At 43.2% G+C, this 72,089-nt stretch overlaps 1 pseudogene; it reads right to left on the bottom strand.

Moving 5' to 3' along the window:
• Positions 1-26,769: 26,769 nt before the first annotated feature.
• LOC139663739 (uncharacterized) lies at positions 26,770-41,012 on the bottom strand (annotated as a pseudogene).
• Between the last annotated feature and the right edge of the window lie 31,077 nt (positions 41,013-72,089).

The following is a 72,089-nucleotide window of genomic DNA, read 5'->3' as shown; positions in this document are numbered from 1 at the left end:
GTTTCCCACTGTTATTCACAGTGTGGTCATAACTCTGGTGCTGTGTGGTCAGAGATTCAGGAAGGGGAATCTCTGTGTCAAATACATACCTATCCCCCATTGAGTCAATGTAATCCACTTCTTTCCCAGTTCTGCCATTCATATCTCCCATCAGCAGTACTGATCGACTGAAAGTGGATTATTTCTGTTTGTAATATTTGGAAGATGTCTTTGTTATAGTAGGGAGAATCATATGGAGGGATGTAAACGGCACACAGATAAATGTCTTTTCCTGAGTTGGTAACTTCTGTATCTAATTTGAGCCATATATGTGTTCTCCCTTTCTTCACAGGGGAAATGCTATTCATAAGATGTTCTTTAAACCATATAACAATTCCTCCTGAATCTCTGCCACATTTAACATGGGGGTGTTTTGTTGATGGTCTGCACAGTTCCCTGTAGTTCTGAGGTGAGAGGGTCTGAAGTATTTACAATATTTACAAAATCAGAGTCAGCATTCTTTTCTCCAAAGGTGGAGGAATACGTTCCCTGAATATTATAGCTTGTGATTTTAAGTAGTGGTATTGTGATTAATTAGTTTCATATTTACCAGCAAATACCTCTATCTCTTTCTCTCTGTCTCTCTCTCTGTCTCTCTCTCTCTCTCTCTCTTTCTCTCTGTCTCTCTCTCTCTCTCTCTCTCTCTCTCTCTCTCTCTGGAAAACCTCCTCTCATTTCTTCCTCCTCTCCCTCCTTTTCCCCTCTCAACTTCATATAGAGATTGGTGTAGTCATTTCTCTCAGCATGTTTTCACAGAGAATGAGCCTGACTGGATCTAACTGATCAGCAATCAGTTGTAGAACAAAATGATAAAGAACAAACTGTGAAAAGCACAAGACAGACAAGAGCAGTCTGGTTCTACAGTCTGGTTCTACAGCCTGGTTCTACAGTCTGGTTCTACAGCCTGATTGGACAGTCTGGTTCTACAGCCTGGTTCTACAGCCTGGTTCTACAGCCTGATTGGACAGTCTGGTTCTACAGCCTGGTTCTACAGCCTGGTTCTACAGCCTGATTGGACAGTCTGGTTCTACAGTCTGGTTCTACAGCCTGATTGGACAGTCTGGTTCTACAGTCTGGTTCTACAGTCTGGTTCTACAGCCTGATTGGACAGTCTGGTTCTACAGTCTGGTTCTACAGTCTGATTGGACAGTCTGGTTCTACAGCCTGGTTCTACAGCCTGGTTCTACAGCCTGATTGGACAGTCTGGTTCTACAGTCTGGTTCTACAGTCTGGTTCTACAGCCTGATTGGACAGTCTGGTTCTACAGCCTGGTTCTACAGTCTGGTTCTACAGCCTGATTGGACAGTCTGGTTCTACAGCCTGATTGGACAGTCTGGTTCTACAGTCTGGTTCTACAGCCTGGTTCTACAGTCTGGTTCTACAGTCTGATTGGATAGTCTGGTTCTACAGTCTGATTGGATAGTCTGGTTCTACAGCCTGGTTCTACAGCCTGATTGAACAGTGTGGTTCTACAGCCTGATTGGACAGTATGGTTCTACAGCCTGATTGGACAGTATGGTTCTACAGTCTGGTTCTACAGCCTGATTGGACAGTCTGGTTCTACAGCCTGATTGGACAGTATGGTTCTACAGCACCTTAAAATCAGATCTGGCTTGAACTGGGAGCCAGTGAAGGTCAGGATTGGAGTAATGTGGTCAAATTGTCTAGTTCTGGTTAGTATTCTGGTGGCAGCAGTTTGCACAAGTTGTAGATTTTTAATACTGCAGGTAGGTCAGCCAGAGAGTAAGACTTTACAATTATCGAGTCTTGATGAAACAAAAGCTTTTTTTTTTTAGATGGAAAAATGCTATCGTAGTGATTTCCTTAATGAGTCGAACGTAACGCCAAGGTTTTTAACTGTGGAACTCTGGGTAATTAAGCAATCCCCAAAATGTAAAGTAATGTCCGCAACGAGAGGCAGTTGGGTTTTTGGGCCAACGACTAGCATCTCAGTTTTGTTGGCATTTAGTTTCCTTTAATTCGAGGTTTGTAAGTTGTGAATGGCCGTCAGGTCTGATGGGAATGTAAATTTGAGTGTCGTCTGCATAACAGTGAAATTTAATATCGTAGCTGCGGAAAATTTCACCAAGAGGCAGCATGTAAATGGAGAAAAGCAATGGTCTTAGCACAGAGCCCTGCGGTACACCACAGTTAACTTTAGAGTATTCAGATACAATATTTTTATCTGAAACACAATGCGTTCTGTTGGATAAGTAGGAAATGAGCCAGGAGAGCGCAGAGTCATGGATGCCAACGTAGTTCGCTAGGCGGTTAAGGAGAATATTATGATCAACTGAATCGAATGCTCAAGTAAGATAAGAACAGAAGAAGATTCGGAGTCTGAGGCGAGGAAGAGGTCGTTTTCCACCGAGCCTGAGCGGTCTGGGTTAGACCTGGGCCCAGTATTTCAAAACTTGTAATCTGGATCAGAATAATCCGGATAATGAAATCCTCCTTTTCTCAGTCATGGATCACGGTGATCCTGCTGACTTTATCTGAGTATTTCAAAACACAGGCAGGGTGGATCACTGTGATCCCTACCTGGCCGGATACGGATTTCCCAATCTCAAGTCTCCGCCTCCGGGATCTGAAACATGGCGGACTACTTCATGAAAGGAGTAGCACAGAGCCGACTTTCACGTCAAAAGTGTAAGTTAACCGTCGTCTATTGTGTAGCGGTTTTAATACCATACGAACGGCAACCAACACATCATGCAAGCCAACTATTTGAATTGTCACCTTATTAAAAGCAGGCCGTGGCGATCTCTAATTGAGACGCGGCCGTGCTAACGGGAGCTAACGCGGCTCCATTGACTTGTGTGTTAAGCAGCTAGCGGGCTATCATTAGCGGCAATCAAACAGACTGAACTGGCCAAAGAGCAAATTAAGCTGACGCTGCTTCAGCAAAAAGAGACAGAATTGAAAATCAAGCTGTTAGAGAAACAGCTTGACATTTGAAATAGCATGGTCCTGTTTTAGTTAGTGGTCACATTATTTGACATGTCTTTGTTGGAATAAAACTTTGTTTGGACCCTGCATCCCTTTGTCTTTCTCTGTTTTGGTACATGCAAGTTACAATGTTTGGTGAACTAGAATTTGAGAAATAATTGTAATTTTATTTACAGCAGTTTTACAGTGTGGTCAAAATTTTTACTATGCTTTAAATGTTTTGATATTACTTAAATTACTTGTTAGAAGTACAACACTAACACTTAAGTGTAACGAACATCTTGAGTAACAATATCTAGGAGAAGTATGAGCTGAGAGTTTGTCAGTCCAAGTCAAATCCACCTCTGAGGTGGGATTCAAATGATCCTGAAATTTTGGTATCAAGTTGATCCAGATATCTGACTTAACTTTTGAAATACCCAAATCAGCCTTTTATCTGGATTCAAGGGAGGATTGGATTACCAGAGCTGAAACCCTGATCTTCAGGATCAGGATTCTCCTGATCTGTGTTGAAATACCCAGTTTTCAGATCAGATCTAGATTTAATCCAATCCGACCAGGATAATCCTGTCAGATCACGTTTGAAATACTGGGCCCTGGAGACTGAGACGGGTCAAGACTACTGCGGGAGAGACAGTCAGTTGGATAGAAACTATTCTTTCCAAGAACCTGCAGGAGGTAATGAATTGATAATCTTCTCTCCAATACAGTCAATTTGTGATTAAAGAAAGTTAAAAAATCATTTGCAGTGAATGGAGAGCGGGGGAGCATTTGTCGAAAAGAAACGATAAGAAAACAGAAGTCGAGAGGAGAGAGAGAGAGATGATGAAGGGTAGAAAAAGGAAAGGAAAAATCAAAACGTTAGAAGCAAAAGATAAAGAGATAAAAGAGATAAAGAATAAATCTAATAACATTACTTTTGAAATGAGTAAAGAGTAAATTACCTGTTGAGAACATTGGCTCCCCTGGTGTTTTAATGACTGGCTCCTATAGAGCAGCCTCATTGATCACTCTGCTGAATTAACATATTCAGTTCAGTTGGCATTTAGCTGGAAAGAGACAGATGAAGAGCGAGAGAGAGAGAGAGAGAGAGAGAGAGAGAGAGAGAGAGAGAGTGAGAGAGAGAGAGAGAGAGAGAGAGAGAGAGAGAGAGAGAGAGAGAGAGAGAGAGAGAGAGAGCAACTGTAATGTGTGAACAAAACAGGGTGTCACTCCATGCCTCCATACCTGAGAAACAGACAGAGGACTCCATTATTATTTTAATGAGAAATTCATACACTCTCTACCTTAAAGTACAATAACAATTGTACAATTATTTAGCCAAAAAAAGGTATACATCTAAAATGTATGGGGGGGGGGGGGGGGGGGGAATGGTGTGTTTGTACCCTGTATGATTCTTTGACCAAGAGAGAATCTATGATTCTCGTCTGCCTTAGGCAGTGAGATCTGATGTAAATATCAGATCAAGAAGTAGAATAGGAAGGACAGGGAAAAGAAAATTACAGAAAAACATCTGGGTTCACTCACAATGTGCATCTAAAAGTGGGAGTATTTGTTGTGTTCTTTCATCTTTCTATCTCATTTGATTTGAACTGCACTAGTTTACTTTTTAAGTCTTTTATCTTTTGTATCTCTTGTCTGTACTTTTGCACTTTTTAGTTGTAAATATTTTTACCTTTACTGTATTTTTATCACTCTGTAAATCTGTAAAGCACTTTGAATTGCCCCAGTGTATGAAATGTGCTGTACAAATAAAGCTGCCTTGCCTTGCCTTGTAACTACCATATCTGTGTATGTATTCACTATGGATGTCAAAAATGACCACACTGTTTATTTTCAGTACTATATGTATAATTGAATGGGTTGTCTTATTTATTTCTGTTTTTATTGTCTTGTGTGTGTGCTGCTGCAAAACAAATGTCCTCTCATGGGACAATGGAGTAAGGTCTGCACACTGTTAGGCTCCCAATAAATAGTTTAATTCTCTTTAAAGGCAACGTTTCACCACAAGATGGCGGTGTGGTGTTTGTTTTCCCTGCTGCTTGCTGACCAGCAGGTGATAATGATTTGAGTTGATTACTGCCTCTAAATGCCTGTTTTTTCTTTCACATTTGCCTGAGGAAGATCGTACAGATCGAAACGTTGCCTTAAAAAGAGAATTAAACTATTTATTGGGAGCCTAACAGTGTGCAGACCTTACTCCTTTGTACCCTGCAATGAAATATGTCTTGTCTTGCACCTGAATATTTTTGCCTGGATGTGCGCACACTTGGTCCCTCATGGGACAATACAATAATAAACTTAACTGAATTGAATGAGAGCCATGATATCTTTGTTACTTACTTACTTACTGTGGTCCCACAACAAAAACAAGGGTTTAAAATCAACCATTTGTTTCAATTATTCAAATATTATTTGTTTGAAATTTAATAACTCCATAATGCTTACCTTCCCTCCTCCTCGTTCTCATGTTCTCCCTCACTCCTCTCCTCTTCTAAATCATCTGAAGAGCTGGGTTCCTCTTCCTCTGGTTGTCTGAATGCAGCAACCATGTTGCTCCCATTATCTGTGATGACTGTAAGAATCTTGTTTTCTGGTATTCCCCACATTTCATTGCACTGGTCAACACAAGCTTTGATAGAATTGGCAGTATGTGGATGGGAGATCTGTTTAAGACTGAGTAATATGTGTTCAGGTTGGTTCTGTGGTCCAGTGCAACAGTAACATGCGCTTATAGCAAGGAAGCAAAGTCCCTTGGTTGTCCAAATCTCAAGACCAATCGTTATTTTCCATGCAGTGGCCAGTCTATCTTTAAATTTCTTTCTTTCATCCTTATAAATGCTCTCAATGAGGTTGCTGGTTTTGGTTTTCTTGGGTGTGGCCAGCCTCCTGTCAATCACCTCCATCATTTTAATGAAGTCCTTGTCCTCCACTGTCTGGGCTGGCAGACCAGTACGACCTATTCACAAGGCTAGAGCTCTCTCTTTAGTTTGTTGTTCTTTTGCATCTGGATGGTACTTTGATCCCAAAGAGAGCATATTCAGAATGGTTGTCTGTTGTTGTTTCTCCTCTTCACTGCCTGTTTTCTGCAGTACAGGTATAGTCTCTGGAATCTGAAGGATAAAAAAAAGTGTTTTATATTATTTGTACAGCCTACTGACAGGGTTTCCCATAATTTGCCCTGGCATAGTTTCACGTTGGCATCCCCCCAACCGATACTTGCGACACACACACACACTATTTTCGGCCCATTGCTCTGAAAATACACAATTTTAACCCAAACCATGATCTTTCCCTAACCCTAACCAAGTGTTTTTTTTGCCTAAACCTAACCAGACCTTAACTACCACAGCGTTGTCACACCATAAAACATAATTATTTTTTAACAAGCACATCAAAATACACTAAGATATTAAGGGCAAAAGACGACACATGTTTACCGTAAGCTCGGCTCCGTTAAATTTAACAATATGTTAACAGAGCAAGGCAAGCTAATCGCTAACGCGCCCTGAATCCACAAAGAACTTAGAAGAACTGAGCTATAACGTAACACTAACATTAAATTTAGTCCTAAAAGGGAATTAACATATATGTTATCGAAACAATCAACATACATAATTGATATCTACCTTGGCAGACACTGCGGGATGGCGTGTCTTCAGGTGTCTTTTCAAATCGGTTGTGTTTTTTCCGCCCATCTTGAATCCACAAGGCACTCCATCCTCAATGGGAACGATACACTCAGTATTTCTTTCGGTTTGAATATAAGAGAAATGTGTCCACAGGTCGTCTCTCCTCTTTCTTCCCACCTGACAGGATGGTGAAGATGAGGCAGTCATCGTTTGAGAGGCCAGCTGCCAGCAGCAGCCAATGGTTTCGTTCGGCTTTTTAAGCTAGCTAGCTTAGATTTACTAGTAGGCTCTGGCACTGACAAGGTTAGCTTGTTCACAGTTATACTGGAAGCTGGCATTTGAGCGGGCACCGGACATGCACCAAGCAGGAAAAAAAATCATCCAATGAGATGGGGCAGTGAGAATTTGACTTGCACTTGCAGATAAATGATTGGTTAAAAAGGAAAACAACCGATGCTTTGAGGTTGTCCGCCCGAACAGAGCCGACTATTTCGTCTCGTCTTTACTCGTCAGGGTTTAATGAACAGAGATTCCGTCGTAATTTTTGTTGTCAATATTTTTTTCATTTACGTTGTCGTTACAATTTAGTCATGAAATAAAATGACGTCAACGAATATTTATCGTCAAAATTTTCGTTGACAAAATTAACACTGCTTCATTGCATTTTCTTGTTTGTAGCCAGCACCAAAAATAAAAGCAGTTTCACACCAACTCTCACTACAGTTTAAAAACACAGTTTTCAAAGTTTCAAACAGAACTTCAAGTCTTTTACATTCCAGGAAACAGTGAAAAATAGTTTCCGGTTCCTGACAAAAAGGACATTTAACAGACACCGTGGGATTTATCTTAGGAACGAAGCTATTAACAGCCAGCGCCCCCTGCAGGATTCTCCACTGCAGATCACCTGATCTCTTGTTTAACGGCGGTTTATAAAACAGCCTCCACACAGTCATCCTGCACCTTTAGTCTCTCTCTCCACAGTGTTCCTTCTCCCACTCAGCTTTCTCTTGTTCAAAGCTTGAACACAGTATTTATACAGAGCCTTCCCATTCACCATGTACAGGTCTGCAGATGCAGCAGTTTTATACACCAACAATGGTCCCGTCAGTCCAGTTTGGTCTATTTGAAGACCCAGTTCAGGGAAAGGATCTCCATCAGGAGTCTCTGTTCCAATAAAATAGTCCTGTAGCATTTCCCGTTCCTCACTACTCAGACTTTTAGTCCATATGTTTAAAATGTCTCTTTTGTAACGACTTGACCTCAGACGCAGTAGAGAAGCCACTGCCTCCGTGTTGTGAAGTCCTGGACCCGCTGCATCCACTATGTGTCTCAGCTTCACTGTCCCAGCTGAACACAAATGCTGGGTGAGACCAGGTCTGCTGTCGTCCTGAACATCCAGCCGGGCCCCGTGTATTAAAGGCTCCTCCAGGAGCCAAAACAGAGAAGCTCACACAAAGTCAAGTCACACAAACATATAAAACTACAGTTCATTAGAAACAAAGATGCATCTAAACCCAAACCTGCTACTCCCCTTAAAATGGTGCTCATTACTGGTTTCCAGACCACGTCATCACTTCCTGTGAGATAACGTTGGATAAACTGTAACCTGAAAGCTGCTGCTATGCTCCCCAGGTGCACTAACCCCCCCCCCCCCCTTCCTTCAGCAGGTAAAGTACACTCTGAGGAACCCAGTGCAAGTTATCCCAGAAGAAATTTACCATAATGGACTGCACTTTTTGTAGCAGACCAGCAGGGGGCTCCATACATTTTAACCTGTGCCAGAGAGTTGATGCTACCAAGTTATTAATGATCAGGACTCTTCCTCTGTAGGACATGTGAGGTAACAGCCACCTCCACTTGGCCAACCTCCCCTCCACCTTCTCCACCACTCCCTCCCAGTTCTTCTTTACAGTCTGATCATCTCCTAGATAAACCCCGAGGTACTTTAAGCCTCTCCTCCTCCAGCTTAACCCTCCTGGCAGCTGAGGGAGACCTGCAGACCAACTCCCAACTGCTAAGGCCTCACTCTTTGCCCAGTTCACTTTTGCAATTGAGATTTTACCAAAGGTTTCAACAATGTTTCCTAACCTCGTCAGATCTTCCTCGTTTCTTACAATAACAATAATATCATCTGCATATGCAGATAAAATAAAACGTGTATTAAAATCAAGTACAAACAGACCATCAATAAAAGAACAAACATTTTACAAAATTGGCTCAATAGAAAGTGCATAGAGCATACCGGACATTGAGCAGCCCTGTCTTATACCCCAAGTTACTTTAAAAGGTTTACACAAACCACCATTAATTTTCAGTACACTCTCAATGTCCTCGTACAGAACCTTAATCTTGGTAATAAGTTCAGGGCTGAGGCCGAACCTTTGTAAAACTTTCCAAACCCGGTCAAAAGCCTTTTCCTGGTCTAAAGAAACCAGACCAGCATCAGAACCCAAAGAACCAGAGACTTCCAAAAGATCTCGAATCAGTGACGCATTATCAACAATAGACCGACCAGGTACACAGTAGGTTTGGGTTCAGTGGATGAGCTGGTCCATCACCTTCTTCAGTTTATTAGCCAGAACTTTAGACAGCAGTTTATAGTCTGTACATAGCAGAGAGACCGGCCGCCAGTTCTTTATATCCTGAAGGTCGCCTCCTTTTGGCAACAGAGCCAGAACTTCTCTCCTGCAGCTCCGAGGCAGAGACATTAAAGCTCCCAGTGAAGACGTTTAAAACATCTTCTCTCAATTCAGCTTTATAAAACTCTGGTGGGAGTCCATCGATCCCAGGAGTCTTCCCCCCCCGCATGCTCTGCAGCGCTGTAGACCGCTCCTCTGTGGTCAGAAGACCCTCCAGCTCTTTGTTGGTCTCCTCCAAGACTCTGGGCAGCCCACTGCAGAAGGAGTCAAAAGCCTCCTCATCCTCAGTGTACTCGCTGTGAGAATAAAAGTCCACAGCTCTCTGCCGGATCTCACTGGCTTCAGTCAGCAGCTGTCCTGGATGAACCTGCTCTGCCTGTTCTTCTTCTCCAGGCTGAAAAAGAACTTTGACGGTGAATCCATCAGAGCAGCTCCCTTCAATCTCCAGATCCCTCATAGATTTGGTGATGTCACGAGAGACATTGAGAGCGTACTGTTGACAAAACTGCTTGATCTCCACTTTCCCACAATCCCACCACTGCTTCAACGATATAAAATCTCCTTTTCTAGTTCTAAAAACTTTCCAAAAAAAAAAAATATAAAAGTTTCTCTAAAATGTACATCTAATAACAAAGCAGTGTTAAAGTGCCAATATGCAGACTTGTGTTTAACATTTGCAATAAAAACATTACAGGACACCAAGGAATGATCTGAAAAACCCACAGGCAGTGTTCTGCACCCTTTAAATATACTAAAATGATGCTTAAAACAATAAAATCTGGCCATAGAAAAAAGATTCTCTCTGCTCTGGACCCATGTGTACTGTCTGTGTTTGTCATGTATTTCTCTCCATATATCAGTTAACCTGTGAGCTTCCACCAGCTGCTTCATGGCTCATTTTGAAGCAGCATGAGGATCAATATGATTCCTGTCCAGCTGATCGTTCTCTGTGCAGTTAAAATCTCCTCCTAAAAATAAAAACTCTTCAGGCCCACACTGACTTAAAACCACACTGAGTTCACTTAAAAACTGAACTCTGGTAGGTCGTACGTTGGGAGCGTATACATTTATAAAAACAATAGTAAAAAGCTCATATTTGGCTCTGACCACCATCAGTCTGTCCTTCATTATTTCCTCCACCACATGAGGCAGAAAGTTTTTGGAGAAGAGGAGCGACACTCCTCCACTGGTTCTGCCTAAATGGCTTAAAACAACTTCCCCATCCCATTCCCTCCTCCAGTCAGTCTCATTCAAAGTGTCACTGTGCGTTTCCTGACCCAGCATCACATTAATGGTCTTCAGTTTAACAAGTTCAAACAGACTCGCTCTCTTCCTCACATCTCTGGCTCCATTTATATTAAGTGTGGAAACTCTGAAATCACTCATGATCTCTGATGTGAGAAGTGAAAACCAAGATAAAACACACAGGAAACAGACTGTCTTACATTGATTGAGTCCTCATCATTATATATTTCTTGTTTGAGTTTCTGGACTACTTTCTTCAGTCTGTAGACTTCCTGGTCAGTGTAACCTCCCTTTCCTCTGCTGCTCATCTGTGATCTGACAGAAGTTAAAAATAACTCTTTGTCTGAAAAGTACTCTTCAACTTTGACTTTTTTCATATTTTTCGTAGAACTTTTTAATCTGTTGTACTTCATACTTTTTTTCCTGCTGTGATTCAGCAGACTGCTGTGATTCAGGCTGGCTGTCCTCAGCACAGTCCTCCTCCTCCTCTTCCTCCTCCTCCTCCTGCTCCTCCTGCTGCCTCCCTCTGATCCCGCTTGCTGCTCCTTTCTTGGCCTGAGAGCCACTATTGTTATTTATTTGTTTTCTTTTGAGAACGGGGACTTTAAAAACATTCTCCTCCACCATCAAGTCTTCATCACTGTCTCTCACTGAGTCTTCTGCTGCTGTGTTTGCAGTGTTGAACACAGTCTGCTCTCCTACTGCTTTTTCACTGTTGTTACTTTTCTTGTTCTCTTTCTGACTGACAGCTGCTGCACTCTGTTTATGTTTTCCAGTTTCAGTGTCTTCCTGACTCTGCTGTGTCTCTTTTGTCCCCTCACCATCTTGTTTGGTCAGTCCCTGTGTGTCTGAGACTCTCTCAGGACAGTCTCGGACTAAATGACCCTCGCTCCCGCAGCCAAAACACTTTGAAGTCCCAGAGTTCACAAACACAGCATAATCAAAATCCTCAACTCTCACATTAAACACCAGATTGAGTTCCTCATCTTTTTTATCGAGGACCATGAGAACCTGCCGTCTGGGTGAAACAACAGCAGATTTCCAGCCCGACGGCAGTTTCCTGATCGGGGAAATGATCTTCCCGTACCTCGACAGTTCCCTCAGCGACACATCATCACTGATAAACGGTGGGATGTCGGATATGGCGACTTGTTTAGCCGGTGAGGTGAGAAGAGTCACCGATACAAACGTATCATTAACCACAAGGCCGTCTCGATCACCTTATTCACTTCTTCAATACTATCAGCGCTTTATCAGATTTAATGCTGTGACCCACAACCTCTCCCTCTGCCAGACTGCAGTCCTCCACCCAAAGAGTTTGGTAAACTCCATGCCGACGTGCAGTACGCCCAAAAAACGACCGAAAAACAAACCCCTTAAACCCCCTAAACCCCCTAAATACACACCAACACAGTAACACTAACACACCTAAAACTACACACTATTTACAATATTTACTTTACAGATAAAGAAAAAAGATAGAAGATAGAAAACAATCACAACCGCTCAGCACCCTCACTCCCAGCATGCAACAGAGAGAGAGAGAGAGAGAGAGATACAGAGGAAGCGAGAGAGAGAGACAGAGGAAGCGAGCGAGAGAGAGAGAGACAGAGAGAGAGAGAGCTTGATAGAGAGACAGAGAGAGAGAGACAAAGAGACAGAGAGAACGATACAGAGAGACAGAGAGAGAAACAGACAGACAGAGATAGAGAGAAACAGACAGAGAGAGACAGAGAGAGAGAGAGAGAGAGAGAGAGAGAGACACCGGAGAGAGAGGTCATGCTCACCTGAGCTCCTGAAATTTTTGTTGTAAAACTAGAAAAAAGTACCTTCAAAGTGGAATAAACCTGGATATTTTTACAAGGACCTAAAGAGGATTATATCAACTTTATCATATTCTCACCACACATCCAAAATCAGGAGTTAAAAACTTGTTTTTGGACACAATTACCTGAAAGGATATTCTGAACCAACGATTCACAAAGGGACTAACTCAAGGATTGTTTCTCCACTGGGGAAGCTAAACTGACACCTGGAAATAACACTGAACTTGAGTGAGTACTGCTGGTCTGAGGTACCTCATAATCCAAAAACTGAACAATATCGAAATTGTCCTTAAATATCTACATCTTTAAAAATTGGATACTAAATTAAGACTTGGATACCAAGCCTACTAGGACAGTAGACTTGGCTGCAACCTCAAGTAACCCTGAGGTGTGAAGAGGAGAGGTGTGAAAGCACTTGAACCTTAACAATGGAAGCAGAGCTCCACAACCTCCCCTCCACATATGCAAATGCCTATAATCCTTCCTTGGACTCTACACACCTCCACACAGAAGCCATCAAAGTACAGTTTCCAACAAAAATTACAAATGACTCTGCAAGGAACAGTCCAGAGACACTATTTGCTGACTGTCTGAAAACTGGAAACAAATCAAACCTCATTTTCCACACCAACAACCCCCAGGCATGGCACGCTGCCATAAGAGATCACTCTGTTAAGAAAGAGGGTTTTAGTGGAGGGTGGACACTGAGAATAAACCCAGATGATGAACAAACCACTATAAACCTCTACGATGATCCAGGGCAACCTGAGTCCCTTTGAGGAAGACTTCTCCAGAATCAGAGAGAGAGCACAGGAGAAGAAAATCCGCTCTGGTGACGACACCCCCACTACAGGCCAACTGGACATTCTACCTTCAGCTGACAATGTCACAGAAGAACCCCACTTAGAGAGTCAACCCCCCACCAAAGAGCCCTACTCGCTCGTTGAGTTGAGAGACAGATTCACACAGTTGGAGATAAAGCAAGTGGAGATGGAACACACAATCAACACACTCCAATCTGGGCAGACAACAGTCCAGAACAAGAACAACTCCCCACCCAGACTCAGTGACACAGAGGGGGAGAGAGGCCTGTCTGCTTTCTGGACTGTGGTGAAAAGACTCCAAGACAATGAGGAGGCTTTAAAGCAGGAGACGAGGCAGCTCAGGTGCGAAAGCTCCAAGACGAGGTGAGAACACTGATCAGCGAATGACCTGTGAGAGCGCTGTCTACCCCCCCACAGGAGACAGCAGAACAACAGGATCCTGACGAGAGTCCCAACCAATCAGCAGCACCACCAAGTGAAGAGCCACAAACCCAAGAGACCCCTCCTCCAACAAACCCCTCTACCAGACCTCCAGAAAGCAACCTGACACAAAATCCACAAATTGTACTCCTCATGGACTCAAATGGGAGATATGTGGAAGAGAAAAAACTTTTCCCAAACCACAGAGTTGCAAAACTCAAGTGCCGGAATACCAGTCATGCCATGGAGCTGCTGACAAAGGACCACCTGGGGTCCCCCAGCCACATCATCATCCACACCGGCACAAATGACCTGAGAACGCAGAGAGAAGAGGTGGCCAAGTCTGTCATGGGAGTGATAGAAAAAGCCTCCTCCACATTCCCCAATGCAAAGGTAGTCATCTCTACCCTGCTACCCAGATGGGACTTCCACCCCGCTTTCATCCAAAGGGTAAATGCACAAATCTCCAGAGAGTGTGCAATGAAGCCAAATGTTTACTTGGCGCCCCACCCCACCCTGGACCAGCACAGCCTGTACGACCAAGTGCACATCCTCAAGGCAACAGTCCCAACTTTTGCAAAGAGAGACGAGCACCCCACCCACACCAACATCCAGAGGACCTGCTCCACCCAGAGGACCTGCTCCACCCAGAGGACACCCTGCTGCACCCACAGGACACCTGGCTGCACCCAAAGAACACCCTGCTGCACCCCAGGCCAGGCCCACCTCCCCCCTGCCAACCCCATACCACACATATGCGCAGGCTGTGAGCAGAGCAAGCCCCGACCCTACACCTGGCAGAGCCCCACCCTGTGACCTGAGCATACACCAGATGCTCAGCGAGCTCTACACAATCATGGTCCAGGCCTAAAACCACTGGAATAATAACACCATAAATAATGGAATACAAATGTTTCACTATTTCATCCTGCAATATACAAGGTCTGAGGTCAACTGCCTTTGGTATTAAGAGCAGAAACCCAGACTTCACCAAAGAAATTGCAAACACAGATATCAGTGTCCTACAAGAGACATGGCACAGATGAGATGGTCCCACTGGCTGCCCCGCAAACTACAGAGAGCTTGTAGTACCATCCACCAAGCTAACAGGGATCAAACAGGGAAGAGACTCGGGAGGTATGCTAATATGGTACAAATCAGAACTAACCCACTCCATTAAACTAATCAAAACAGGAGCTTTTTACATCTGGTTAGAAATAAATAAGGAACTTACCTCAACCGAGAAAAATATCCTCCTGTGTGCTACCTACATCCCCCCAATCGAATCCCCATATTTTAAGGACGACATGTTCTCCATCCTAGAGGAGGAAATTAACCATTTCCAGGCTCGTGGTCACATTGTAGTCTGTGGGGACCTCAACGCCAGGACAGGATGAGAACCTGACACTCTCAGCACACAGGGAGACAAACACCTACCAGGAGGTGGAAACATCCGCTCCCCAATATGCCCCCCCCGACACAACTACGACAAAGCAACAAACAAACATGGGTCACAACTCCTACAGCTCTGTCGTTCACTTGGACTGTACATAGTCAACGGTAGGCTTCGAGGGGACTCCTATGGTAGGTACACCTACAGCTCATCTCTGGGTAACAGTGCAGTAGATTACTGCATCACTGACCTCAGCCTGGTGTCTCTCAGAGCGTTCACAATCAGCCCACTAACACCCCTGTCAGACCACAGCACAACCACAGTCTACCTGAACAGATCAACACCCAGTCATGAAGTATTAAAGCCAACCAAACTACACACTATTAAAAAATGCTACAAATGGAAGGAAAGTAGTGTAGAAACATACAAAAAAATGCTATTAGGCAACAACAAGTCCAATCACTTTTAGACCAGTTTCTGCAAAAAACCTTTCAATGCAACAGTGAAGGTGTAAACAGGGCAGTAGAAAGCCTTAATAATATATTTGACTTTTCAGCCTCCTTATCAAACCTAAAGACCTCAAATAGAAAAGCCAAAAAAAATAACAACAATGGTTTGACAATGAATGTAAAAACCTCAGAAAGAAATTAAGGGACCTATCAAACCAAAAACATAGAGACCCAGACAACCAGAACACACATCTTCACTATGGTGAAACATTAAAACAGTATAAAAATACAGTAAGGAAAAAAAGCTACCAACATGTTAGAAACCAGCTACATGCTATTGAGGAATCCATAAAAACAAACAAATTCTGGGAAAATTGGAACACTCTAAACAAACAAAAACATGAGGATCTACCCATCCAAAATGGAGATGTATGGGTAAACCACTTCTCCAATCTCTTTGGTCCAATATAGAAGAATAAACAACAAAAACACATACAAGATAAACTACAAAGTTTAGAGTCAACCATAAAAGACTATCAGAACCCGCTAGATTCCCCAATTACACTAAAATAACTACAGGACAAAATAAAATCACTTGAAACCAAGAAGGCCTGTGGTGTTGACGGCATCCTGAATGAAATGATAAAATTCACAGACCTCAGATTCCAATTGGCTATACTAAAACTCTTTAACATCGTCCTTAGCTCCGGGATCTTCCCCAATATTTGGAACCAAGGACTGATAACCCCACTCCACAAAAGTGGAGACAAATTTGACCCCAATAACTACCGTGGGATCTGTGTCAACAGCAACCTCGGGAAAATCCTCTGTATGATCATCAACCACAGACTCCTACATTTCCTCACTGAAAATAATGTCCTGAGCAAATCCCAAATTGGCTTTTTACCAAATTATCATACAACATACCATATTTTCACCCTCAGCACCCTAACTGACAACCAAATAAACAAAAACAAAAGTAAATTATTGTTTACTGTTTTGTTGATTTCAAAAAAGCCTTCGATTCAATTTGGCATGAGGGTCTACTGTATAAACTGTTGGAAAGTGGTGTTGGAGGGAAAACCTATGACATCATAAACTCAATGTACACCAACAACAAGTGTGCTGTTAAGACACACAGACTTCTTTCCCCAAAGCCGGGGGGGGGGGGGGGTTAGACAGGGATGCAGCTTGAGTCCAACCCTCTTCAACATATACATCAATGAATTGGCAAAGACATTAGAACAGTCTGCTGCACCTGGCGTCACCTAGGAGACACAGAGGTCAGAGGTCAAATGCCTGTTTGCAGATGATCTGGTGCTGCTGTCTCCAACCAAAGAAGGGCTACAGCAGCACCTTGATCTTCTGCACAAATTCTCCCAGACCTGGGCCTTGACAGTGAATCTAACCAAGACAAAAGTTATGATATTCCAAAAAAGACAGCCCCCAGCACCACAAATATAAATTCTTTCTAGATACAATTGCCTTGGAACATACAAAAAACTCTACTTACCTCGGCCTAAACATCAGCACCACAGGTAACTTCAACAAAGCTGTGAACGACCTGAGAGACGAGGCAAGAAGGCTTTTTACACCATCAAGAGGAACATCAAGCTGGACATCCCAATTCAAATCTGGCTCAAAATATTGGCCTCTGTTATATATATATCCCTTTATGGTTGCGAGGTCTGGGGTCCACTTGCCAACCAAGATTTTACAAAATGGGACAAACACCAAATTGAGACTCTGCATGCAGAGTTATGCAAATCCATTATCTGCATCCAACAGAAAACACCAAATGATGCATGCAGAGCAGAATTAGGACGATACCCACTAATTATCAAAATTCAAAAGAGAGCCTTTAAATTTTACAATCACCTAAAACAAAGTGACCCTGACACACTCCATAGCAAAGCCCTCACCTACAGAGAGACTGTAGAGAGACCCCCCCCCCCCCTCAGCCAGCTGGTCCTGGGACTCTGTTCACAAACACAAGCAGAGCCACCAGACAGAAACCCCATTAGACTAAACCAAATTATAAGAAAACAAAAAGAAAACTATCTGACACATTGGAAAGAACCAGCCAAAAACCAGAGCAAACTGGAATGCTATTTGGCCCTAAACAGAGAATACACAGTGGCAGAATACCTGACTGTGACTGATCCAACACTAAGGAAATCCCTGACTATGTACAGACTCAGTGAGCACAGCCTCGCCATCGAGAGAGAGAGAGACAGAGAGAGTGAGAGAGAGAGAGAGAGAGAGAGAGGGGGAGAGAGAGAGAGAGAGAGGGAGAGAGAGAGAGAGGGAGGGAGAGAGAGAGAGAGAGAGAGAGAGAGGGGGAGAGAGAGAGAGAGAGGGAGAGAGAGAGAGAGGGAGAGAGAGAGAGAGAGAGAGGGGGAGAGAGAGAGAGAGAGAGAGACTGCCACAGGCAGACCTGGCTCCAAGAGAAGACAGACTGGGACCCACTGCACAAAATGAGGTGGAAACCGAGCTGCACTTTCTAACGACCTGCCAGCTGTACCTGGACATCAGGGACACAAACTTCCCACAGATTACAAACACCCAAAAAGATTTTGAAAACATGACTAATAACAAAAAACTTCCATATCTGCTGGGTGAAGTTCAGCAATGTGCAAACACAGCAGCAAGATTTGTGAGCTGCTGTGACAGGAAAAGGAAAAGTCCAATGGAATACAACCACCATAAAGACTGTCAGTCACCTGTCAATCATCTGTCAATCATCTGTGTATTCCTGCACTATCTGCACCATGCTGATCTCTGTACATAGACATACTGTACATACAAACAGAACAGATACCTTTAAATACATTTGTAAAAAAAAAAAAAAAAAATGTTGCAGTGTTTACACTTCTCACTTATTTGTATTTATATTTTTTAACTGCAATATCCACATTTTTCTATTTTTATTTTAAATTATCTTTACTGTGTTAGTGTCTCTCTGTTAGTGTCTCTCTCTGTTAGTGTCTCTCTGTTAGTGTCTCTCTCTGTTAGTCTCTCTCTGTTAGTGTCTCTCTCTGTTAGTGTTAGAGATGCACCGATGGCAATTTTCTTGTCCGATTCCGATTTCCGATTTTTTAAAAGTCTGACCTGCCAATTACGATTTTGGCCGATTACGATTTTCTTTCTAAGAACTATAATTGACAGCATACACAAACATTTTTTTAACTTTTCTTTAATGGAAAATTAAAATTAAATTGTATGTTCATAATAAAACATTGACTATTAATAACTTACATTTCTCCAAAACTGCACCAGGTTACAGGACCTTCTCTCACTCAAACAAATCTCAAAATATAAAAGTGCTCCAGGTTACTGGACAGAGCTTTTCTGTACAAATAAAATCCAACTGAAAATGAATTGCAGTATATCCTACTTTATCTAACATGTTTTACTTTCCCAAAAGAAAACAGGTGCAACAGATCTATATAACAACACACCTAATAGTCATTTATTTACATCAAAAGGTTATCCATGGAGCCCAGCCCAATGTAATGGAGATTTAAAGAGTCATAGTGCCATTGTGTGGTGAAAAAAAATGACTTTTTGTTTTGACTCCGCTGAGATCGGGAGGAAGCTCGTTTCTCCCACACAGTGAGCAGGCTGACCGATATCATGATGTGATAAACTGAAGCCTGGAAAGTAAAATCTATACAATTACATCATATCACTGTTTATTTCCATGCATATGCGCGAGCTTCTGTCGGCGGAGAGAGAGACACAGAGTACGGTGGTTTCGGCGCATCGGCCGACGCTTCCGGAGTTTTCCCGGGTGCGCGGTGCCGGTCTGAGGTTTCGGCGGGGGTCCCGACACCGACGCGTCACCGGGTGCCCGGCGAACGGGTTTTTCGGCAGGATCGGGAGGATCGATGCGACCCGTGTGCGCGGTGGAAAGGACAGCGGCGAGAGAGACGGGACGCGCTGGAACGGAGATCAGTACGGCTGTATGGAATATTACAGCCGAGTTTTTACCGTTGTCTTAAATTTGACCGGCACAGAATCTGCCGGTCACCGGTCATGGCGGATCAGCTGAAAACCGTCCGATTCCGGTCACCGGCCGATCGATCGGTGCATCTCTAGTTAGTGTCTCTCTGTTAGTGTCTCTCTGTTAGTGTCTCTCTCTGTTAGTGTCTCTGTCATGGCAGCCGCCTGGCAGCTCTCTTTCTCTCTCTCTCTCTCTCTCCCTCTCTCTCTCTTTCTCTCTCCCTCTCTCTCCCTCTCTCCCTCTCTCTCTCTTTCTCTCTCTCTCACTCTCTCTCCCTCCCTCCCTCTCTCTCTCTCTGTCTCTCTCTCTCTCTCTTTTTCTCTCCCTCTCTCTCCCTCTCTCCCTCTCACTCTCTCTCCCTCCCTCCCTCTCTCTCTCTCTCTCTGAATTCATGCTGGGAGTGAGCGTGGTGAGTGCAGCTGAGAGTGTGTTGGAGTGTGTGAGTTTTCTAACTCTTTTTTTGTTGTTTTTCTTGTATATGTGGAGTCACTGTTGGTTTTGTTGCTTGTGTTTCTTTCACTGTGTTTGGGTGATTTGTCGCCAGCTGCTCTGCCGGTGAGCATGGCAGCGGGTGGAGGCTCCGGTTTGGAGACGCTAACTTGCCGCATGCCGTTAAGCTAGCTCCGGCGGTTAGATGCAGTGTGGAGGAGTTTGGTCTGGCTGGCGGTGAGGTTGTCGGGTACGGCGGTGTGAAATCTGCCCCCTGGATGAACAACGCTGTGGTTTTGTTTTTGGACAGCGTGGACAAAGTAAATCGTGTTGTTGAGAGCGGTGTGGTTATTCAAGGCACCTTCACTCCGGTGTTTTCATTGGTTAACCCCACTAAAAAAGTCAAGTTCAAGTTTATCAAGTTTATTTTTGTAGAGCACATAAAAAACAAAAACAACTGTAGTTGACCAAAGTGCTGTACAGTGCAATGATGCCAGACAGTGGGCACACAATGAACGAAACTAAACATATCAAATACAGTGAATAAGAGTACACAGAAATCAAAAACAGGGCAACAACAAGTGTATACACACACACATACACACACAGACACACACAGACACACACAGACACGATCACGCACACCTATACCCACAGAGCAGTCAGGAGGATTCGAATGCTAAGGAGTATAAATGTCATGATCCCTGCCTAGCCCTTGTGTTTTCCTTGTGTTTCCCCTTTCCTGTGTTCCTAGTGCTCTCCTGTCTGTCTTTTTCCCTGTCCATGCTTTGTGTGTGTGTGGGCGTGGTCTCCCTTCCCTGGTCTCCTGGCTCCCAGCTCAGCTCATCCTGCACACCTGAATCCCATCACTCGTCACCGTCTGCTCACCTGCTTCCCTTCACTCCACACTTTAAAAACCCCAGTCTGCCATCCACTTTCTGCCGGATCATACACCTTGCCATGCCTAGACCTCAGCCAGACTCCAGTCTTCGCCTCCAGTCTTCCTGCCAGGTCTGTCTCCCACTTTGGAACCCCGCTGTCTGGAACCTGCTCAGCCTGACTCTCCTCTGCACTTTCCCTGTCCTGCCTTGGCCCAGCTTCACACCTCACCTGCTCCAGGTTTACCACCTCCAGCCATATTAATAAACTGTCCTTGCATTTACTCTCTGCCTCCTGTCTGTGTGTTCTGCAATTGGGTTCAGCCTAGATACGTGACAATAAATGAGTTTTTAACCTGGATTTAAAAGTGTTGATGGAGGGGGCGGACCTGACTGAGTGGGGAAGGTTGTTCCATAATCTAGGGGCTGAAACTGCAAAGACACGGGGTGCATTCCATTTGGCCAAAATGCATCCTCTCCTCCGTCCTCGCGGCCTCGTCTCCTCGCTGACTCGGCATCCAAAAATGAGCCGCCATCATGAAGGACGTTCCAATTGGTCAAAAAACGCATGAAGGATCCTTCATGTCTCCTCGGGTGCATTGTCTTGTGTCTCCTCCTCCGTCCTCGCGACCTCGTCTCCTCGCTGACCCGGCATCCAAAAATGAGCCGCCATCATTAAGGATGTTCCAATTGGTTAAAAGACACATGAAGGATCCTTCAAGTCTCCTCGCCTCCGTCCTCCAATAAGGCGTGGAGGAGGATACTCAGGTGTATCCTCCATGCGGAAATAATGAGTGAAGTCAATTAACTATTGGCACGTGCGGATATAAGCCCGCCTCCATCCCATCAGAAAACGTGCGGACATTGGCAGAAAAAAAATCCACAGGTGTAAGTAGCTAACCTGACTTGCCAGATGATTCCGCGAATCCAGCTGCCTCGCAAGGTAAGTAAGTAGCACCAACTTGTTATATATTTTTCAAACAGAAAGAGCAGAGGTTTTAAATGTTAGCCTAACATTTGTTAATGAAGGGGTATACTTAAATGTTCATATACTGACAGATCTGCTGTAGTTGTAGGATGTCAAACTTTTCCCAAATAGGCATCAGTAAATTATTTTAAGGCTTGAATGTGATTAGGGACAGAGGAGACGGCCAGCTGATCCTCCAGCGCATAGTGGGGTGAGTGGGGGGCAAGTAACGTGAATTTTATAGGCTATGGAGTTATTTTATAGGATTTATCATTAATATGAATGACATTCCATGGTCTAATAAGCCTAAATGAAATCCGTTCATTAGGACATATAGAAATAGCCTATAAATGCACACATGCGTCTCTTTTACCATGCGCGTCTCTTTCTAACAGGACCTCAAGTCAGCAGCACCGGGCTCTGGGTCTGAGGATGGGGAGCAAACGGCTGCAGCCTGGCCCCGGTTCTCCCTCATGCATGAGACTACCGGCGGGAGGCCAGTAGCCTCCCTCCCGCTTTAACAGACTCATGTGGACCAGCAGCCGGAGTCAGCCGCTGTGCGCTCCCCATCCAGCCCCGATCCCAGTCCCCCTGACGAGCAACCGGGGCCATCAGATGCTGCTGCCCGCTCCCATGTGTGACCTCCGCGGCTTCCTCGAGTCCCCCGGCAGCCAAGAGGTGAAGAGCAGAGGGAGCTGCTGGGGTTTCTCCGGGAAGTGACCGAGGACGCACGGGCTGAGCAGCAGACGGAGCGATTTTCAACTATATTAGAGACAATTTTATTTTATTTTTTTAATGTAAAAAAATAAATAAAATTCAAATTTCTCTGCCTTTTAGGCGTAGCCTTCCTCTGTTTCCATTCTCACCATATTCATAACCTTGGTCACGGTGCGTAATGACCGTTGCCATGACAGCACATATTTTCATCATAAAGGCCGCATGTTTGTCTTTTGCTGGAATCACTTCTGTGTCTTCTCTGGATCACCAGTTGGTCTGCTGCGTTTGTTTCATGTGTCTCTCATTCTTATCATGCTTATGAATTGTGTTTGTGTGTGTTGCCATGGAATTTCTCTTCTGGAGAATAAATTCTTACTAAACATTAACAGCATTTCCTTGTTTTAAATCGCACATTTTGCTCTTACAGCTAGATCTATGGTTATTTGGGAATTGTATTTATTTATTTAGGAATAAAAAGAAAGCACTTTGGTTAATTGCCAGTAAGTGTCAAACAGCCACATGATCGTTGTCTAATCCAAGTCGCATAAAGGATAAAAGTTGGACAATTTGTATAGCACCTTTCTTATCAGTGCTGCAAGTGCTTCACAAAATTAAAATGTAGCATACAGCAGACAGAATAACACAAAAAAACTGAATAAAAACAGAAACAGAAACGCTTTTTAGGCATTAGGGATTTTTTGTTCTACCTTTTTTGAGGCAGACAAGGCTCACTAGAGGCTGGCATAATTTAGATGAATTAAACATTAATCTGAATTTTGTTAAACGTTTTTATGTGGATAAAACATGAGCCTTAGAATAATTTAGACAGCTGTCATCCTGTGTGGGAGGAGCCTCAACGCAACGCTTCACACGTCAGTTCAATATGGCGGAGTGAGGATGTTCCAACTGACAAGCCAGGTTCACTCGCCTCCTCGCATCTTCTCCTCGTTTCCTCCGTGACCTTTGACCGAGGAGTCGAGGAAGAGACGCGAGGCGAGGAGACGAGGAGAAATCGTTACCAAATGGAATGCACCCACGATCTCCCTTGAGCTTCAGTCTAGACCGTGGAACGACCAAGAGGTGTTGGTTAGATGACCTGAGGACCCTGGGGGTCGCAGGGGTGCAGAGGAGCTCTGACAAATAAGCAGGCGCTAACCCATTAAGGGATTTAAAAACAAACAGTTTAATTTTAAAATTGATTCTGAATCATATGGGGAGCCAGTGAAGAGAGGCCAGAACAGGGGTGATGTGGTCCCTCTTCCTGGAGCCAGTCAGAAGCCTGGCAGCAGCGTTTTGGACTAGTTGTAAGCGTGACATGGAAGATTGACTAATACCAAAATATAGGGAGTTACAGTAATCCAGTCGAGACGAAATAAAAGCATGGATGACTGTTTCAAAATCACAGAATGAGACAAATTGTTTGATTTTAGAGATGTTCCTTAGTTGGAAGAAGCTGGCTTTAACTACTGATTTGACCTGTTTCTCAAATTTGAGGGCCGAATCAAATATCACACCCAGATTTTTGGCAGACGGTTTGACATATGTAGCTAGCTGGCCCAGGTTTTTGGTAATAATGTTTGTGGAATCGGGAGGGCCGAATAAAACAATTTCAGATTTGTTGTTGTTTAATTGGAGAAAGTTTTGAGCCATCCAGCAGTTTATGTTGTCAAGGCAGTTTTTTAGATTCCTTAAAGTGTGTTGGTCATCAGGTCTTAGAGGGAGGTAAAGCTGTGTATCATCTGCGTAACAGTGGAATGAAATGTTATATTTTTGAATGATTTGACCCAGTGGGAGCATGTAAATGGAGAACAGAATTGGACCTAGAATAGAGCCTTGAGGGACCCCACAGGTGATATTGGCTGAGGATGAGGAGAAGGAGCCTATATTGACAGAGAAGGTTCTGTTACTCAGGTATGAGGTGAGCCAGGCCAGAGCGCTGCCACCAATACCGACTCCATTTCTGAGACGGTCAATTAATATGGCATGGTCAACAGTGTCGAAGGCAGCAGTGAGGTCTAGTAGGAGTAGTAGTGCACAATCTCCAGAATCAGTAGCAAGGAGCAGGTCGTTTGATACTTTAAGCAGGGCTGACTCTGTACTATGGAGGGCCCTGAAACCAGATTGGAATTTCTCAAGGATGTTATTGTGATTCAGATGTGACATGAGCTGTGACAGAACAACCTTTTCAATAATTTTAGAAAAAAATGTTAATTTAGATATGGGTCTGAAATTGTTGAGAATGGAGGGATCTAGGTTAGGTTTTTTAAGGAGGGGCTGGACAACTGCGTGTTTAAAAAGTTATGGAACACTCCCGCTGGCCAGAGAGCTATTAATAATGGAGAGCATGCTAGGGCCGACTACGTCCGAAACTCCTTTAAGGAGGCTGGTGGGGATAATGTCAAGGTTACAGACTTCATGTGGGAGATAGTATCAATTAGGACAGGTAGGGTTATGGATTCAAAACAGTTCAAGCCCAGCGGATTTGTTGTGGAGATAGAAAGGTCCCGGACAGGGTGAGAAATACTATGACGAATACTGTCAACTTTGCAGAGGAAACATTTTAGAAATTCTTCACATTTGGGAGTTGACTCCTCAATGTTGGTGTGGGGAGGGGGAGCAATGACAGAGTTAATAGTATTGAACAGGATCCTTGGGTTTTTGTGGTTCTTTGCAATGATAGAAGAGAAGTAATTTGCTCTCGCGGTCTTAACTGCTTCCTGGTATTTGGCCAGATGGTCTTTCAAGATACAGTCATTAAGCCAAGGCTGGGCTTTAAGTTTGAGTTTTTTCTGTCTAAGAGGGGCAATTGCGTCTATAATGGAAGAGCATGTGCCATTGAATAAAGCGGTAAGCCCATCTGTGTCTAGCTCAGGGGGGGGACCTCAGAAGTACAGGCAGCTATAGAAGCATCTGAAAATTGACTGGCAGTGGAAGAGTTAATATGGCGAGAAAAGCGGGCAGGGGCACAGGACTTTGGGGCTGAGTAGGGTAGAGTGGCAGCAAATAAAACAGCCCTGTGGTCTGACACACACACAACAGAAGTTTCAAAATTACTAACAGGAAAACCAGATGATAATACTAGGTCCAGTGTATGGTCTTGTTCATGTGTAGGGCCTTTGACAGATTGAACAAGGTTGAATGAGTCTAGCAGATGCATAAAGTCACTGACTAATGGTTTAGATGGGCAACAGACATGAATATTGAAATCACCAAGGATCAGGACTCTATCAGATCTAGTGATGATGAGGGATAGGAAGTCAGAGAATTCAGAAATAAAGTCCTTGTTTGACTTAAGTGGTCTGTAAATAAGGGCACAAAGCAGAGGATAGGCTGAACCCACTTTAACGAGTTGAACCTCGAAACTGGAGAATTGATCAGTAGACAAAAGACAACAGTTAAAATGTTTCTTAAACATAACAGCTAAACCCCCGCCTCGGCCATATGGTCTGGGGATACTGAAAAAGGCACAGTCGGGAGGACAGAGTTCAGAGAGCGGGCTAAGCTTGCTGGGGCTCAGCCAGGTCTCAGTTATAAACAAGAAGTCTAGCCCCCGGGATACGAAAAAGTTATTCAAAGCAAATGTCTTATTGGAGAGCGATCTTGCATTGATCAATGCTATATTAACAGTGGTGTCATGTTGCACAGAGGGAGGGAGGACTGAGGTCCGAATTGTTACCAGATTGCTTACATTACTGCATGTGATTTTAGAGTGGCGATTTCTAGGCCTAGTGTTTATTATTACAGGAATATTAGAGAGAGGCGTACATTTATTTACAGTGTGGATCGGACTCATCAAGTGTCAATTGTAAAGCATCTTGGCGGAAGTCACAGCAAGCATCATGTTCATAGCTAAAAGACTGCAGCCAGATCTGCTGGGGTGAAGACCATCATGTCGATAAAGGTGGGGGTGGGCCAGAAAAGCAGCAAAGTTGTCCACAAACGGTAAACCCAGAGAGCTACAGTAGCCTTTGAGCCAGATGTGGAGTTGACGGATGCGGCTAAACCTAACGTCGCCAAAACGGGGGGATGGCAGCGGGCTGGATATTATGCACTGCCTTCCAGAGTCCAGAAGAGTTTCTATAAGTGTCTTAAAATCGTCCTTGAGTTGCTCGGACTGCTGTAGTCTAATGTTGTTTGCTCCTACATGGACAATGACAGCCGAGGCTGAGGGGTGCTGATGCAGTAGTGGTGGGATTTTGGAGTTAATGTCCAGGACTTGGGCACCGGGGTAGCAGAACGTTTTGGCTTTGGGAAGGCCAACGTGACAGACCATGGACGAACTCACAATGAGTATGGAGGGAGAGCTGAAGTATGGAGAGGATGGGCGAGGGGAGACCTGTCGAGAAATCCGTCTCTTCAGTGGACGCTGGGGGGATGTCCAGGGGCGATGCTCTGCGCGGCGTAAATCCCTCTGCCGCGGAGCCTGCCTAACCCCGAGAGAGGAGGCTGGTCGCGGTGCAGTCGACGGCACGGAGGACTGGGGTTGCCCACACAGAGGGGGAACTCCTGCTCATCCAGGACATCGATAGTAGGCTGCAGGGCTTGAAACTTGTTCTCCAGATGAAGCGCCTCCTGCCCCGCAGTTTACCGCCCTTCACCAAAGTCCAGGGCTCTGGAGTAGAACAAGCTCGGGACTTGGGCTTAGCTCCGAGGCTCAACCAAGCATCTTCTCTCACAGCTGTTGGGGCATCAGATAGGGCCGATTCACCCACAGCGAGAATGGACCCGGACCAAGGCAGGGTGGTGTCGGAGTCCGGTGGGACCAAGGCTGAGGACACGGAGCACGAAATGTGCTTAGCCTGGGCAGTGGCGATTGTGGAGAGGTGCATGAAGAGCTCATCCTTCTTCCTCAGATCCTCTCGAAAGCGACGGACGTCTTCAGTTATCTGTGAGTAGACAGGCAGACACTTCTCACACACACCCATGGTCAAACAGCTGGCTAGCTTGGCCACCAGGCTAAAGGCGAGCCTAGCCAAGCAACCAGCAGCAGCAGCAGCAGCGGTGGGTCCAGAGCAGGGGGTGTTTTTTGCAATCAGTCTCTCAAGTGGAAGTCCACGACTGATTAAAAATAAGATCAGAGTTGCAGGATTTGTCCAGGCGAAGGTCTCTGTCCTTGGAGCACTAGCTAGCTACAAGCCGGTGTTAGCTAGCAGCAGATCCTGCTAGTACAAATTCAAGAATCGGCAATCGTGAGCAAATCCAAGAAAGCCCAGTCTGACTGTAGGATAGCCACAGTTGAGCGACAGTAGAATCCGTTCGTAAATTAAACAGTAATAGTCTGTATTTCCAAAAATCAGACAAAAATTTCAGGAAGGAAGCCAGAGGTACGGAAGCCGAGAACTACCTTCATCATTTCCAATGTTCCACCGTTCACGGCCGACCGCGGTGGCTCCGGCTCCGGCTCCGGCTCCGGCTCCGGCTCCGGCTCCGGCTCCGACTCCGGCTCCGGCTCCGGCTCCGGCTCCGGCTCCGGCTCTGGCTCCAGGCGCCTCCGCGCCGGGATATTAAAAACTGGCAGCCCGTTTCCCTCCTCTGCACCGACTATAAGCTCCTGTCCAAGGTTCTGGCCAACAGGGTGAGGAAGGTGATGGAGCAGGTCATCCATGTGGATCAGACCTACTGTGTACCTGGCAGGCTGATTACAGACAACATAGCTTTAATTCGAGATGTTGTGGACCTCTCCAGTTCATTGGGGTTAGATCTTGGGCTGATTTCCATAGATCAGCAAAAGGCTTTTGATCGGGTTGAACAACAACGCTTTTGGTTTCAACCCAGGTCTGGGAGCCCAGATCCAGGTTTTGTATGGAGACATTGAAAGCGTGCTTAAGATAAACGGTGGTTTAACTGCTCCTTTTGAGGTGGGGAGGGGGGTTAGGAGTGGGGTTGGACAGGGTTGCCCCCTCTCAGGCATGTTGTACTCGATGGCCTTAGAGCCTTTTTTACACAAACTAAGAACACGACTCTCTGGTTTTAATCTCCCAGGTTGCAATTCTGTTGTCAAGCTTTCTGCCTATGCTGATGATGTCATAGTGCTGGTCCAGAAACAGAGCGACATTGATTATTTAGTTGACAGTGTGGATAATTTTGGTCTGATCTCCTCTTCAAAAGTGAATTGGGGAAAAAGTGAAGCTCTGTTGGTAGGTGATGGGTTAAAGTGGCTCAGCTTACCTGGGGGGCTCACCTGGAAAAACGGAGGCATCAAATATCTTGGGGTACACCCACTAATGTCTCTAAGAACTGGGAGAATGTATTAGAGAAAGCTGAAGGTAAACTTACAAAATGGAAATGGAGTTGTCTTTTAGAGGTCATGTTCTGATTATTAACAATTTGATTGCTTCTATGTTGTGGCACCGTTTGTATTGTGTTGATCCTCCAGTTAACCTCCTGTCAAAAATCCAAAGCGTGATCATGGATTTCTTCTGGGATCGCCTCCACTGGATCCCACAGAGTGTCTTGTTTTTATCCAAGGAAGAGGGAGGGCAAGGACTGATTCACCTGGCCAGCAGGGCGCTGCCTTCCCCCTCCAGTACATCCAGAGATTGCTGACCGGCCCTGATGACCTGGTGTGGAGGTCTGTAGCTCGGGAGATCCTGGGCCGGGGCGGAGGTCAAGGGTTGACTGAAAATTTGTTTTTAATGGACCTCCAGAACCGCAGACTGAGTGGGCTTTCTGACTTTTATCAGGGGCTGTTCAGGGTGTGGAACATGTTCAAGAAGCAAAGGCTGCTGAGTGAAAGCTCACTGTACTGGTTTTTAAAAGAACCTGTGGTCTATGGACTACGTTTTAAAACACTATGTGGACTGGGAACCTCAGTGATGGAGAGGTTTGTCTCTGGATTAGTCACACTGGGTCAGCTGGTGGGACTGTGTGGACCCAAGCTAGAGGTTGTTTCTGCTCTGGTTTCTCAGCTGGGAGTATCTTCAGAAAGGCTCCTCACCAACCAGCTCAGAGCGTGGAGAGACCAGCTCACACAGACTGAGCAGAACCTCCTGGTCTCATACTGCCTGGGCTCTGTTTTACCCACGGACTCTGTTCCTTTTCCAACACTCACATTGACTCCTGACTTTAAAGACTGTTCTGGTGTACTGTTAAATTGTGCTGCATTTGAAGATGTGAACCTGAATGACTTAACTGGAAAAATTATGTATCAGCTGATGGTAAAGATGGTAAACAAAGCCAAGCTGAGGGAGCGTGTTGATAAACCATGGAGGTCTCACCTGGGTCTGAGTGCTGAGCCGAGGCCTCAGTGGAGAGCCACCGCTGTATAAACTGTATAAACCACCGCTGACTAAAAAAGTTGGAGATTTACAGTGGAGGCTTTTGCACGGTGTCCTGCCTGTAAATGTTTTTATTTGTGTTTTAAATCCAAGTGTTTCTGAGTTCTGTCCTTTCTGTCCTCAGAGAGAAACAGTTTTTCACTGTTTTTTGGACTGTGTGAGGTTCCTGTTTTTAGAGAGGCTCTTTGATGAGTTTGGAGAGGTTTTCTCCAGACAGAGTTTCATCCTGGGTTGCAAATACTCAAGGAAGGTTCGTGAAAAGTGTCAACTGTTCAACTTTCTGCTGGTCCAAGCTAAGATGGCCGTTTACATCAGCAGGAAGAACAAGATAAATGACTCTTTGGACGTTGATGCTGTCGCCATGCTGATCAAAATGATAACAAGCAGACTAAAAATTGATTATAATTATTACAGGATGATGAATGATCTGGACTATTTTGTTTCTGTGTGGTGCTATAAAAATGTTTTGTGCTCCATTGATGAGGGGGAGCTCTGTTTTGGTCGCAGGCTGGGCTGATTTTGGTGTTGTTTTGATGCACTGTTGAATTGATTGTGTAAATAAAGGTGTTTGAAAATTCAAAATTCTCTCCCTCCCTCTCGCCCTCTCTCTCTCTCTCTCTCTCTCTCTCTCTCTCTCTCTCTCTCTCTACCTGACTACTTATTCCCTGCTGTGCCTGCAGTCTTGGACTGTTGGTTAGTGACTGGTTTAGTAAAAACATCTTTACGTTTCAAGCCAAGTTACTCTTGAAGTTCTTGTTATAGCTCTGATTGAGTTTCTATTGTTCGTTCTAATTCATCATCTCCTTGTCACAGACTGCCGCTCTACCTGAGCCTCACCCACAGCTCCTACAGCCTCAGCAACAGCTATGGAGGTATTATTGGAGCAAAACATCTGAGCACCTGTGACAGTGGAATTTGTAGTTGTAGAAAATACTCACACATGTGTATCAGTAAATTTGAAGTTACAGAGAAAAATGCTTTAAGAGTTGCAAACTTGTAGAATTTTTTTCTCTCCCACAAACACAACACAACAGTTACACCTTCTCAAATTCTTCATTTACAGGTGCACAAATCCTATTCTACGAATCACAAATTAAGAAACTCATACGCTCACATTTTTGCTACAGTTGCTGCAGTGAATATGGTGCAAAACACATTCACACACCCGTATCAAATAATGTGAAGTCATGGACAAAATTTGCACATCCACAAATCAGTATGTGAATTCATGCAATGAGAGTTGCACACCTGTAGAATATTTTCTCACAAATATATTTTTTTTTCTTGGATATTTTTCTAGCACAAACACAAGTCAATAACTACAACTGCTTGAATCTGCCGCTACGAATCTCAAATGCTGTTTTTTCGCCCACAAATTAAAGTTCTGCATGCTCTGACTTCTGCACCACATATCTCAGTGAAATGTGGATTCGTACCTGTAGAGCCAGGGGCGGGCACTGTTCAGAGAGCACAGAACCCTTTTGGCCAATCAAAGGAGCTCGTTCGGGCACCTGCGCAGTAGTGTCTTTCTTGGCCCCGCCTGGCCCACATGAACGAGTCTAGTGGCGTTGTCATAGCGACCGTGACGACGGCGCGTTCATGTGCAGGTTTCTAGGTTCTAGGTTCTAGGTTCTGATTGACTGTTGCTGCTGCAGACTCGGCTCTTCGGGGAAACCGTCGTCCAGGTATGACTCTATCATTTATTCAATCACAGAACATTTGCTTTATTTGTATACATCTTACATCCGATGTGAAGTGATTCAGTCTGAATAAAGTTGAGCTAAGCTAACATTGGTAACAACAGTTAGCATAACGAGACGGAGTCAGCTAACACATCCATGGGTTAACGTCAGGCAAGTTAACTTAAAGATAGAAATGTTCGCTAGATTATAGACTAAACTTTGCATTTGTGATGTATGCTCCACTCGTGTTGCTCCACTTGTTGTGTTGAACGTTATCTTGTGTTTCTCACAGGGAGTCAAGTTCATGCCACACATCGCTAGCCAGGTCCATAAAGGGTTTACTCATGCTTAACCAGGTGAGGAGATTTATTTTGAACTTAATTTAGAGCATTTTCGATGTGAGATGGTTCACGTCGGTCACTGAGCCGCAGATACTTACTGCAGTTTCTTCTGTTACAGAAACTCCTGCTCTTCAAGAACCACTGACACTTCTCTGGAAAATGCTCCCAAAGAAATTAACTTATTTATGATGTGTTACACTAGTTTCTTTCTTTCTTCACTAGATTTCTTATTTATTTATTTATTTTTGTTACCTTTATTTTACCAGGAAGTCCCACTGAGATGCCAAAAATCTCTTTTACAATAGAGACCTGTGACTTGATTTCTTAACATTTTGCTTTTACTGAATCTTACCTGTACTGACATATTACAGCTGCCCTCTGTGGACCGGGGATCTCTAAATATCCACCTGTTATAAACTAGTGTGCCAGTTCAAAGATGATTGTTTTTTTCTAATCACTGGATTGGTCTTCTTCAAATGAATGTCTGATGACACTGATGATGAGACTGTCTTGTAATGCTTAATACTCCTGAGAATGTTTCACCCATATAAAATGGAACATGTAGAATGAAACGTATTTTGAAATAAATGTTTACTTTACATATAACAGTTTGTCTTGGATCATCTCTTAAATAAGTCTTATTTGTCATCACTCTGTAGTCCATTGCCCTCAAATTACTTTTCTCCATCTTACCTTGGTTATTACATTTTACCAGCATTATGTTTTTCTAGTCACAAATATCAATATTATTACTAACAGTGTTTTTATTTATACAAGTCTTACAGAATATACACTGATACATTTTTTTAATGTCTCTTCCTTGTGAGTAATTTCGACTATTGACTAAAGCCACACATCTAGACCACATAGTCCAAGTTAACCAACATGCTGTTGCCTCAATGTAGAGATAGTATTACTTGTAGCCATTATTATTCTGCTGCATACTGATTTAATCCATGGGACTGGGCTACACATCAAAGGTGGGTCACCTCACAACATTTAGTCATGACATAACCCTCTGGAACTCTCTCCCCAAACCCATCCGAGACTGCACCAATCTGCTCATGTTCAAATCACTAGTCAAAACTCACCTTTTCAGAACTGCTTTTAATGTGTGATTAATCTTGTGTGTCATATGATTTTATTGTGTTGTTTTTAACTTATGTAAAGTGTCTTTGAGTACCCTGAAAAGCGCTCTACAAATAAAATGTATTATTATTATTATTTATAAATATTAGTACTCTGATCAAACACAGTCCTATATAAACAGTGTATGAAGATAGGTTTGCATTATGCAACTTAGATGCAAGGTTTGCTAGTGAAAAAAAAAATCTGTTAAATTATTATCATTGGGAATATTCTTGGTTTGTTGTGTCACACCAATGTTTACTTGAGTTTGCAAGTGTTATACTATCTAGACTCTGTCATAGCAAAATTTCTATAAGCTTGATCTCCCTATGCAGTGCCCAGAAACACACCTGGTTGGAAGAAGACTCAATTCCATTTACATAATAGACATTATCAGTAACTCAAGCAGGTTAACTCAAATTGGACATCTAAATATAAATTTACAGACAGTAAAAGAAATTAGAACAATCAAACCCCAAATATATTCATAACTTTAATAGGATAAAGGAAAGTACATAGGCATAGTCTGTAAACTGAGAATTTTGAGATGTAAATAAATATACAATAGTAAGTAGGTGCATAGAACTGCATATGCTGCATGTGCTGTAGCTGGTTAACTACGGCAATGTTATAATGTTAACTAGCTTACAAGCAACCTATTTAATCAAGAGAGAAACAAAAACAAATTAGAAACCATCCTATATTGTTCTGAAGTCTTGCCTGTTAAACCTAAGTGTCGGCGGACGTGTAGGTTGAGTTTAATGTGATCTAGTTTGATCACATACAGCTAAAAGCCTCCACTAACAATCAGCTAATGACGTTAGCTGTATAGCTTGTCAAGAGTGGAAGTAGAAGCTGTGAATGTGCTCGGAGCGTTCCCGTGTCCTAGAGGCGCGTTCACGGAGCTCCAGAAAATACAGCTTTACAGCTCTTGGTGGCTTCCAAGGAAAAATAAACCAATGATTTAAAAATTGATAATTCAAAGAGCCAAGTCTGCAGCAGCAACAGTCAATCAGAACCTAGAACCTAGAACCTAGAAACCTGCACATGAACGCGCCGTCGTCACGGTCGCTATGACAACGCCACTAGACTCGTTCATGTGGGCCAGGCGGGGCCAAGAAAGACACTACTGCGCAGGTGCCCGAACGAGCTCCTTTGATTGGTGTGACGACTCCTCCCCCCCCCCTCTGTTTGTGGCTCTGTGTGTTTTTCCTGTGTCTTTCCTGTTCCTGGGTAGGAGGCAGCCAGAGTGGCAGGTGTGTCAGGAGGAGGAGCCATACCCGAGCCACACCTGACTTCATTCCTCCTGATGGCTATAAAAGAGGGCTGGCTAGTCAGTTCTCTCTCTCTCTTCTCCCGGCCAGCAGGACTGTGGTCTAGTTAGGTTTTGGGTTCTGTTAGGCTTGCTTTTCCTTTTCCTTTTTGCCTACACTACACTTACCCACACCCATGCACTCACTACATTACTGATAATACTGATTTACATGGTGCACAGTATTTTTGCTTATAGTTTGATATGGGTTAAATAAATTTATTTTACTTTAAATCCCTAAGTATGTGTATGTGGTGCAGAAGTCAGAGCATGCAGAACTTTAATTTGTGGGCGAAAAAACAGCATTTGAGATTCATAGCGGCAGATTCAAGCAGTTGTAGTTATTGACTTGTTTGTGCTAGAAAAATATCCAAGAAAAAAAAATATATTTGTGAGAAAATATTCTACAGGTGTGCAACTCTCATTGCATGAATTCACATACTGATTTGTGGATGTGCAAATTTTGTCCATGACTTCACATTATTTGATACGGGTGTGTGAATGTGTTTTGCACCATATTCACTGCAGCAACTGTAGCAAAAATGTGAGCGTATGAGTTTCTTAATTTGTGATTCGTAGAATAGGATTTGTGCACCTGTAAATGAAGAATTTGAGAAGGTGTAACTGTTGTGTTGTGTTTGTGGGAGAGAAAAAAATTCTACAAGTTTGCAACTCTTAAAGCATTTTTCTCAAATTTACTGATACACATGTGTGAGTATTTTCTACAACTACAAATTCCACTGTCACAGGTGCTCAGATGTTTTGCTCCAATAATACCTCCATACACAGCTCCTACAGCCTGACCCAATTCACTCTGAATTGGGTCAGGCTGTTTTCAGTGTATCTGTCAGATACACTGAAAACTAAGCTCCAGTCTGTCTGTTCTTGGGTTCCCCTGCACTTGTGTCAGTCTCTCTGTTAGTGTCTCTCTCTGTTAGTCTCTCTCTCTGTTAGTGTCTCTCTCTGTTAGTCTCTCTCTCTGTTAGTGTCTCTCTGTTAGTCAATTCAATTCAATTCAGTGGTGCTTTATTGGCATGACAAAATGTACACGTGTATTGCCAAAGCATATTACATGTGTAAAGCATTATGAACAATGTGAACAATGTGAAACAAGTAAAATAAAAACATTACACTATTACAACTGTTGCTACAATCGTAACATCAATTATATACAAATGTAAATGGTCAAAAAAAAAACTCATTCTGGGACTGGTTTAATGTGTGTGTGTGGAGGGGGTGCTCACTCACTGTCCCTCAGATTGTGTCATGTCACAATATATTTAGCTGCTGTGTTGCAACTTGTCTTCTCCTCTCCCAGTAAGATGGCTAGTTTGCTGATGTCAGGGAGGCTTCTGAAATTTGGGTGGATCTGTTCAGTTTTTGGGTAATAGTAATTTCTAATGTGGTTCAGCTCAGGACAGGTGATGAAGAGCAGCTCTGTTTCTTCCTCTCCCATGTCCCAGTGTGAGCTCAGCCTCTCTCTGCTGGCAGCCATGTTTGTCTGTGTCGGCCTTTTTCCACGGCCAGGCCATGCTCACTGAGTCTGGACTGGGTCTGGACTGAGTCTGGACTGAGTCAAGGTGGTTCTCAGTTTGGTGTCAGTCACTGTGTACAGATATTCTGCCACAGTGTTCAGTCTTTTTAGGGCCAGAGAGCATTGCATTTTATTTTGGTTTTTAGTTTGTGTCCCAATAAGTAATATAATTTTGTTTTTGTTGAGTTATAATTTGGTGGATTCTGATGTTCTGGTCCTGAGGCTGTGAAGTGTTAGTGTGTGTTAGTGAACTGAGCGTCAGGACCAGCTGAGTGAGCGGACTGGTTCTGGTTTTGCTCTCTCTTGGTATTGCAGGGCTTTGTAATGGTCTGAGTGGGCTCACTGTTTTTCAAATGTTGCCAGAATTTGATTTCTCTTGTTTCTGTTGTGATCAGTTATGGATTTTGGCCTAATTCTGCCCTGCATGTTGTTTGTGGTTTTCCTCTGGACCTGTAAGAGGTTCTTACAGAACTCTGCATGCAGGGTCTCAGTTGGATGTTTGTCCCAGTTGCTAAATTCTTGATTTGTGATTGGACCCCACACTTCACTGCCATAAAGGGCAATTGGTTCGATTACTGATTGAAATATTTTCAGCCAGATTCTAATTGGAATGTCTACAGAAATGTGTTTTTATGGCAGAAAGCCCTGAGTGCTTTTTCTCTCAGTTCAGTCACTGCAAGGTTCAAATTTCCTGTGTTGCTGATTTTTAGACCTAAATAATTATAGTTCTAGGAATGTTCAATGTGGTTTCCTCCTAACGTAAATGTATATTTTTTTCCCTGAGATCTGGATCTTTTTTGAAAAATCATAATTCTGGTCTTTTTCATGTTTACTGTGGGTCCAGGTCTGGCAGTACTGCTGTAGCAGGTCCAGGTTCTGCTGTAAGCCCTGTTCAGTAGGAGACAGCAGAACCAGGTCATCTAGAGCAGGAGTTTAATCTCTGAGTCATACAGAGTGAGGCCGGGAGCTGCCGATTGGTCGAGAGTTTTTGCCAATTCATTGATGTAAATGTTGAATAAAGTTGGGCTCAGGCAGCATCCCTGCCTCACTCCACGCTCAGAGAGGAAATTTGTTCTTTTATCGCTCTTGTTCTTTTTATGCCGCACTTATTTTCTGTGTACATTGATTTAATTCTGTCATAGGTTTTACCCCCTACACCACTTTCAATAACTTTGTAAAACAACCCTTGGTGCCAAATGGAGTCAAAAGCTTTTTTGAAATCAATAAAGCATGCAAAAATGTTGTTTTTATTTTTGACTCTATTTACTTATTTATTATTTATCTTATTTAGTGTCTCTCTGTTAGTCTCTCTCTCTGTTAGTGGACAGTTAGTCTGTTAGTTGGACAGACTGTCCTGTAAGGAAAACCTCACAGGTTTGATCCCCAGATCCAGGAGTCCAGGATCTGAAGAATCTGAGGATCTGAAGGGTCTGAGGATCTGAAGGATCTGAAGGGTCTGTGGAACTGAAGGGTCTGAAGGGTCTGAAGGGTCTGAAGGATCTGAAGGGTCTGAGGAACTGAAGGATCTGAAGGGTCTGAGGGTCTGAAGGGTCTGAGGGGTCTGAAGGGTCTGAAGGATCTGGAGCGTCTGAAGGATCTGGAGGGTCTGGAGGATCAGTTACAGTGGAACCAGTCAGTCTGATGATCTGCTGTCACATTATAATAACTTTCAGCATGTGGTCAGAAATTCCCTCTGAATCTCTCTGGCCAAAAATACAATAAAACCTGCTAATGTAATAAATCAGTGGATGATGTCATACATCACATTATTGCATTATCCAGGGATTATTACTTTATCAAGGCTGTGACATTTCCCAGCATGCCTAGGGGGAGGAGGAGGGACTACATCTCCCAGCATGCCTGGGAGGAAAACACAATGAGGCTGCTAATGGATGGATTCCTATAAGGAATTGATAAAGGGTTTGCTTATAAGACATCGATAAGAAATCAATATTGATCAGATCTGGATGGATTTCACTCTCTGGATCAATAGATTTAGATTCAGTTCCTCTGCAGCAGAAACATTAATCAAAGTTTTGTTTAACGAGACTTAGACAAAGATGGTCTAACTTTCCCCCACACACTAATTAATAAAACACAAACACACACACACACACACACACACATACAGAGTCAATAAAGCAAATCTGCTACCTGCAGAGACATCAATATAAATTAACCAGCAGAAAGACAGAGCACTGTGTGTGTGTGTGTGTGTGTGTGTGTGTTTAAATTATACCTGACCTCTCATCACCAAGGGTTGCCACGGTAACAAGGGAACCTGGTCATAAAAATTACAGGCTAAACATAGACTGGTAACACACACAAACACACACACACACACATACACACACACACCTGTTCCACCTGTCTCACCAGTCTGACAGCAGCAGTCTTCTGATCTCTAAGTCATACAGCCAAAACTTTTAACACTGCCTACAGTATAGCCAGTATATATATACAGTATACAGTCTATATATAGATAGTATATACAGTATACAGTCTATATATAGATAGTATATACGGTATACAGTCTATATATATATATATATATATATATATATATATATATACACAGTATATACAGTATACACTCTATATATATTGAAGGTCCACTTATGAATTTTACACAAGTTCAAAGGTCCGGAACAATGCCAGTACAACACACGACATAAATCTACGTCCATAACTTTAAGCACACACATTCAGTACTACAGTATTGAATATACTACAGTGTGGTGGCTTGAATCAGTGGAGAAATGTCTGTCTGCCTGTAACCACCTTGAACCTGAGTACTTCATCCACTGGTCAAACTGCTACAGTGTTCATCATGGAAAATCCAGAATCACATCGGAACCAAACATGGTGACACATGACTGGCCGCCTTCTGAAGGTGGGGAACATCTGCTGCAGTATCAGCTCCCGCCTCGCTTTGAAAAAAGTGGCAGAAACAAAGTGGAGCGGTAATGTGTTGTTTGTTGCCAGGCAACCAAAGTAGCACTGAGTTGTTCTCTTGAGAACTGACGCATGACGTGCGGATTTTATCCGCTCAAGTTGAACTATTTTCAACTCTTTGTGCGACCAACCACTGCGGAAAAATCTGCGGTCCGGAGTTTGAGAAGCCCTGATATACTTTATACAGTGTATATATCTACAGTATATACAGTACACAGTATATATATGTGTATATATATATATATACACACACACACACACAGTATAGGCAAGGCAAGGCAAGGCAGCTTTATTTGTATAGCACATTTCATACACTGGGGCAATTCAAAGTGCTTTACAGAGTGATAAAAATACAGTAAAGGTAAAAGATTTACAATTAAAAAGTGCAAAAGTACAGACAAGAGATACAAAAGATAAAAGACTTAAAAAGTAAACTAGTGCAGTTCAAATCAAATGAGATAGAAAGATGAAAGAACACAACAAATACTCCCACTTTTAGATGCACATTGTGAGTGAACCCAGATGTTTTTCTGTAATTTTCTTTTCCCCTGTCCTTCCTGATTCTACTCTTGATCTGATATTTACGTCAGATCTCACTGCCTAAGGCAGACGAGAATCATAGATTCTCCTCTTGGTCAAAAACCTCACCATCCACAGATGGATGAGAATCATACAGGGTAAAGCTCTGCCCCCCCACATATAGTGTTCACTGTGTAAGTAAGCATTACCTGGACAAGACAAATGAAAGTTCGTACTTGCCCGTGTCAGCTCTGTTGGGATCCTGAACAGAAAGAGAAAGTTTTTAGCCATTACAGGGAGAGTAGGCAGTGTAAAATAAGAAAGTTTTTAGCTTTGACTTAAAAGTGGTCAGAGTCGGGGCTTGTCTAATATCATCTGGGAGGTTATTCCAGGTCTGTGTTGCATGATAACAAAACGCTGCTTCACCGTGTTTTGTTCTAACTCTTGGGACAGCCAGTAGGCCAGCCCCAGATGTCCTAAGGGTCCTAGAAGGTTCATATGGCACAAGCATGTCAGAGATGTATTTGGGCCCAGAGCCACAGAGTGATTTGTAGACAAGCAGCAAGATTTTGAATTCAATTCTCTGAGTGACTGGTAGCCAGTGTAAGGATTTTAGAACTGGTGTAATGTGGTCGTATTTCCTAGTTTTCGTCAGGACCCTGGCAGCAGGGTTCTGAATAAGTTGGAGTTGCCGAAGAACTTTTTTGAAAGCCCTGTGAACAGACCATTGCAGTAGTCCAGTCTACTGGAAATAAAGGCATGGGTAAGCCTTTCTAGGTCTTGTTTGGACATTAGTCCTCTGACTCTTGCAATATTTTTTAGATGGTAGTAAGCTGACGAAGTTACCGATTTGATGTGGCTATTGAAATTTAAATCTGAGTCCAGGATAACACCAAGATTTCTGGCTTGACTCTTAGTTATGAGGGACAGGGAGTCAAGGTGAGAGCAGACATTCTGTCTTTCTTTCTGTGCTCCAAAGACAATTATCTCGGTCTTATCTCTGTTTAGTTGGAGAAAATTTTGCCGCATCCAGTCATTGATTTGTTCGACGCAGTGACACAGAGTTTCAACAGGTCCATAGTCACCTGGTGTAAGTGATATGTAGATTTGCGTGTCATCTGCATAATTATGGTAGGCTACTTTATTATTTTGTAGGATTTGGCCTAACGGAAGCATATAGAGGTTGAACAGGGGTCCCAGAATGGACCCCTGTGGAACCCCGCAGGTCATGGCCATCTGCTCGGACACACAGTTAATGGAGACAAAGTACTTTCTGTCATGAAGATATGACTTGAACCACTTAAGGACAGTTCCAGAGAGTCCCACCCAGTTTTCTAATCTTTGTAATAGAATTGTATGGTCCACAGTGTCAAAGGCAGCACTAAGATCCAACAGTACTAAAACAGAGACTTTGCCTGAGTCATTGTTCAGGCGAATGTCATTTAGTACCTTTATGGGTGCAGTCTCAGTGCTGTGATGGGGCCGAAATCCTGATTGAAAGTTATCGAAGCAATTGTTCAGCATTAAAAAGTTACTAAGTTGTTGGTGAACAACTTTTTCAACAACTTTACCTAAAAATGGTAAGTTTGATATCGGTCGATAGTTATCCAGTACAGTAGCATCAAGACTGCTCTTCTTTAGGAGAGGCTTAATGACTGCAGTTTTCAAAACCTTTGGAAAAATGCCAGATTGGAGAGAATTGTTAACTACAAGTATTAGTTATTTTGCCAGGCTGCTCAAAACTGTTTTAAGGAAGCTAGTGGGTAAAACATCAAGGCAACAGGTGGATGATTTGAGATTGGAGACAGTTTGTTCGAGTGTTTTGTCGTCAGTGGGATTAAATTGTGTCATACCTACCAAGTTACTTCTGGAAGACTGCAGTGATGATGCTTTTTTGTTTGGCATTGAGGAGTTAATCGCATATCTGATGCCTTGAATCTTGTCATTAAAAAAGGATGCAAACTCGCTACATTTGCTGGTAGAAACTAGTTCTGGGGATATTGGAACTGGAGGGTTAGTTAACCTGTCAATGGTAGCAAGTAAGATGCGTGAATTGTTACTGTTCTTGTTGATGATCTCAGCGAAAAATGATTGCCTAGCGCTTTTCAAGTTCAGACTGTAAATATGTAATTTTTCTTTATAGATTTCAAAGTGAATCTGGAGGTTTGATTTACGCCATTTTTGCTCTGCTTTCCGGCACTCCCTTTTCTGTGCCCTTACAGAATGAGTGTTTCTCCATGGTGCCTTTTGCTTATTAGCGATCATTTTAACCTTAGCAGGAGCAATGGCATTAGTTACATTTGAAATTTTAGAATTGAAGGTATTCAGTAGATCATCAACATGATTTGAAGCTGGGGCAGTTACAGATTTGATGGCTTCCATAAAAAGTGTTGTGGTATTCTCATTAATGTACCTTTTTTTAACAGTTTCAGATCTAATGTAAATTTTTGCTGTAATAGACAGATCAAAGAATACACAGAAATGATCTGATAGAGCAACATCAAGCACAGTGACATTTGAAATGTTAACACCCTTAGTAATAACCAGAGCTAGAGTGTGTCCTCTAGTATGGGTCGGCCCTTTCACATGTTGAGATCAAATGTGTCAAGTATGGCTGAAAGTTCTTTGGCGTTTTTGTCACTGACATTATCTCTGTGTACATTAAAATCACCCGTAATGACTACACAGTCAAATTCAGTGCAGATAATTGAAAGCATCTCAGTAAAATCATCAAGGAAATGTGGGGAGTATTTTGGTGGCCTGTATATAACTAAATATAGAATACATGGAGAGAATTTCATTTCCATTTTAAACGACACATATTCAAAGGATGAGAATTCTCCAAATGATAACTTCTTACAAAGGAACCTATCCCTAAAAAAGGCACAAACACTCCCTCCTTTTTTGTTCTGTCGTGCTTCAAACTCAAATATGAAATTTGGTGGGGTGGATTAAATAAGGATAGCATTCCCATTCTTGGTTACCAGCCAGATCTCTGTTAAAAACATAAAATCAAGCTTGTAAGAGGTTATAAAATCATTGATTAAAAGTGACTTGTTACAGAGGGACCTAATATTAAATAGGGCTAATTTTAGGTTTGTTGGAGCAGGGCCTGAGATACTTGGCTTACAGGGAATGTGAATCAAATTTGTAGGATTGGAAGATTTTACTGTGACCCGCTTATGTAATCTTTGTCTTGACACTGTGGCTATTGTATTTGGGAAGGTTGTTCTCTCCCAGGACCTCAGCTTGCTATCAGATAATTTATGAATAACAGTTCTTGAACAGCAGAGGCCCAGTGTGTCCTAGTTGCTGCCGACACTGATAGCAGTGCACCGGGGGGGGGGCGTTGGGGGGGGACAGGTGCGCCAGGGGGGCGTTGGTGGGTGGCGTATAGGTGATGGCAATACCAGTGACCTGGCCAAGCTGGGGGTGAGTGGGATCATTTTGATCCCAGACTTCACCGAGTCCTCCATCTGGCTTGTGAACATAAGAGGAGAGACAGGGGAGGGAGTGGATGCTGGAGACTCAATTTGGCTGAGCTTCAGCGTGGCAGCTTTAACTAACTCCTTGATTGGTGAGTGTGGTGGACGGGGGGAGGGGGGGCGTTGGATCCCTGATTGGGACAGAGACCTCCTCTGAATGCCTTGGGTGATGTGAAGCCGAGGGTCAGGTGAGGGGGGAGAGGTACAGGCTGTCTGCCTGTGTGTGCTGTCCTTGTCCTTCGTGGTTATCTGTGCATTCTTGTTTTGGTGTGGCATCCCAAGAGCATGACGTAGATTGGCGCCAAGTAATCTGGAACCAGTGCTGCTCGGATGAATCCCATCAGGCATAAAGCGGTCTTTACAGTTCCAAAAGATATTGAAATTGTCAATAAACTTTATCCCATGGGTGAGGCACGCCGATGTCAGCCATGTATTCAGGGCAAGGAGTCTGCTGAAGGATTCGATTCCTTTCCTCAAGGTTGGAATGGGGCCTGAAATGAATACATGTTTTGATTGACAGTCACTCAGCTTCTCCAGTAGCAGGCAAAAGTCTTTTTTCAGGATCTCAGAGCCAGTTTTCCCTCGCAGAATGTCAAAAGATCCAGTGTGAATAATAATCCTCATGTTACTTGGATGTGTAGAGAGGATGACTGGCAACAGCCCTGTTAGCTCTCTGACAGATGTGTCATCCATAGTTAGATTTTCAGTCTTTGCCATTCTTACATGCTTGGTTATAGAGTCCACAATCAGAATAGTGTCTGACTTATCAGCTGAGGAATTAGCAACATTTCTTCTGGCCTTCGGCCTAGCATGTTGATTAGCAGGCCACATTTTCCGCCTGGAGGTAGCCGGCGGTGTTGAGTGCCTGGGGGTAGCATTACTGTTAGCACTGGGACCAGTGCTGGCATTAGCATTAGCATTAGCATTAGCTCTGCGGCTAGTACTGTGCCGCATCATGGATGTGCTGTCATTAGCATTAGCAGTCACTGGATCCGGCTCACTGAGTATTTTGTACCTGTTCTCCAGTTGCAGTCCTGGCCGGGGAGTGTATTGGGGAGTGTATTGGGGTTTCCTCTTGTTTTTGTTGTTGTTTCCTCTGCTGCCCCTACAGCGGACAACATCCGGCCACAGCTCACCAGGAGTAGAGACTTTTGGTCTAGCACCCTTGCTGTGCCAATAGCCCATATCTGTAGCGAGTGGCGGAGGGGATGCCTCCACGGCTGGTCCATTTGAGGTTGGGTCAAGCCAGGGGAGAGTGTCAGCTAGGTCTGTAGTATGGGTCGTATTGTTGGAGTCTGTTTACCAGATGTTTTTACATGAGGAATGCGGGCTGAAGACTCAAACAGCGTGTCAATGAGCTGCTCATCCTGGTTGATTTGGTAAAGAGTAAGTTCAGTAATTTGCTGTGATAACCAAAGGCAGCCAGCACAGACAGAGCAGGAGGAAGAGTCACTGACTTTAACTATTGGCATTTTCCCACAGTAACAATAAAAAATAAATAAATAAAAGATCAAAAAGAACAGCAACAGAAAAAAATACTTAAAAATAGTTGGTCAGCGGTGAAAAACAGGAAAAAACAGGAAAATATGGCTGAAAATAGATAAGCCGGCAAGGAGCAAAGCAGAGAGCGTCTGGTCAGGGAGAAAGCCGGAAGCACTACCTCTATAATGCAAAATGAATCCAGCTGCTCTCCAGGCTGCTGAGGCTCAGGAGCCGATGACAAAAATCCCAAAACAAACGAGCATCAGAACAACATTATTGACCCTGAAACACCTTTGGGTGCAACGGACTGCGACACACCATGACACACCTGTTCACACTCGCATTTACATTCACCTGATCATCATTCATCATACAGGCACAGCAGCCTATTAGTTATGTGGGACTGATGTGGCCTAGTGATCAACATACCGCACATACAAGTTTCATCCCAAGACTGACAGAAAAATCGACTCACTCTTCAGAAGTGAACTCATCAGGCCAAAATCAGCCACGATTTCCAAAATCAGCAGCATTTTTGTACAAATGTCAGAGAGCCAGGCAAGGCGAGTTTATTTACACAGTACAGCACATTTCAGACACATCAGCAAGTCATGCTGTCCATAAATAACATTTACATTTATCTGGATCTATGTGTGGGTTATGGAGGACCACAAGTGTCACAGAAATAGTAATAAAGCACTTCATTAATTAATAACTAGTTGTACAATACAAATAGGCATTCATAAATTTGTTCACAAATTAATTTATTAATCTATGAATAAATGACTAAATTACAAAGTAATTCATTATTTGATTGCTTTTAATGGCCTTTTAGCCTCTCCATTTAGCCTTTCCGTGACACTTTGGGCCTTGTGCTGGTAAAACGAGGTAAAACAATGCAAATTAGCCATGGGATGTAACAAGCTCTCTGATTAGCTATCACCTGGCATGTCATATACAGACGTATGACATGGATGTGGGAAGGAGAAGGTGGTAGAGGAAGAATTGCGCATTTGAAGCACTAAAATGGAAGAAACTTGCGCAAGGCCCAAAGTGTCATGGAAAGGCTAAATGACTTAGCAAATCGAATAGCAAATAGGAAAAGGAAAAGCAGCGGGGAAATGGAAATGCAAATGGGAAAGGAAATTTCCCTTTTAAAGTGGATACAAACAACTTCTCAACTTTCCCCCCGTTGTCCCCCTCTAGTGTTTCCAAGTGGTATTGTTGTTTGCGCTGCTGTTGCAAAGAAAACTGGATCTCTTTCTGTTAGAGTCTAGCTCTGTGCAACAGAACAAACCATCTGTCTGCTTATCAACTCCTTGATCAAAACACAATATAGTAACTTTAACCACTGCTCATTTTAGAAAGGCCACTGCAAGAAAACCTGTTCTTTGTTTAGATTATCAAACGGACAATGGATGATTTGTTTGTTTCTGGCTGCTAGCGTTAGCGTTAGCTAGCGTTAGCAACATTAGTCATGTTGCTAACGCTAGCAGCCAGAAACAAACATAGTTAGATGTTTGTTTCTTTTGTTCTAGAAACAAACATAGATGTTTGTTTCTGGCTGGTCCTGGCTTCCTTGTAGCTCCTGGTTCATTTTCTGGCTGCTAGCGGTAGCGTTAGCAACATGGCTAATGCTACCGCCAGCAGCCAGAAACGTTAGCAACATGGCTAACGCTACCACCAGCAGCCTGCTACTGTCCAAACTACTACTGTCCAAAGCAAGAAACAATCCCAATTTGAACTAGAAACCCCGATCTCAGTGCTATGATAGAGGGAAGTGTTTCCACTGTCACTGAGGTTGTTCCACCGTCCGCCATTTCCGCTACTGGGGATAGCTACCTTTTTTTTTTTTACTGGGGATAGCTACCGGACCTCTGTTGGTTGCGCAATGGATGACGCACTTCCTTTGTGCCGTAAGTCGAGCCTTCATTCTCCCAGGAGATCGAACCCGGTGGCAGACAGAGCTGCATAGTGAAAGCGAGGCTTATAGGAACCAATCTAAACGCCGATGGTGTCATTATTCTCTAGCTGTTACACTGTGCATCAACATTTACTTGATGATAAGTTAAAGCAAAAAAGTTGTCTATAGAGTCTTTAAATGCCTGATTAAAATTTGTAATCAGTTTTCAAATAGATTTTTAAATTCCATTATTTATTTATGAATTCATTAATGTATTTTTAAATGATGTACATATTGACTGTTTTATGGTTGTTTTTGTAAATCTTTTTAATTTTAACTATTTATTGATGGATTAATATTTCATTTGTAAATTGTTTTTATAATTCCTCTTTTTATTGCCCATTAAAATATCAAATAATGACTTACTTTGTAATTTAGTCTATTTATTCATAGATTAAGAAATTAATTTGTAAACACATTTATGAATGCCTATTTTTATTGTACAATTAGTTATTCATTAATGAAATGCTTTATTACTATTTCCGTGACACTTGTGGTCCTCCACAGTGGGTGGTTGGCAGTGTATTACACAGTCACTGATCTTTAGGATTTGGACCCACCGCAGATTCCTTGTAAAGCCGACGGGCCCGTTGGGGTGTGTGTGTGTGTGTGTGTGTGTGTGTGTGTGTAGAAATGGGGTTGAGGAAATATTCTATATACTCTGCCGTAAAATAGGTTTCGCTATCACAATCGGAGACGTGTGTGTGTCTGTGTGTGTGTATGTACTGTATGTGTTTCTGTGTATTTCTATGTGTGTGCGTATGGACATAACCAGTCTGAACCAGTCCAAACCAGACCAGTGCAGAGACCCCATAAGACCACACTAAACTGAACCAGACCAAACCAGACCAGGACCAGTATTTATCAAAGTTTTGACAATTACACTGAAGAATCCTGTAAAGAGACAATTTGGGAGTAAAAACATTATTATTACATATGCTGTCAAGAGTAAGAAGTATTTATCAAGCAGCTTGCACCTACTTACAGCCAAGTAGGAACAATCCTCAAGAGCAACTCTCAAGTGTCTTTATGACAACTGAAGCTACTGTAAAGATTAGCATGATGCAGATTAGCCTTGCAAGTCAAGGGGATTGCCGCTATTGGCAATCAGTTTGTGCCTGCGTATTGGCAATACATATATATATATATATGGCAGACTTGGTTGATACCGCCTTGTTGTCTGCACTATCTGGATGATGTGTGGGGTTCTGGCCACACTCAAGAGTCCACTCAATGCCCACCATCCTTCCATTACGGTTAAGCCGGTTCTTAACGCAACCACCATGGATTTCCTGGACATGCCTACATTCAAGGGCCCATTGTTTGCTGACATGGTTTCTGTGGAGAAAAAGTTGCATTGTATGTCTCTGTTTTAGGCAAGAATAACTGCTTTCTTCCTTCATGTGTCCATGTGTAATTAGATGTTCAGAATTAGGACCGGTGCCATGCCTTCCTGAGACAGTGGTGTGATCTTGTTCATTCCTGTAATAGTGATGTCATCTTTATGCTGCCTTGTCTAGGAGACACTTTGCCTAGGAAATGTTTGGCCTTGTGTGGCCTGGTCCATATAAGCTTTGTTAGAGTAACTCCCTTTCAGCTGTATCAGTACTTCTGCTGTGCACCTATCTCCATGCTGCATGTATCATTAAAGAGAACACTGAATTGGATGATGGCGAAATAGTCTTTATTTCAGTTTTATTCTTCAGGTTCCCTGAACATAAAGAAATTTGTGAAGCCTATGGATACACATGCCCTCTTATGCTGGCAGAGTTTTCACAGCCACTTTCTGGGCTTAAGGGTTTGACTGAATCTGTACCGCCCTGAAGGAAAGAGGCTACTCATGATCGTTCCTACGGCGGGTACAACGCAGGGTCTATGGGGATGTGGATCATCAGAGGGATTCTAGTGCTCTCCAGGACCCTCCGAGTCAACTGGTACCCCTTGTTATGACTTATTTGGGATACACTACTCGTGCCAAGAGGGTCCAGAAGACCAATTTTGCCTGGTTGTTGGGGGCCACAGACCTGGGCTAGTCTGCTTGGGTCATTTCTACATACAGAAAAAATCCAAACCTGAAGGACCTCTTGGTGTGTGCCAAGCTCCGACCAATAAATTATTGAGTCCAGCGCTCCGTCCGGTGGCCAGATCCAACTCAAGGGGAGCTGTGTACAGACTTCGTTGCACCTGCACTTGTCGACTGTAAACTGTGTGCATCTGATCCGCTGTACACATTGCAATGTCCAATATATGGGTGAAACCCGGAACTCTCTCTGGACAAGATTTACCACGCATCTCTACACCAATCCAATCCCCTAACCTAATCGAAAACCCAACCTGATCCTGACTTTAAACCTAACCCTGATCAGACATGGCAGGACATGGTCTGAGCCACAGAGGAATCCCTTGATGGGTCAGCTGGTCCAATTAAAGACATGAAGGCTGAAAAACTTGTTCTGACCTGGTTGTCCTGAAGTCAGGGAGACCTGTTTCCAAAGATATCACAGTCATGATGCATCTGTCTCCATGTCTCTCTTGTCCTGTCTCTCTTTCTCTGTGTTTCTCTTGCCTCAAACAGTAAACAAAACCAGTCATTGGTTAACGGTTTGATTGACAGTCCTCATTCATCTCTGTGATTAGATTTCACCGATGCCATTAGAAAAAGCACCTTGCTAAATGTTTGTGTGTGTGTGTGTGTATGTGTGTGTGCTTAATGAGGCCTGACTTGGTAATATCTCAAGGCGACTCTCACTCTGCCATACGGCTGGAGGATGGCTTTCTAATGGTAACACACACACACACACACACACACACACACACACACACACACACTTTTCTGTCTTTTTTCTTTTCACCTCCCATTCCCTATTTCATTTCGTCTGTCCCTTAACCAGGAAAAAAAATAAATCTTTCAGTTTGTTCAGTTTATATGCAGACTGAATATGTATAGAGTCTATAGATGAGATCTCAGGGGCAGAAAGGCCACCGGTCACTCAGTTCACCTTAGTTAGTTAGTAATCTGATTTCCCAGAAGCGATAGCATTTTAGTTTAGTAAGTGCATGGCCATATATTTTAACATCATAACTCGCAGTTGCTAGTTGCTAGTCGCAGTTGCACCCTAGACTGGAAAGAATAAAAGCAACCCCCGAAATCAGCAATTACAGTAGGGTGCAGCTGCAGCATTTAGATCGGAGGTCAGTAGTCATTTGGAACTACCGACCTCCAATCTAAATGCATTCCAGAGTCTTCTCGGGAAAAGACGGAGGCAACAACCTTTACTATTAACCTTAACGGTGGCTGACAGCTCTAGTAACACCAGCAGGCTAGTTCATACTAGCAAAGACTTCCATAACCCCTATCTCGAACTTCGCCTAGCCAGGGGCTTCTCCGGGTCTGAAGCTGGGTGCTATTGGAGTAGCAATCCAGCTAACTCAGTTCGCTAGCTTCATAATCCCTGGTTGACACTTACCCGTACATCCAATCTGTTGTCAGAATGTCGCCTTTTTCAGTATTCACACTTTGACGCTGGCTGGGCTCTTAACACACAAAACTCACCAGAGATGTAATGTCTATTTTTTTGCACATGCCTACATGTGTGAAATGTGAATTTACAGCATCGAGAGATTTGTATGCTCGGAGACTGTCTTTTGTATATGCTAGGCTTTTCATATACATGTCTGGCCATTGGGTGGCTGGCCACTTGGCTATGTGTACAAGCCATTCATCAAGTGGATTGAGTAAGGGTCCGGCAGTCGTTCACCAGTACTTAAAACAGGTTTTTCTAAATCTGCGCAATCTGAGTCTGACAAACTAGCCAGGTACGCCATTGTTGTGTGTTTGTTTGCTGTTGCCAGTGCGAAAATGACAAGTTGCTGTAGCTATGATAGCCACAGCGGCTTTTCTGCCCCTGAGCTGCGTGCGCATCCTCGACTGTTTGTAAACGGGAAACTGATATGTATGGAGACTGATATGTATAGAGTCTATATGGAGACTGATATGTATGGAGACTGATATGTATAGAGTCTATATGGAGACTGATATGTATGGAGACTGATATGTATAGAGTCTATATGGAGACTGATATGTATGGAGACTGATATGTATAGAGTCTATATGGAGACTGATATGTATGGAGACTGATATGTATAGAATCTATATGGAGACTGACATGTACAGTCTGTATGTATGTAGACTGATAAAGTAATAATAATACATTTTATTTGTAAGCGCTTTACATAGTACTCAAAGACACTTTACAACAGCTAGGGGAAAATAAAATAAATATAAAATACATAAAAACATTGATACAAAGTGATGATTATAAATGAAGATAATAAAAATAACAAGAGTGTGCATTTCAGTTCTGGAGAGGCAGCGGGAGTCAGATATTATAGGCCTTTTTGAAAAGGTGGTTTTGAGTTTATTTTTGAATGAAGGGAGTGAGTCCAAGTTTCTGATGTGTGAAGGGAGGCAGTTCCAGAGGGTCGGGACAGCGATGGCAAAGGCTCCGCCCCCCAAGCTGCGGAGCTTGGTCCTGGTGACGGGGGTCAGGAGGTTGGCATCAGCTGATCTGTGGTGGTGAGTGGGGGAGTGGCGATGGAGAAGGTTTGGCAGGTATGAGGGGGCAAGATTATTGAGAGCTTTGTATGTGATGAGGAGGATCTTGAAGTGGATTCGGTGCTGTATTGAGAGCCAGTGAAGGTGTCGAAGGATGGGTGTAATGTGTTCTCTGGAGCAGCAGTGGGTGAGCAACCGGGCAGCTGAGTTCTGAACGTATTGTAGTTTTTGGAGGACGGTGGAAGGGAGGCCATACATGATGCTGCTGCAGTAGTCCAGTCTGGAGGTTATGAAAGCATGGATGAGAGTTTCAGCAGCTGAGAAGGAGAGGATGGGCCGAAGTCGAGCAATATTACGGAGATGAAAAAAGGACGTTTTGGTGATGTTGTTGATGTGCTACTTGAAGGAGAGGATGGGATCCACAGTGACGCCAAGGTTTCGGACCAGGGGGGAAGCTGTGATGTCATGATCTGCTCCTGTCTGCCCCTGTGTCCTGGTCAACCTCTCCTTTCACTCCCCAGTCCTGCCATCCTCCTGCCAGCCACCAGATGTCCTCGGACTTTCCCTCCTTCAGCACACACACATCTGTCATCCATCAGCCCATTAGTCCTGTTTCTTTGTCCCCTCTTCCCCTGCCTGCTTCCAGCCAATCAGCTCCCGGACTCATTCCCCTTCTGCCAGCTGTTCCTCGTTCTCCGTTAGTCTGTGTGTGTATTAACAGTCTGTGTTCCATGGAGTGGTTGCCAGTTCGTCTGTTGTGTTTCCTGTTCTGTTTTGTTCCCTGTTGTTCCCGCTTTGTCACCAGCCCTGTTACCTGCTTCAAGACCTGCTTTGCCTTCTGCTCTGTACCCTGTGTTTCATGTGGAAATCTTCTTGCCTTGTTACCGGCCAGGTTTGGTTTTTGTCTTCCTTTGTTTGCCAGCCTGTTGCGGGTTTTTGCTTTTTGGATTTCTTGTTTTGTACTCAGCCTCAGTTCATCGATTAAAGCCTTTTGCTTTAGCTAAGTTCCCTCTCTGCCGGTTTTTGCACTTGGGTCCAGTCTCCTAGTAACTCCATGACAGAGTGAGAAGTCCTGGGAGGAGGGGAAGAGGGATTTGGGGCCTATGATGATGTTACAAACCTGGCTCAGGACTTGCAACAAATGAGACAGCCCACACACTAATGAAAGGTGAAAAAGATATTTATTAAACTAAGCATAACAACTCATAATGAAACATGGGAATGTTAGGCATCAGTGGTGTAAAGTATATCTGGATGAATGAAGTGTTGATTGTAGAAATAAAGGAAAATAACACCAAAAGCAAACTAATCTAAAGTGAAGGCCATGTGGAGGGCATCCTGGCTGCTCAGCAACAAGAGAGAAACTCCTAGGACAAAAACCATTTTATATCCTTAGGCCACTCCCTCCTCAGGTCCAGCCGATCAACTCTGACGGACCTCTTAACACTGGCACTCCTGGAAGACAGACAGCAGGTTTGTAACTGGACAGAACTAGAGAAACGTAAATAGAAGAGAGAGATAGAGAAAGGGCCATCACAATGATGATTTCCGATTTATTGCAGTTGAGTTTGAGGAAGTTGCTGTTCATCCAGGTTTTTATTTCAGTGAGGCAGTTAGTGAGGATGGAGAGAATGGTAGGAGTGATGGTTTTGGTGATGTAGAGCTGGGTGTCGTCAGCGTAGCAATGGAACTGTAGTCTGTGGCGTATGATGTGACCTAGAGGGAGCATGTAGAGGATGAAGAGGAGGGGACCAAGCACCAAGCCTTGAGGGACACCATGGGTGACTGGGGTGGTGTCGGATTTGCAGTTGTTGATGGAGATGTAGTGAAATCTATCGGAAAGGTAAGATTTGAACCATGAGAGTGCTGAACCAGTTATGCCAATGCAGGATTGCAGGTGACTGAGGAGGATGGAGTGGTTGGTGGTGACGAAGGCTGCACTGAGGTCGAGGAGGAGGAGGATGTTGAGGGAGCCGGAATCAGAGGAGAGTAGGAGGTCATTGGTGACTTTAAGCAGAGCAGTTTCTGTACTGTGGTGTGTTCGAAAGCCTGATTGGAATGTTTCATATATCTGGTTGGTGTGGAGGTATAGTTTGAGTTCAGTAGCGATGGCACGTTCCAGTATTTTAGAAAAAAATGTGAGGTTTGAGATGGGTCTGAAGTTGTTGGGGTTGTCAGAGTCCAGGCCAGGCTTCTTGAGGACGGGTGTGATGGCAGCAAGCTTGAAAGGAGAGGGAACAGTGCCAGAGGTGAGGGAGGAGTTTATAATGTCAGTGATGAGTGGGCTAAGACAAGGGAGACAAGCTTTGATAAGGGTGGAGAGGATGGGGTCCAGGGGGCAGGTGTAGGACTTGATGCCAGTGAGTATTTTGGTGAGGTCGGATACGGTTATGGGGGAGAAGAGGGGAAGGCTATGGTCTGTTGGCGGGGGAGGGACAGGCTCCGGGTCAGGGGGGATGGGAAAGGAGGTGGCTAGCTGGTTGTGTATATTTTCAATTTTGGAGTGAAGAATGACAGGAAGTTGTTGCATTTTTCCAGGGTGAAGGAGTGTGAGATATTGTCCATTGGTTTGAGGAGCTTGTTTATGGTGGAGAACAGAGCATTGGGGTTGGAGGAACCAGAGTGTATGATGCCGGAGTAGAAGGTTGAGCGGGCTGTGTTGAGTGCAGACTTGTACAGGTGAATATGCTCTTTGTAGGCCAGGGCGTGTACGGTGAGTCCAGTTTTCTTGTGTAGCCGTTCCATTGGTCTTCCTTGTTGTTTGAGTTTCCGTACTTCAGGAGTGTACCAGGGGGCAGAGTGAGTGAATGTGACAGTTTTTGTTTTTATGGGGGCAAGTTGGTCGAGGCAGGTAGACAACGTGTGATTGTAGAAGTTGATAAGGTCTGTGGGAGCTGGGTTTACAGGGAGGGTGAAGTCAGATATGATGTTGGATATACAGGTGGAGAGGGAGATGGGACAGATGGACTTGAGATTTCGGAAAGTAATTTTGCGATTTTGTTTTGGTTGGGGGGGGTGGGAATGTCAATGTCCAGAATGATGGCCAAATGGTCGGAGATGGTGCGGTTAGTATTGGAGAGATTTCTGATGTGGAGGCCAGTGGAGCAGACCAGGTCCAGAATGTGTCCACAGCTGTGGGTGGGAAAGATAACATGTTGGGTGAAGTTGAAACAGTTGAATATATCCAAAAAATCTATTGCACTTTTGCAGTCTGGGGAGTCGATGTGTATGTTAAAATCACCTAGGAGCAAAACAGATGGTGAAATTGAAGACAGTTGTGTAATGAATTCCAACAGGTCTGACAGGAAAGAGGGGCTGGGTTTAGCAGGACCGTAGATGATAACAATGACTAGAGGTTTAGGGCCAGGGAGTTTAAATGGCAGGTGTTCAAAAGATGGTGCAGCAGGGATGGAAAGTGGTCTGGGGTTTAGATCTTGGCGGCGTATGGCAGCAATTCCTCCTCAGCCCTCAGAGCTTGGGTTGTCCATGTATGAATATCCAGCAGGGGTGGTTTGATTTAGTGACAGGTAGTCCAGGGGTTTTTACCAGGTTTTGGTTAGACAGAGTAAATCCAGTTTATTGTCGGTGATGAATTCATTGAGAATAAGACTTTTGTTATTGAGAGATCTTGTGCTGAACAGGGCGATTTTCAAGGACTTTTGTTTTGAAACTGGTGTAGGGGACCTGGGTATTGGGCGGAGATTGAAAGCATTCATGTGGGGATTATTGTGATGACGTAGCGTGGTCACAGGGTGATTGTTGTGATGACGGATTGCGGAAGTGAGGGAGCTACGCCCGGACCACAGAGACGGGATGCTGTTGACTGTAATAAATTTATAAATAAACTTACGACAGGAGCCTCTGTAGCGGTAGCGTCGTTGAAGTCCAAAGTTTTTTATTGTTGTGGTAAGTTCCGTATCAGGAGGCGTTGGTGATTTAGTCGGAGGAGCGTAGTAGCTGTGTAGCGTTGAGGCCGAAACAGAGCTGAGCCAAGGTGAAGAGATGGCAGATGCATCAGGACCAACCACAGCATCGCAAGCTTCCCCTCAGCTTCCAACCTAGGCCCAGGTTGGAAGCTGAGGGGAGTTAGCTTGGCTCGATGCGGGAAGGCAGCGATCCCAGCCAGCAGGAGCTAACCTGGGGATCCGGGGAAAACCTTCCAGCTACACAGTGGTGGTTGTGGTCGTGAAGGCAAACACAGTTGAGCGCCAGCAGTAGCAGGTAACCGTAGTCGGTTTGGAAATCCAGGTCAGTTGACGAGTGATCGGTCATAAGTGATCGGTGTGTCAGTGAATCAGCAGTGAGGACTGAAAGGTGTAGAAGGTTCTGAGTGGAAAACAGCGAAGCAGAACGATGTTGAACAGAATAAATCCTCCTCTCTTTCTGTCATTAGCACTAATATGTGTGAGCCAGCTAGCGTAGCGGTTCGATAGCCGAACAGTACAAGTACAATGTGAAGGAACTCATCCATTTAAAAGCTATTACACACACACACACACCTATACACACACCCACCTACACATTCACACAGGCATACACACAGACAATATTACAGAAGTCATTAAGAATATATTAGAGATGCCATTAAGAAGCAATAAATGATGGACAGATGGACACACACACACACACACACACACACACACACACACAAACACAGGTTATTAAAATCTTCCAAGATACTAAATGAGAAAGTCTGAAATGACTAAAGAAAGGCCTGTGTGTGTGTGTGTGTGTGTGTGTGTGTGTGTGTGTGTGTGTGTGGTGAATGTCTCGGAGGAGGTTATATCTGACCCCAGTATCTGTGAATGTCGGTGGAACAGAACATCAACTTCTGTCTCTTGAGGCGCAACAACAGAGAACGGCAAAGCTGGACTGAGCTGAAGCTTGAAGGGAAGCAGCATGTCTCCCTGCTGCAGATCACTCTGTCTCACTGTCTCCCTGCTGCAGATCACGCTGTCTCACTGTCTCCCTGTTGCAGATCACTCTGTCTCACTCTGTCTCCCTGTTGCAGATCACTCTGTCTCACTGTCTCCCTGCTGCAGATCACGCTGTCTCACTGTCTCCCTGTTGCAGATCACTCTGTCTCACTCTGTCTCCCTGCTGCAGATCACTCTGTCCCCCTGCTGTAGATCACTCTGTCTCACTGTCTCCCTGCTACAGATCACTCTGTCTCACTGTCTCCCTGTTGCAGATCACTCTGTCTCACTCTGTCTCCCTGCTGCAGATCACTCTGTCCCCCTGCTGTAGATCACTCTGTCTCACTGTCTCCCTGCTGCAGATCACTCTGTCTCACTGTCTCCCTGCTACAGATCACTCTGTCTCACTGTCTCCCTGTTGCAGATAACTCTGTCTCACTCTGTCTCCCTGCTGCAGATCACTCTGTCCCCCTGCTGTAGATCACTCTGTCTCACTGTCTCCCTGTTGCAGATCACTCTGTCTCACTCTGTCTCCCTGCTGCAGATCACTCTGTCTCACTCTGTCTCCCCGCTGCAGATCACTCTGTCCCCCTGCTGTAGATCACTCTGTCTCCCTGCTGTAGATCACTCTGTCTCACTGTCTCCCTGCTGCAGATCACTCTGTCTCACTCTCTCCCTGCTGTAGATCACTCTGTCTCCCTGCTGCAGATCACTCTGTCTCCCTGCTGCAGATCACTCTGTCTCACTCTGTCTCCCTGCTGCAGATCACTCTGTCTCCCTGCTGCAGATCACTCTGTCTCCCTGCTGCAGATCACTCTGTCCCCCTGCTGTAGATCACTCTGTCTCCCTGCTGTAGATCACTCTGTCTCACTGTCTCCCTGCTGCAGATCACTCTGTCTCACTCTGTCTCCCTGCTGTAGATCACTCTGTCCCCCTGCTGCAGATCACTCTGTCTCCCTGCTGCAGATCACTCTGTCTCACTCTGTCTCCCTGCTGCAGATCACTCTGTCTCACTCTGTCTCCCTGCTGCAGATCACTCTGTCCCCCTGCTGTAGATCACTCTGTCTCCCTGCTGTAGATCACTCTGTCTCACTGTCTCCCTGCTGCAGATCACTCTGTCTCACTCTGTCTCCCTGCTGTAGATCACTCTGTCCCCCTGCTGCAGATCACTCTGTCTCCCTGCTGCAGATCACTCTGTCTCACTCTGTCTCCCTGCTGCAGATCACTCTGTCTCCCTGCTGCAGATCACTCTGTCTCCCTGCTGCAGATCACTCTGTCTCACTGTCTCCCTGCTACAGATCACTCTGTCTCACTGTCTCCCTGCTGCAGATCACTCTGTCTCCCTGTTGCAGATCACTCTGTCTCACTCTGTCTCCCTGCTGCAGATCATTCTGTCTCACTCTGTCTCCCTGCTGCAGATCACTCTGTCCCCCTGCTGTAGATCACTCTGTCTCCCTGCTGTAGATCACTCTGTCTCACTGTCTCCCTGCTGCAGATCACTCTGTCTCACTCTGTCTCCCTGCTGTAGATCACTCTGTCCCCCTGCTGCAGATCACTCTGTCTCCCTGCTGCAGATCACTCTGTCTCACTCTGTCTCCCTGCTGCAGATCACTCTGTCCCCCTGCTGCAGATCACTCTGTCTCCCTGCTGCAGATCACTCTGTCCCCCTGCTGTAGATCACTCTGTCTCCCTGCTGCAGATCACTCTGTCTCACTGTCTCCCTGCTGCAGATCACTCTGTCTCACTCTGTCTCCCTGCTGTAGATCACTCTGTCTCCCTGCTGCAGATCACTCTGTCTCACTCTGTCTCCCTGCTGCAGATCACTCTGTCTCACTCCGTCTCCCTGTTGCAGATCACTCTGTCTCACTCTCCCTGCTGTAGATCACTCTGTCTCCTTGCTGCAGATCACTCTGTCTCACTCTGTCTCCCTGCTGCAGATCACTCTGTCTCCCTGCTGCAGATCACTCTGTCTCCCTGCTGCAGATCACTCTGTCTCACTCTGTCTCCCTGCTGCAGATCACTCTGTCTCACTCTGTCTCCCTGCTGCAGATCACTCTGTCTCACTGCCTCCCTGCTGCAGATCACTCTGTCTCACTCTGTCTCCCTGCTGCAGATCACTCTGTCTCACTCTGTCTCCCTGTTGCAGATCACTCTGTCTCCCTGCTGCAGATCACTCCGTCTCACTCTGTCTCCCTGCTGCAGATCATACTGTCTCACTCTGTCTCCCTGCTGTAGATCACTCTGTCTCCCACACAGTGTTTAAAAGTGTAATGCATTGTCATCTTCACTATAAAAGCAAGATTACAGGTTTTACCAACTAAGCTTAATCTTTCCATCTGTCTTCCTGACAGTCATGATGCTCCTCACTGTAAACCCCATGGTCACAAACAGACAGCTGAAACCACGACCTGTAAACCATGTTTACAGGTCTGTATTTCTGGTCTTCTATAAAGCTTTATAAGCATTCTACTGTGAAGCCGAGCATGTTCAGTCTGTGTAGTGAGGATTCAGAAGTGTTCTCTGATATTACAGCCAACAGGTCGGCTGTATTTTTCGGCCTTTCTAATCGAGATGCTGAAATGTAAACAGCTGGAGCAGAACATTTCACATCTGGGCCACAAGTGTTAACTTTTAGTTTTCATATTTGGCAGCCTGGGTCATGTGACGAGCTGGAGGGGAGGGGCTGCAGATGGCTGGTCTCCCTAAGAGAAGGGCCAAGCAGTTAGCAAGGTGTGGTTCAGTATCTGCTGTCATTGGTAGCGGCTCAATATGGAGGAGGAACTGCTTTTTATACATGAAGTGGATCCTGTCTGTTCTCTGTTGACCTGACACTGTTTTCATCCTGTGTGTCTGCAACAATGTGGCTGCCAATTAGGCATTTATGTAACTGACTGACTCCTAATATCTGACTGCATTCATAATGTTTATACCATTTGTATGCTTGTATTTATGTGGACATAAATAAATCATTCAAATGTGTGTGTGTTGACCCATATTCCTTAACGACCTCTGTAATACCTTTTGTGTTTGTAACAACATCTGTGTGTGCGGTCTCCAGTAATTGGTTATGTGTGTGTGTGTGTGTGTGTGTGTGTGTGTGTGTGTGATGGATGGATTGAGGTGTGTGTGACGCCCCACCCTCTCACTCTGTGACAGCAAAGCTTTCAGAAATCATATGTCACTGCAGAAAATAGTTGTGTGTGTGTGTGTGTGTGTGTGTGTGTGTGTGTGTGTTTACCATCAATAGCCTGTATGGTGGCCTAAAAACACTCCCCTACCATTAGCCCGCCCCCACATCAATACAGAATTGGCATTTTGTGTGTGTGTGTGCGCGCGCACTTCAAATACACTTTCTCAAGTTACTTTCTTGACCTGACTGTCTTCTGCTGAATTTCTGCGGTGGGTTTGAAGGTTTGAAGGCCGGCGGTCAGAAAATCACTGAATGCAAATCAAACTGAAGTGAGAAAAACAAACTTCTGTTCCACTGATTCAGCGTTTTGAACTCTGATACATTTCCTCCAGCTCCCTGATGATTTCTGTTATTCAGACTTCATGAGCACAGCAACACTGGCATGGTGTCCAAATCCTCATTAATATTGAATCTCTTTTTGGGGCATTTTTACCTTTATTAGATAGAACAATGTGGAGAGAGAGGGGGGGGGGGGGGGGGATTTGGAGGAAAATGAGAGATTGGGGATAGAAAGAATGGAAAAGAGAGAGAGAGGGATTCAAACCCACAACCTTGTGTTTTCAGCTCTGAATCTGTCAAATTGTAGTCTAGTTTTCAGACTGGCTGATTCTCTTTGAAGTGAAGGATTATTCTTGGTGATTTCAACATTCAGGTATATAAACCGCCGGCTTCAGTATGGACTGGATTCAGTATGAACCGGCTTCAGTATGGACTGGATTCCGTATGAACCGGCTTCTATATGAAACGGCTTCAGTATGGACTGCATGGACTGCATTTATATAGCATTCACCCATTCACACACTGATGGCGGCAAGCTGCCACGCAGGGTGCTGGCGCAACCATCGGGAGCAATTTGGGGTTCAGTATCTTGCCCAAGGACACTTCGACATGCAGACTGGAGGAGCCGGGGATCGAACCACCAACCTTCTGATTAGTGGACGACCCGCTCTACCTCCTGAGCCACAGCCGCCCCATGAACCGGGTTGAGTATGGACTGAATTCAGTTTGAACCGGCTTCAGTTGAACCGGCTTTGAACCGGCTTCAGTATGAACCATTGAACTGGCTTCAGTTGAACCGGCTTCAGTTGAACCGGCTTCAGTTTGAACCGGCTTCAGTTTGAACCGGCTTCAGTTGAACCGGCTTCAGTTTCAGGTTCTCAGCAAAGCTTTGAATCTATAAATCAGTTTTATCTTTTAAATGGCTTCTTTAAAAGAATTTTGAAAACATTTTCAATTGTCAATTTTATTTGATTGTTTTATTTAGTATTCTGTTTTAAATTCTTGCACTTTACATTTTTTGTTTTTCTTTTTGTATTTTTATCTATGTTGATTTAATGTATTATTATCATTTATTATGATTAGTAGTAGTTTCATCACTAGTGTTAGTAGTTTAAAGTAAAGCTTTACTCTGCAGCAGAGTTGGACTTAATGAAGTCCAGATTGTATTTTAACTCCATTCATGAGTTTTTACTGCAGTTGGAAAACATGTTGGACTATTTATCTTCCTCCTTTTCCTCTTTGTCTCCTCTTCCAAAGTATCTCTCTCTCTCTCCCTCTCTCTGTCTGTGTCTCTCTCTGTCTCTCTCCTTCTGTCTCTCTCTCCCTCTCTCTCTCTCTCTCTCTCTCTCCCTCTCTCTCTCCCTCTCTCTGTCTGTGTCTCTCTCTGTCTCTCTCCTTCTGTCTCTCTCTCCCTCTCTCTCTCTCTCTCTCTCTCCCTCTCTCTCTCCCTCTGTCTCTCTCTCTCTCTCTCTCTCTCTCTCTCCCTCTCTCCCCTCAGGAGGTTCTTATAGAAATAACCCATGCTGATCTCATTACAGCTACAGCCGACCAGTACACACAGAGAGAGAGAGAGAGAGAGAGAGAGAGAGAGAGAGAGAGAGAGAGAGAGATACAAACAAGCCTAGACGCTCTCAAGCATGAACAATTGCACAAACACACTTGGTTACACAACTTACCCTATATGAACATCTGCTACACACACATAAACAAACACATATACACACACACACACACAGTATAAATCATTGAAGAGTTGGTGGAAAGTGAATCAGCGCTAACGGAGAAACTCGACCCAAAAACCACCAGGCTTTCTGAAGACAGCTGTGTGTGTGTGTGTGTGTGTGCAGCCCAGTATGAGGGACATTTTGAGTCAGCACCATACATGCTGTTTCACACTCTTGGATTTTCTTTTGTTGTTTTCTAAAAGTTGTATTAGAAAAAAATGTCTCCTCTGAAATGGACCAATCAGAACACTGGAGTCGACCGATCATCTTCCAATCATCATCTTTCATGTGAGAGTATGTGATGAGTACAAGGGACTTTATATTGGATTTAAATTAAAAACAAGCTGCCGACTGGAAACCGGAACCCATCATCACAAATTACAGAAGTTTGTGAATCCGTTTGATACAGAAACAGTTCAGTCAGAAGAATGAAGAACTGAACCACAAATATCTGACTGTATGACTGTAGAAGACATATGAGGGATGGAAGGAACAAAAAGTAAATGATTAAAATAAATGTGATGAAAATATGAGTATTGCAAAACAAGATTGATGAAAATAAATGGGAACTGCAAATTGTGAGTAGATACATCCAACGATGATTTGATTAAAATAGATGTAATTTGATAAAAAACAAAGCCATTTTCAACTTTTATCAACACTTTCTATCATTCTCATTTGTCATTTAAACAACAAATTCATGTGAACGTTTTACAACATCAAGCAATAAAATGAACAGTGAATGGTGATTTAAAACTCATTAGCCATGTTTCTGATCCTTTCTGTTTTATTGCTCAGTGTCACATGTCAGTCAGAGAATGATCATGATGTCATCATGATGACATCATGATCATGATGACAGAGAAGTGAAGGGAAAGACTAAAGAACTGAAACCTCCTGGATAGTTAGATCCTAGTTCGATAATATTTAATCATGAACCTGTTCAGGAGCGAAAGGGGAGAGCAGGGAAAACCCCAACCTGCATGAAAACCAGACCAGGAAGAAACCGGCAGAAAACTGGAAGAAAAACCACCAGTCACCTGATACACAGAGGCTGAACTACATTAAACAACAGTGTCAGTCTGTACTGTACTGTCTGTCACAGTCTGTTGTTCCATGTGTCTGTACTGTACTGTCTGTTAGTCTGTTGTTCCATGTGTCTGTACTGTCTGTCACAGTCTGTTGTTTCATGTGTCTGTACTGTACTGTCTGTTAGTCTGTTGTTCCATGTGTCTGTACTGTCTGTCACAGTCTGTTGTTTCATGTCTGTACTGTACTGTCTGTCACAGTCTGTTGTTCCATGTGTCTGTACTGTCTGTCACAGTCTGTTGTTTCATGTCTGTACTGTACTGTCTGTCACAGTCTGTTGTTCCATGTGTCTGTACTGTACTGTCTGTTAGAGTCTGTTGTTTCATGTCTGTACTGTACTGTCTGTTAGTCTGTTGCTCCATGTGTCTGTACTGTCTGTTAGAGTCTGTTGTTCCATGTGTCTGTACTGTACTGTCTGTTAGAGTCTGTTGTTTCATGTCTGTACTGTACTGTCTGTTAGTCTGTTGCTCCATGTGTCTGTACTGTCTGTCACAGTCTGTTGTTCCATGTGTCTGTACTGTACTGTCTGTTAGAGTCTGTTGTTCCATGTGTCTGTACTGTACTGTCTGTTAGAGTCTGTTGTTCCATGTGTCTGTACTGTACTGTCTGTTAGAGTCTGTTGTTCCATGTGTCTGTACTGTACTGTCTGTTAGAATCTGTTGTTTCATGTCTGTACTGTACTGTCTGTTAGTCTGTTGTTCCATGTGTCTGTCTGTACTGTCTGTTAGTCTGTTGTTCCATGTGTCTGTACTGTACTGTCTGTTAGAGTCTGTTGTTCCATGTGTCTGTCTGTACTGTCTGTTAGAGTCTGTTGTTTCATGTGTCTGTACTGTACTGTCTGTTAGAGTCTGTTGTTCCATGTGTCTGTACTGTACTGTCTGTTAGAGTCTGTTGTTCCATGTGTCTGTACTGTACTGTCTGTTAGAGTCTGTTGTTCCATGTGTCTGTACTGTACTGTCTGTTAGAATCTGTTGTTTCATGTCTGTACTGTACTGTCTGTTAGTCTGTTGTTCCATGTGTCTGTACTGTACTGTCTGTTAGAGTCTGTTGTTCCATGTGTCTGTACTGTACTGTCTGTTAGTCTGTTGTTCCATGTGTCTGTACTGTACTGTCTGTTAGAGTCTGTTGTTCCATGTGTCTGTCTGTACTGTCTGTTAGAGTCTGTTGTTCCATGTGTCTGTACTGTACTGTCTGTTAGTCTGTTGTTTCATGTGTCTGTACTGTACTGTCTGTCACAGTCTGTTGTTCCATGTGTCTGTACTGTACTGTCTGTTAGAGTCTGTTGTTCCATGTGTCTGTACTGTACTGTCTGTTAGTCTGTTGTTTCATGTGTCTGTACTGTACTGTCTGTCACAGTCTGTTGTTCCATGTGTCTGTACTGTACTGTCTGTTAGAGTCTGTTGTTCCATGTGTCTGTCTGTACTGTCTGTTAGAGTCTGTCTGCCTGCCTCAGAGCCTGACATTTTCATGCGGTAGGATATCGTGCTCCTGAGCTACCATTTTCTATCCACAACATCATTTCCTACCGTAGAAAGAAAAGGACTGCCACTCACCCTTCCATACATTCTAACCTCATTCCTGTTTCTATTCATCCAAATGTTATTCCTGATCCTGTATACACTAGTTCTACATTGAAAATGGCACTTTACAATATTCATTCTCTTAACAATAAGTCTTTTAACATAAATACAATTATTTCTGATAAAAAACTAGACTGTATCTTTTTAACTGAAACATGGTTACAGGAGGATGGCCCTGCAGTCCTTATTGAAAGCTCCCCACCTTGTTATAGCTTCTCACATTACCTAAGACAAGGAAAATTAGGTGGAGGAACTGCTGCCATCTATAGCGATGCCCTTAACGGCATAGACATATCCATTGGAGATTTTAGCTCATTTGAGCATCATGCCATTGTTTTAAAATGTGACTTCCCTATACTTGCTCTTACTGTGTATAGACCACCAAAGCTATCATGGCCCTCTTTTATTGAAGAGCTCTCAGAACTTCTGTCAATCATCTGCACTAACTATGATTATATTCTCATTGTTGGAGATTTTAATGTACACGTTGACTTAGAAACAGATTTCAAAACAACTGAGCTCATGCATGTTCTAAATTCATTTGACCTTAAGCAGCATGTAAATGACCCAACTCATAATCTAGGTCATACACTTGATTTGGTCATCACTAAGGGTCTAACAATCGATACACCCTCTGTTTCTGATTTAGCCCTCTCCGACCATTTCTGTGTGTTTTTCACTGTTATTATGTCTAAGGTTGATAACGCTACTGAACAGATTGTTAAGAAACGCCATCTTACCTCTGAAGCAACTGCAAAATTTGTTGAGTATTTTAACAGCATCCCCACACCTATACTGCCGTCCTCTTGTGATGACTTAGTAGATACTTTTATCAGCAATCTTGTTTCCACCATTGATGTGGTTGCACCAGCTAAGATAAAAAGGGTTAGAGCCAAACGTAGGCCACCATGGAAGAATGAGGATGTCATGCTTTACAAGAGAAACTGTAGAAAAGCTGAGCGGAAGTGGAGAAAGAGTAGGCTACAGGTCCATTATGACATTTATAAGCAGCATCTCAGGACGTATAACACAGCAATTCGAAATTCTAGGCGGGCTCATTTCTCTAAATTAATTTCTGTTAATCTAAATAATCCAAGAACCCTTTTCTCCACCATTGACAGTCTCATAAACCCAGCCCCCAGAAAACAACTTGACCTCATCTCTGTTGCAAAATGTGAGGAGTTCGCTAGTTACTTCAGAGATAAGATATCAACTATCAGGCTTGGTATACGCAATAACATGTCTGCTTACTTATGCAATGCAAAATATCCCACACTACCGCCTGAATGCACTATTAACACGTTTTCTTTAATTGACCGTGACATGCTCAGGAAAGAAGTAATGAACCTTAAACCATCCACTTGCGCTCTTGATCCAATCCCCACTTCATTTCTTAAGACAGTTTTTGATTGCTTGGCCGAAGAAATGCTAGCCATTGTGAACCATTCACTATTTACCAGTGTTTTCCCCTCATCCTTAAAAACTGCTATGGTAAAACCACTTCTAAAGAAAAGTAACCTAGATCCCCTCATCCCTAAGAATTACAGGCCAAACCTGACCTTTTTAAGTAAAATTCTTGAAAAACTACTTTTTAAACAGCTTAACCTGCACCTTAGTACAAATTCTATGTATGAGAAATTCCAATCTGGTTTCAGGGCTTTCCATAGCACTGAGACAGCCCTTGTTAGAGTTATTAATGATTTACAGATGAATGTGGACAATAGCAAAGTTTCTGTGCTAGTCCTCTTAGATTTAAGTGCGGCTTTCGATACTGTTGACCACAGCATTCTAGTGGACAGGCTTGAAAAATGGGTTGGCCTGTCTGGCAGTGTATTAGACTGGTTCAAGTCTTATTTATCTGGTCGAGATTATTTTGTTTCCCTCGGTGTCCACTCCTCCGATAAACATGTGGTCACTTGTGGTGTCCCCCAAGGGTCAATTTTAGGTCCCTTGCTTTTCAGCCTTTATATGCTCCCACTTGGAAACATCCTCAGAGATCATAATATTGATTTTCATTCATATGCTGACGACACCCAACTATATATTTCTGTTTTGCCTGATGATTTTAGCCCTATTGGCGCACTGATTCAATGCATTGAAAGTATTAACACATGGATGTCTCACAATTTTTTACAGCTTAACACAGAAAAAACAGAAGTCATGATTATTGGACCCAAGGCAAAAAGAGAAACCATAACCACACATTTAGGAAGTTTAGCACAAAACGTGAAGCCAAAAGCAAAAAACCTTGGAGTGATCTTAGACCCAGATCTTAACTTTAAATCACATATCAGAAATGTCACCAAAACAGCCTTTTATCATCTTCGAAACATTGCAAAAGTACAGCCGTTTTTAATCCAGGGAGATACTGAAAAACTAATGCATGCTTTTATTACATGTCGTTTAGATTACTGCAATGCTCTCCTGTCTGGTCTACCTGAGTCTGCACTAGGGAGACTTCAGCTAGTGCAGAACGCTGCTGCACGCCTCTTGACAAAGACCAACAGGAGAGCACACATTACCCCTATTTTAAAATCACTTCATTGGTTACCGGTACGTTCTAGAGTCGATTTTAAGGTTCTTTTATTAGTGTTTAAATCTCTTAATGGCCTAGGCCCCCAGTACATGTCTGATATGCTCTTAAGGTATGAGCCTAGTCGATCTCTCAGGACCTCTGGTACCGGACTTCTTGTTGTTCCAAGGACGAGGACCAAGAACTATGGGGAGACAGCCTTTAGTGTCTATGGTCCCCGTCTTTGGAATAGCCTGCCAGAGGATCTGAGGAACTCACCATCAGTGAGCACGTTTAAAAGGAATCTTAAAACCTACCTTTTTAGCCTAGTCTTTCCATAAGGATTTTCCTTTTTATTATGATTGCTGTTTTATTGCATTGTATTTGTTGGGTTTTTTTCATCTTGTTTCTTTTATGCTGTTTTTTTTTTTTTTTTTTAACATTTGATTTGTCTTTTTATTATTCTGAAAAGCACTTTGAATTGCATTTGCTTGCCTGAATGGTGCTATATAAATAAAGTTTGATTTGATTGATTTGATTTGATTTGTTGTTTCATGTGTCTGTCTGTACTGTCTGTTAGAGTCTGTTGTGCCATGTGTCTGTCTGTACTGTCTGTTAGAGTCTGTTGTTTAATGTCTGTACTGTACTGTCTGTTAGTCTGTTGTTCCATGTGTCTGTCTGTACTGTCTGTTAGAGTCTGTTGTTCCATGTGTCTGTCTGTACTGTCTCTGTCTTTTTGGACGCTGTCCTCTGTTTCAATGATGAGGTTCAGAAGGTTGTTCAGTCTTGTTTCTTCCAACTCAAGAAGGTCTCAAATATTAGGTATTTTTTAATCTTTTGATGACTTAAATAGAGTTGTAGATGCTTTTATTTTCCTTTGCCTGGACTGCTGTCCTGCACTTTACTCTGGTATCAGTCTGAACCGGCTCCAGCTGCTTCAAAAAGCTGCTGATTGGCTTATTAGTGTTTCCAAGAGACGAGGACATTTCACTATGAACGTTTCACTGTGAACGTTTCACTGTGGACATTTCACTGCGGACATTTCACTGTATCGCCTCCCTGCTTTGGCTCCAGTCAGTTTCATAATTTATTTTAAAATATTATTATTACATTACAGATCTTTTGACTCTTTATGTGCTAGAGAGCAGCCCAAAATCTGTGGATTAAGATGTGCCATTATCATTATTATTATTATTATCATCATTATTATATGTGATGAATACCATACTTAGTTATGCATGTTGTACCGTTCTTCTCTGGCTGGAGGTTTTGTCATCTGGTTTCTGGTTCCAGTTTCTGTTGAGTTTTTCTCTTGTTCTGGTTTGGTTTGTTCTCATAAAGCTCCTGGGAGTTTCCTCGTCTCACTAGCTTGCATTTCATTTTCAAATTTGTAATCATTTGCAGGTGCAGATTAATTATTATTATTTCCTTGTTATGTTTGATTTGCTGTTAACTAAACATGAGGAACTAAATACGGGACAAAAGATAAGAAAGACTTTGAGGAAGTGAGTAGATCCTATAAAACCTAAAAAATTGCAACTTCATCCAGATTGAGAAAACAGCCGAGAGCGTTGATAGGCGAAAGTTGAAGATTATCAACCTTCAGCATAACCAAGACAACTCGTCTTTCATGGTAAGAATTTATTCATATGCAGTTTTTTGGCTTTCATCTTCACTATTTTCAACAGTTAAACTGTTCATTTAAACCCGATATCAGTGTAAGAAAGAGAAAGGACAGTGTTCCTTTATATAAATATCATGATCACTCTTGATTCATTCAGTCTGTTCTGTTTAGATGAGACTGACACCGTTCCTGGCCTGTGCCATTCTGCTGCAATGCACCATGGGAGCCAATCTCCAGGGAGAACCTGGCCTGCCTCACCTGTCAATCAAGCGAGTGTCGCACAATGTGACGAGCATTACCGTGACGACCACTGAGGGTGAGTGACAGCGTTACCTGTTTTACACCAGTTCAAAGTCTAAGGTGCTAAAGTCTGTAACTGTTGATTCATATCAGAATGCAATGCACTGTAAAAAAAAAAAAAAAAAAAAAAAAAAAAAACAGTAGCTTAAAATGTCATGTATTTTGTTCCAGAAGTTTCCTATCTAGAAACTTGCTTGTGTTGTATGCAAATCTCATGTGTAAGTCGCTTTGGATAAAAGCGTCTGCCAAATGTGAAATTGTAATTGTAAATTGTAAAATGACCCAGCGAGTTAATACAGTACCCATGCCACAGGGTCATTTTAACTAGAACAGTTTGGTCGCTTGGTTCTTCGCCCAGTCTCAGGCTAAAGACTGAGTGAGCCAGTAGAAGAACAACAAGCAACCACCCTCAGTCTTTAGTCCGATACAGGAACAGTCTAAAGCCTGTTCACCTTTAGTCTTTAGTCCGATACAGGAACAGTCTAAAGCCGTGGGTCACCAGCAGTGTTTTGACTAACCCCAAATCTTCTGACAGAGGAAAAGATTCTAGTCAGGGCGTCATTGGGGCGTCATTTGGCCATGCGTTCCCAGAGTGAATTTGATGATGGAACGTGCGTTCCAGTTCTGAAAAAAACAAACAAATACAGAACAGTACCGGTGGTTGCACCTGTTTTGGATGCAAACAACTGGTTTGGTTTGTTCAGCTGGGTGGTGTTTGGACCTTCGGGCAAATCACAGTGCATAAGAACAGAAAACTCCACCCAACCGGGAAGCCGGGCCACATTAAACAAACACACAATCAAATGACAGGAAGAGTTTAATCTGAACACAACCCTAACCCTGTCAACAGGTTGTGTTGTGTCAAGACAGAAGAAACTATATATTCTGTCTTATTTTCAAGCTAATGTCGTGAATTTAACTGATTTAACAGAAACATGTCATCATCATTTTCACATGAGCCATCTTTGTAACTGAAATTACGGTAGTGTAAAGTTTGCTACTGGAGAGTGAAGGAATATGTAGCTATCTTTTATTTGATTGACTGTAACGTTAGATAAATGTTTTGTGGTGAATCATATATTATCATTGAGTTAATCTGAATATAGCCATTTAAAAAGTCTCCTATTCACAGCCTAAATATGATAGTTCAATTTTAATTGGTGATTTTAACATACATGTTGATAACAAGACAGATAACAAAGTGAAGGACTTCTTAAATTTACTAGAGTGTATGGATTGTATGTTAATGAGCCAACTCATAACCTAGGTCACACTTTGGACCTGGTAATTTCATATGGGCTGAACATAAATGTTTCTTCTGTTGTTGACTTGGCTCTCTCAGACCACCACTGTGTATTTATTTATTTTTTTAACATTTATATTTTATTAGGTGTTTTTGACAAAAACAACATCACAGTACAACAACATCGTTGCCAGGCATCATGGTATCCACAACATCCAGATAACAGACAATATATATTATGGATTATGAACAGGGGGTCTTTATACAGCACTACATAATTTATAAGTTTCCTTGATTGGTAGAGCATACAGCAGAAGGAAGGCAAGTGACATTTTAAACAGTGAGGATGAGGGGGGAAAAAGCCACCAACTACGTTCCTTATTCCGACAAATATATTATCCATTTTATCCATCTTGCGCAGTATAAGTCATTTCTCAGTCTCAGTAGGAAAGTCAGTCTTTCCATCTCATGAATCTCTTTGATGATTTCAAGCCAATTATCTACTGGATTAGGTAGGTGGATTAGCCTGTAACCATTTACGAGTGATTGCTTTTTTTGCTGCTACAGTCATTATTTTCAGGAGGTATCTGTCATTTCTTGTTATTCCTTCTGGTAGATCGCCCAAATAAAGTGACACGCACGTCAATGGAATCTGCCGCCCAAGAATATGCTGCATGATTCTCCAAATACTTTCCCAAAATAATTGTATCTTTGGGCAGCTCCAAAAGATGTGGTGGTGATTTGCCCCAATTTCCCCAACATGTATGGTTTATGTTTTCATTTTAGGAGTAATGAAAAAACGAACGAGGTTCTTCCAATAAAATTCACACCAATACACAGAACAAGAAGTAGAAAAAATAGTTTCACACATGTTCTCCCATTGTTAACTGGTTATTTTATCATTTAATTCTTTCTCCCATCTCTCCTTGATATAGTTTGTGGTAGTTCCCCTACCCATTGCAATTTCCTTGGTAAAGTTTTGGAACTACTGATTTAGAACTACCAGTGTATGCCTGTACCATTAATTGTATTATTTCATTAGGTTCCGTAATTGCCTCATTTTTCCCGATTTATTTTAAGAAATATTGGCGTGACTGTAAATATCTGAAAAAATCATGCTTTTCCAAATTGTATTTTTCTCTTAGTGTCTGAAAGCTTTGTAATGTGTTCTTCTCCATTATATTACAGTAAGCAGTAATACCTTTATTCACCCAGTACTTAAATCTAGAATCCATATAATTTGGTTTAAATTCTGTATCATGTGCAACCCATCTAAATTTTTTTTAACTGGGCCCACAAATTTAATTGCTTTATAACGTCAAACCAGGCATGTAAGGTAAATGAATCATTGCTCGTATTAGGATACTCTTGCATTCCCTCTCCATCTCCTTCCATTTTGCCTCATATCCACTGTCACACCAAAGAACTATAGTTTTTAACTGGGCAGAATAGTAATAATCCCTAAGATTAGGGAGAGACATACCTCCTCCATCCTTTCTGATGATCAACGTACTATATTTAATCCTTGGTTTCTTTCCATTCCAAATAAACCATGAAATTTGCTTGTCTCATTCATGAAATTGTCTGGTTGGGACTTTAACTGGTAGTGACATAAATAAATACAACAGTCTAGGTAAAATAGATATTTTTATAGTCTCAATTCTTGCACTAAAATTCAGTAAGGGTGTTGACCAATTGCTAAGATCCTCTTTAATTTTCTTGTTTATGGTTTCATAGTTTCTTTTATATAAGACATTAGGGCAATGTGTTAACCAACTCCCAGGTAGTTGCTTGCTTTCCGAGACCAGTCAATGGGGAGTCCTTGCTTAAGTTAAGGCGATGGGTTGTAATTATTTGTTAATATTTGTTTTTTGTATATTGAGTTTATACCCTGAATATGTGCCAAATATGCCAAGTAGATCTAAAAGGGTAGGAAGACAGACATCTGAATTACGGATATATAGCAAAACATCATCAGCGTACAACGCTACTTTGTGTTCCCTGTTATTGACCAGAATTCCCTGTATATTACAATCTTCTCTCATTACTTGTGCCAGAGGTTCTATGTAAAGTGCAAAAAGGGTTGGTGAAAGGGGGCATCCTTGACAAGTGGATCTTTCCAATTTTATACGGTCAGTAAGACTTCCATTTATCTTGATTCTTGCTGTAGGGGCAGAATATAAGGTTTTAATTCTATTAATTGACTTTCAGCAAAGCCAAATCGCTCCAAGACCAAAAATCAATATTCCCAACCAACACAGTCAAAAGCTTCCTCAGCATCTAGACTAACACAGCATTCATTTTTGTTTTTCTGATGTTTTGTATAATATGAAGAGAGCGTCTAATATTATCTTGCGTTTGGCGTCCTCGGACAAAACCGGTTTGGTCACTGTCAATTAGTGAAGTAGTCTAGTGTCTAATGAAGGAGTCTAGTCTCCTGGACATGATGGACGCATACAATTTGTAATCCTGATTCAAAATTGAAATCGGTCTATATGAGCTACATGACATTTTATTGTTGCCCTCTTTTGGGATGACAGAAATGACAGCTTCACTCCACGAAGGTGGGATTGATATTTCCTCAAGTGTCCAATTAAAGGAATTTAAGAGTACCTGAGTCAAATCTTCTCTAAAGATCTTATACCATTCAGCTGTCAGCCCGTCACTTCCTGGTGTTTTATTATTTTTTAATTTGTTCAGTGTAGCCTCCAATTTCATCCAGACCCTTTCTCAGTAATTTAGTCAGAGGAGACACATTTATCTTATTATTAGATTTATTATTAGATGTATCCCATTTGCCATTTATTACTGTATTAAAGTCACCTGCACAGATTAATGTGCCTTGTGTTTCTGAAGCAATCAGTTCAAGAACCTTTTTCATAATATTTTGATCGCTTTGTGGAGGTAGATAAACACAAAGAAGGGTGGTCAATTTATTTTCTATTTTGCCTCGCACTAGGATATATCTGCCCTCAGTATCCCTTAT

The sequence above is a fragment of the Centroberyx affinis genome, unplaced genomic scaffold (assembly GCF_046629955.1).
Source record: "Centroberyx affinis isolate AG114_WGS23_722 - 3 ecotype Tasmania unplaced genomic scaffold, CSIRO-AGI_Caff_v1 ptg004109l_1, whole genome shotgun sequence".
In the NCBI taxonomy this organism is placed as follows: domain Eukaryota; kingdom Metazoa; phylum Chordata; class Actinopteri; order Beryciformes; family Berycidae; genus Centroberyx; species Centroberyx affinis.
This window is presented reverse-complemented; position numbering and strand designations above follow the sequence as displayed.